A 72089-nucleotide genomic window follows, 5' to 3' on the forward strand; every position below is an offset into this window, starting at 1 on the left:
TTGTATATAAGGAATTTTAACCTTTTGACCTTTACTTGCCAAATATTGTGTCCTGGTTTATTGTTTGTCTTTTAATTTAGTTTATGGTACCATTTGTCATACATAAGAATTTGATATTTAATTTTAATAAAATTGCTCAATTACAAAATGATTGTAACAGGCAAGTAAAATGTGTCAGCATAAATGGCTTTTTATTTCACATATCTCTCTCTCAAACTCACAAAATATTAACACTTTTATAAAATATTCAAAATGAAAAATAATCTTTAATGAAAAAAGAACATACCTGCAACTTGGAAGTACATAATGCTATTTCTTTAAAAGCCTACAAAATCTAGTCTGGGATAAGACAGCATGTGATAAGTAACACACACTGCCTCAGCCCTTGTATAATAAGTTTTCTCACAGGTTAATATCACTTTTTCAGCAAAATTTTGGTCAAACAATTACTATATGCAAGAGACAAAATAAATGTTAAAGGTAATATTGAGAAACACAGTGTGTGAGACCTCTTATGATTTAAAAAAACGCATTCTTGGTATCCAACGAGAGACTATAAAAGGCAAAAAAATGGCAAAATTTATAAACATTTATATATACACATATTAAATGTATGCATTTTATATGCATATATGTATACATACATGGGCATGAGTGTCTGCAAATATTCAGCGCCCAAACTTTGGTGGTTACCTAGACTTTGCATCTTCCTCCTTTATGCTCCATCATCTTCAAATCCTAACATAATATCATAAAGTGAGGATTATGCTTTTCCTCCAGGATAATGTAAAGTAGCACGCTGAGCTAGAATAAAGAATGTCTACTATCTTAGCATATTAACTTTTCATGGGTAAAACTGTTTACCTAGTCTCTTTAGAAAAGGTTAGTCTGGTCTAATCCTTAAGAACTTCTATTCAAATTATGTTCTGACAAATTAAATGTCTTCATTTTTGTATACACTAAAATATCAAATGGAAATGATATTTTAGTCATCTAGTAGTAAATGTTCTCTGTAGTACTTAAGGACTTACTCGATTATTGATAATAAATTCCCTCATAACTTTCTGATTGAAATTTTATACGTATGTGTGTATGTGTGTGTTTTGTTTGTGTGTAAAATATAATTAATATATGTGAAAGTTTTAAGTTTTTAAATTTTAAAAAATTTTAACAAGCATTTTATATGCATATTTACTCTGTAACAAGATGACTTTTAATCACTTGATGTTGAGCCTTTAAAATATAATGTAACATAAACATTTTACTTTGTCTTTTAAAAAATTATGATAAAGAGAATATTTTTGCAAGGCAGTTTGTAAGACATGCAATTCAGTATTATTGTAGATTTTATTCGTGATTCTCTTCCAAAAATTGTATATACTAAAACTTATTTTGGTGTCAAGCCCCAACTTACAGCTATCATTTCTACCAAGTTATGCCATTAAATAGGTATTTTAAAATATTTTCTCTAGATCAGAACACTAGAATTAAGTCCCTGGAAATCTTTGTAAACACTAAGAGAAAGAACTAATTTCCTTCATAATACGATGTTTCTTTCTAATGGGCAATAGAATTTAGTGCAAAATGAAGCTCAGAGCCAAATATGCAGTAAATGTTAGAATTATAATAATTCTAATCATATATGCTTGAATTTAATGATTTTTAACCATTTATTATGGATTTCTCATTAAAATTATAATACTATTTTAATATTTAAATATTAAATGTATTAAAGATATCCCAGGGCTTTTGAAGAACATATAATTATTATGTTTTTATTTTCATTTAAGATTACAATTCCTAATTGTTCTTTCATTAACTATAATATGTCTATGCTTTTCTAAGTTTTTGTTAGAGACATACATTTGGTCCTTAGTATTCCTGTAGAATTGTAAAGGCACATCAGTATCTGTATACCTTATTAGCTTTTCAAAGAAATGATTCTGAATATTAAATTAATTTAGGCTGAAGAAAACTATACATTTTAAACACTATTAGTACAATTTTAAATGCACAAGTAAAATAAGACATTATTTTTGAAAGCATATTGAAGAAAGTTTTTTATTTGGTGGCAGGTAATAGAAAAAAGGTATTTCACTTCCTATGATTTGCTTACAGTTTAACCAGTAAACATGAAAACCATTTGCCTGAAGACATTTCTCATTTTGAAAAGCACTGAATTTTAATTTCCTACAACAATCTTCTCAGAGTACTCATTAAAATAAAACCTTCAATTAATTTAATTTTAACTAATTCCTCTTGAAGCCTTGAGTCTCTTAGCTACTGGCTTACATGCCAAACTTGTAAAATGACATCTTTTTATTTCCTTCCAGATTATAAATTTTCTATACCCCTGGAAATATTTTGATAGTATAATATCATATGTTTGAGTCTGGGAAATTGTAAACTTATATGAACCTCATACTCACAAAGAAATAAAGAATATATATTACTTACATCTGTAACAGCCCTTCCAAAATGATTTCTTTAAATTATTATGTGTTATAGATAATGCTAATTTAAAGACGTATATTGCTCTAGAAAACCACTAAAAGATGTTACTTATATATGCATTAGAACTGTACATGTAGAAGTAATTTATTAATGCTACTAAAAGTGCTCGTAACTGTAGCTAATTAATTGCTTGTGGTGACACTGGCATGATTTCAAAACAAGGATAGTAGACTGAACTTGGTAAGTGTTGAATCAATGGAAACAGATTCATTGGTTGGCTGAGGTCAGACTTACCTATGCAAATCAAAATATGCAATCCAAAAATTAATATTCTTGACATATGCTTCTAAACATCTTTTTTATAAAACATTAAGAGTACTGGTAGAATAATTCTATCTTATTTTACTATTAAATAACTTGATTATCATTTAAAATGAATTATTAAAATTAAAACTGATTTTTAAGTACTGGATCTCCTTAATATTTATTTCTATTGTTATTATTATTATTAAGAGATGGAAACTTGCTATGTTGCTCAGGCTAGACTCAAATTCCTGGACTCAAAGGATCCTCCTACATCAGCCTCTCGAGTAGCCGAAACCATAGGTATGTAATATTTAACTTTTAAATATGGTATATACTAGATTTTAGAATTAGAATCTTTGAATTATCAGAAAATATTGAGCAGATAACTAAAGTCTGGGAACATAATAAAATTATTTAGAAGTAAAATTAGTAAAGAGGCCATTTTTCATGGCCATTCTTTGAATGAAATATAAGTAACAGTAAGATATTCCAAAGCCCTGGGGAGATTAGTATATCTTTGGAAATCTTTGGTTTTTCTAAAGCCTTAATCTTGGCAAGATTTTGAACTTTGCTGTTGTAAATATCCAAGTCAAATTAGCCTACGTTAGAGGCAGAGTTTTTTTGTTGTTTTTTTTTCCCTTAACCAATTTGGCTCTAGTAGGACTTTGAAAGATTTATTGCAAGATATAAACTTTACTGGTTAAGTTAGTGAAATCAAATTAATTCTAATTATCAAAATAGAAGGAAGAATTCAATATAAAAACTGATACTCTTCATCATTCACATTTTAAAATAAAAAAACTAATTTTGTTTTGAGGGTATAGTAGTAAAATGCTTTTCTTGGTAAAATTTAAATTAACTTTTATTATAATTGCACGATAAAATTCGTGTTGACTTGCAACATCACGTTCTGTCCACATCAATAGAGTTAGTATCTATCTATGGCCACGGTTGTCACGCAATAGTGGGGGAAAAGGGGCTCTGATAAAATTGGAAACGTTTGAAATACTACTGTCTAGGCACTGACTTACTCAATGCTAAGAAAATATGACAAGGAAACGAACTATTCATATATTATGCATATCCTGACTGGAAATAAGGATGTTAGAAGAAAGACTGCTATAAATTGGTATTTGTATAACCCAAGCTAACTATAGTTCATGTACCAATCCAAAAAGGTTTAGAGAGGCATTGGAATCATACACCACTTCAGAGAAGAAAGATTAGAAAGACACTGACTCTTAAAACTGGTAGTGTTAGTGATCTAAGCAGTAAGAATAACTGAAATAGCCAATTTAATTAACTATGTAATTTGCTGACTTCTGGAAGTTATAGGAAGAACAAAGTTTATGAGTGAGCCTATGAAAGGACCCTGAAAAGAAATTCAAATTGATTAAACTGTTCATTTGCTTACATCATGGAAATGTAGAATTTTCTTTTGGAGAAAGCAGAAAGTTGCATGAAGAATTTCTTAATAACATAACAATCAACTAAACAGACTGGTGCTGTGCTAAATGTTTTCAAGGCTTTAGTGCCTTAAACTCATCACCTGAGCAGGGTTAAGATGGTACTCATATCTATAAAGGTGCATCAGTATGACTCTAGGGAAACTGGAAGCACCTTGGTCGGGAGCTGATTTTAATCTAGCTAATATTTTATCAAATATTGGGTTTATAATAAAAACAAATTCTTTATACTAAAGATTTAGTGTTCAGATGAACATGTAGGGCATAGGTCCTGTGAGCTCTCTGAACCAAGACATTACCTAAGACACAGACATTGCTCAACCTCCCTTGGGTTACCCTGTCAAAGCAATGGCATGACACGCTGACATAATGTTACCCTGGGGAATGAGAACTGAGCTCTTAGGCCTGTAGAATTGCTTTATCCACATGACACGTTGGCTTGTCATAATTCTAACCTCCAGTTTTCTCTTAAATATTTTTGTTGTTGTTGTTGCCCTTGTGTTTTGGGGCCTGAAATGAACATAAGAAAAGAGCTTCAGTTTTGGTTTTAGTGTGATATTGTTGAGGTGATGTCTCCAATATAAAACTAGGATGACTTCATCGATTTTTAATTTTTAAGAGAAATTTACTTATTTTAATTTCTTATAAGGGATTTGATAATGGGAAAATTTTTATAATGATCAAATATGCGGCATAATAGTTTTGACATTGTATTATTAAGAGTGATTTTATAAGGTCATTTGAATCATTATATAACCTTCAGTGAGTCATAATTAACCCTGTTCCTGGGAAAAAAAATTGAGATGAGAACATAAAAATGCGTAATTTGGATTCAGGGAACAGTATGGCCTTGGGTTACCATAACTAGTATATCCGTTTAAACCATTTCAGGTTTTTCTGGGGTCAAAAAATAAGCAACTAAACATTGCTATGAGAAGGATACATGTTGCATTAGAAAATGAGAGTAAAATAACTATGCTAAACAGATACTCCTTCTCTAAATAATATGGGAATGCCTTAAAGAATAGCTACCATGCTGGGGAGACATTAGCTTATTGTTATTCCCAGTGGTTAAGAAAACAAAATGGAGGGGATTTCATAGAGTGAACAATTCCCTCGTTTTCTCTGTTCCTGACTATAGTGAAATAAGATCTTCTAATATGGCTATGCACCTGGAAAAAGTACCAGATAAGATGTCCCTTTACTTGTTTCATACCAAGGGAGGGGTGAGGACAGACTTATCTAAATATTGTAGACATTTTGTGATCTCCACGAAGAAACAGGTAGCCCCATCCCCCAAGGTTTTGCTTGGATGTCAAGACTGATGATGCCACCCACACATCATAATAAGACTTTATTAGGAGAGGAGGGCAAGTGGCAAGCAGGTCCAAAAATGGCTTGAGAGAGTATGGAAAGTTGCCTGGCTCGGAGTTTTTGTGATTAGGGAAAGGTTGGGGTGAAGGCTCCCATACATAGGGCTAGGGCTTGATTGCTTTGAACTTCTTGCTTCCAAAGAGGCCTGTGTTTTCCTTGCTCAAATATGGGACAGAACATAAAGAGGGAGTGGTGGGAATTGAAAGTTGCCAGCAGTAAAACATGAAAAATGAAATCAGAATGTTTTTTATAAATTAGAAGTAAATTCTCTTGGAGGAACATTTTCTTAGAAAAAGACAAAGGATGAGACTAAGTCACAGCAAGAAAACTATGTGTCTGAGATTGGAAGTGAAATGTATAAAGTATTGAAGCAATACAGTTTTGAGACATACAATAGAAATTCTCTTTTAAAAAATAGAAAGAGATCAAATTTGAGTAACTAAAATATGATATCACAGGGAAGAGGTATTTACATTTTTTAAATTAAATAAGTATATAAAAAGATAAGTAGGAGAAAATATGATAAAATACATTTTTTGTTTTTCTTTTATTTTTCCTTTTCTCTTTCCATCTTTTACCATCTTAATGCAATTTTCTCAATACACTGGATTGTTTAATTTTCCTTTTAATTTCTTTTCTTTTTCATTTTCTTTTAAACAAATGTTGATATGCCAGAAAAGCAAATATTGGAAGCCTATGGTTTACTGTCTGATTTTTAAAATCCTAATTTAATTTCACAAAAATTCCAAAGTCTTTCTTTTAACCATACTAAGTGATTATCTTTACTTTTTGTTTTATCTTCTACCTTACTTGTGTTAAGAAAAAGCTGTACCTTTTCTCTAAAATTTCTCTAAGACATGTTTAGCGAAATGACACTACTATTCAAAATATCCCTGGAGAGATCCCAGTTTAGAGCTGTAGATCGGATTTAATATTCACAAGACTTGGTGCAAGAAAATAATTATTTTTGAAATATTGTTACTTCTACAAATAAAAATGTCTTAAAATGATTTTACTAAAAATTAAAAGCTTGTTTTAATTAAAAACCAAAGAGGAAATAAGATAATGAATACTTCTTAAAATATAATTAGCACAGCTTTTTTATGGACTTGGGGGTTTACATTTCAAATCATAAATTTGTATTAGGAAATGAAGTAAGTGTACTAGTTAGGTAGGTTATTTTTCTTTTTCTCTTCCTTAATGGATGCATCTAAAAACATACTTATGCTATACATAAATTGAAAATATTCTTAGTAAGCCTATAGTCCACCTCACTTAGCATATCTGTAAACTAAAATGCTTTTAGATTCTAAAAAATTATCTGACAAGGAATCATAGAGAAACTGGCTTGCCAATAGTAACAAGTCTGATAGGAACAGCCTTCCTGAGGTGAAGTATGGTTAAATAAAAAGATAAATAGGTAACTTTAAAACTGTAGCACTAACTATGTAGAATGACCACGTAATATTAATGTCATGAGACAAAAATGTGATCAAGTTGTTAGATATGGCTATTTATTTATCAGGCTGTTGTAATACATAGACTGTGAGATGAAAAATGTAAAGTTGACCTCATAGTTCCCCATGGGAGGGAAGAAAAACAACTGACCAAATATTTTTATGGTTCATTTTAACTGTAGAATTTTTTTTTTAGGCTAGAGTTCAAACAAATCAAAGATTAACTTTCTCTGAAAAAAATAAAAATTTAAAAGTTGGGTATGTTCAAATGGGAAGAGAGGAAGTTAAAGGAGGCAGAAGGTACTCAACCGCATAACAAGATGCTTGAATCAGGGTAGAAGATGTGACAAATGAAAATTCTCTGACAAGGAATCGAAGACAGGTGAAATAACTGTAATAAAAACAAGGTACAAATATGTCTAATTTATTTTGCATTCTATGCTGGGATTTGATGAATTACAATTGTCGTTATCTTTTTTAAGAAATGCAAGTGATGCTGAGGGTAACTAAATAAAATTGGACTATATTTCACTCACATTTGTGTTGCAAATAAGGAAATTACTATGAGAAGCAAGAAATGAGAAAGTTCTTAAAGGTAGGAGAAGCCGCAAATGTATTTCAGAAGAGACCAGGTGCGACAAAAGCCCCCTAAAATCTCCGGCAGGCATTTTAAAGGGTCTAGGGTTCCCAACCATACATGCAATAGGGCTTGAGCCAATTATCTTTCAATATCAAAATAAAAATTATCCAGAGCTGGAACCTAGTTATATGTTATAATTCTAATGAACTTTGTACAATAAATGCAGTTTTCTAATCAATATACATAGTTTCAAAAAGAACATTCAGAAGAAATATTGATAAATTGTATGCTTTACATAAAATCATTAGTTTTTAGCAATATTTTAAATTTTATTATTAATATTGTTTTTGATTGACATATCATAATTGATCATTTATGAAGTACAATGTGATGTATTCATATTTCAAAATAACTGAGAGTAAGTTTCAAATGTCTTACCATAAAGATTGATAGGCAAGCTAGATTTTTTTATTAAAGACTTCTATTGCATTAACAATGTTAATACTTGGGGAAGAAAATTATAAAATGCAATTAAAAATAGCAGAAAATAAAATCAACCACATAAAATTTTACCACTTAAAAAGCATGATTATTACTAAATAACCTAGTTATACAGTATTATGAAAATATTATTAAATGAGATAATATCATATACGATTTCTAATATTTTATAAATGTCTTTACATTGTAGTAAGTAATCTTTCTAAAAACATTTTCTTTACATAAGTAATATAATTAACCTATTCTTACTCTTCCATTTAATGCTAGATCATAAAAAGGTTTTCATATCAGTACATGTAGCTCCAACTTATTTTATATACAGAGAGGCATCCCTAATCCAAAAATCTAAAATGTGAAATGCTTCAAATTCCAAAACTTTTTAAGTTCTAAAATGATGCACAAGTGGAAAATTCCACACCTGATTTCGTGTGACAGGTTACAGTCAAAATGTAGCCACACAACTCAATTTTTTAGAGTCCCCAAGAGACAAAGACTCTCCCAGTCCACTTAAGCTATGATATATCTTTTTCCATTGCATGCCCAGATTCTCCGAGGCAAGCACACCCACTAAATGTTAAAAAAAAAAAAACATGTGGTCAGGGCTGAATGCACTGGTGGCAGGATCCCCACAATGCCCTACGTGGGACCAAAGCCTATATGAATTACTCATTGTGATTATTTGCATGTTCTCTGCTGTATGGTTGAAAGATATTATTGAAAATATCAAAAAAGCTTTCAGATGCCCCTGTCAGTAACAGTGATATGAAAGCTAATAAGCATTTATGTTTATCTATGGCATAGAAAGTTAAGCTGTTGGAGAAAGACAGCAGTATAAGTGTGAAATGTCTTACAGAAGAGTATGGTGTTGAAATTAACACTATATATGGCCTGAAGAAACAGGATAAACTGTTGAGTTCTATGCTGAAAGTGATAAACGGATGTTAATGAAAAATAAGAAAATATTACATAAAGCTTAAAATAAAGATGCCAATTATATATCGAAAGGGTGGATCTGCTAGTGTTGCAGTGAACACGTCAGTAATGGTAATCAGAAATAAGCAAAGGTCCATCACGATGAACTGTAAATTGAAGGGAATTCAACACACTGGTTGCAGAAATTTAAGAACAGACATGGCATTCAATTTTTAATTATTTCTGCTGATAAAGCATCTGCTGATCCCAAAACATCTGCTGATCCCAAAGCAGCAGATAAATTCATTGAGGAATTTACAAAGATTATTACAGATGAAAATTTGACACCGGAACGAGTCTTTAATGCTCATGAAACATCACTGTTTTGATGTTATTGCTCCATAAAGACTGTGACCACAGCTGACGTGGCAGCTCCTACAGGAATCAAAGATGCTAAGGATAGAGTAACTATGCTGGGATATGTTAATGCACTCGGCAAGCTTAAGTGTAAAGTTGCTGAACTAGGCAAAATTGTGCATTTTTCCTATTTTAAATTAGAGAATTTCTTATCAGCCCGTTATTATAATGACAAAAAGTCATGGATCACCAGAAACATCTTTCTGATTGATATCAGGAACATTTTCCAACAGTGGTTCCTACTCACTGCAGGGAAGCTGAACTGGATGACAACAGCCCACAAGTGATTAAAAAAAAAAAAGTCTGACTTTCTTACATGTGCAAAAAATAAACCTTCAGAATTCATCAGTAAGCTTGAGGAAGTAGATATCAAGGAAGTTTTACACATTTATACTGAGGATACAGTTGTTCATTCATTGACTGATGGTAAAAGGAGCCAAAAGGGTTGTGAATCAAGGCAATCTTAATAATAGTAAGAACAGAGATCATGTTAACAACACTGAAAAAAAAAAAGTGCCTATAGATGACATGGTGAAAAAGTGTGATGGGCTTATTTAAAAACTAGAGCATTATGTGTTCGTAACAGAAAAAGTAATTATGTCAGTTTATAAAATCAAAGAGAGACTTCTAAGACAAACCATATTGTTAATGAGGCAGAAGACTGGCGAAAACATCTTTAAAAGACGTCTAGCGGAATTCCTCCTTATCCCTAGAGGACCAACTTCCTGGTCTCCCCACTGTTTCTGATGTTTCTTCTCACCTAAAATAAAAATACGGCACACAGCAACTTTTAAATCAACACGCAACATTGTAGCTGGTGACTGAAAGCCTGCTGTTGTTTGTTTTTGCAGTTGTTTAACAGCAGACACAAATATTCTGGTGATGTTACAACATTAGATACCTTGAACATGTTTTCACTGTATTAATTGTATTTTTTATTCAAAAAATTATTTAAGGTATATATAAAATTACCTTCAGACTCTGTGTGTAAGTTGTATATGAACCATAAACGAATTTTATGTTTAGACTTGGTTGGGTTCCATCCCCAAGCTATCTCATAATGTGTATGTAAACATTCCCAAATCAAATCCAGATACAAAACCACAAGGTATTAAGTAATCGTTTCCATTTTTATTTATTCAAAAAAGCAACTCTTTGCCTTAGAAACCTTACAAATAAATTATATATAGTTTTTAAAAGGCTTATTATTTTCTTTCTCTTTCTGCTAAAATATTTCATTTATTTTTATTTCTTAAAAATTAAATAAATGCTTCCAATGTTATGGATTTGGCTTTGATTTCTACTTTGGCTGCATCCCACACTTTTTGATATGGAATATTCTCAACACTCTTATTTTCCAGGCATTAAGTCAATGCAGTTTTACTTGTCCTCTGATACAGGAATTAAATATTATTTTTTTTTAAATTATGTTAATCAAGTAATTAATTAGCTAATAACCAAGTAACTTGTTTGTATTTGTTTAGTTTTATTAAAATACCTGTAACATTTAGATTTATATTGTCAGTGATAATTTTTCCTTGATTTTTGCTCTTTGCTTTCATTTATATTTATTTTGAGATTTACTATACGATCATTTTTCTATATTTCCTTGACACTTAAAGAAAATTAAACACTTTATCTAACATATCAAAGTGGAGGATATTTTACTGCTTAGTTAAAGGATTTACAGTTGACTAAATAAACTTGTGAAGATGCCAAGAACATGAATAAACCGAGCAGGGAAATATAAATTTTTCTCTTTCTGAAAGAGCGGTTTTGTGAAAACATTGTGCCAGACTTGGTTTGGTTGGCTGCCATTTATGACACTGAAATGGCTTTTACTTTTCATCCAATGTCACCAGACTGCCAACCTCAGTGTAAGAACAAATATGTGCTAGATGCCTTGTGGCAATCGGTGGCCTATTCTTGATTGAACAAATTTGGCCTAATTGAGCCTGGCAGAAATCTATTGCCTCAGGAATCTTTTTTTTTTTTTTCCAAGCAGAAGAGACAAACTGATGGTCTAAGAGAAGGGTGATCATAAAATTCATTGTCTAAACTGAACACATTCAACAATGAAAGGGGTTCCATTAATGCTTATTCTGAGAGAGTTGTCTTGAGAAAATCCTAAATTATGGTCTCCCTAACTGTGACGTAAATGACTCTACAATGTGTTTATGGGAAGAGTATTTAAATAAGCTGGTAATAGTTAAAAAGTCAGAAGAGTTTACATAAGAATTCACATTGCCATTTTCTCTTGAAAATTATCATGAGATCTTAACAATGAATGTTCCATACTTGGTTCTTAGGGAACTCAGGGAAGCTGACTCTGAGATTCAGTTAAATGGACAGAATGTTAATTAGGGAGTGCCCTTAGGATCAATACCTGTGGAAGAGTGGGGTCTAGGCAAGTTGGTCAGAGGAAGGCAACCCCAATGACAGCTTGAGCTGACCCCAGGAGATACTCAGTGTCCACATTGATATTCTGCCTCAAACTAGATTACACTGGAGGAGGATGCTGTTTAAAGTAGAAGCATTCCTGGCCACGTGGGCGCGGTGGCTCATGCCTGTAATCCCAACATTATGGGAGGCTGAGGAGGTCAGGAGTTTGAGATCAGCCTGGCCAATATAGTGAAACTCCATCTCTACTAAAAATACAAAAGATTATCTGGGTGTGGTGAAGGCTGAAGTGAGAGAATTGCTTGAATCCTGGAGGTGGAGACTGCAGTGAGTGGAGATCGTGCCACTGCATTCCAGCCTTGGTGACAGAGTAAGATCACATCTCAAAATAAATAAATAAATAAATATATTTTTTAAGTGGAAGCAATTCTTGAACAAGTTAATTGCTGAAGTACATCTACAGAGATAGGCACTAGTTCCTTGAAATGGTATCTTGATGGCATGTGTTTACTAAAATAAATTATTATGCTTCAGATCAGTAATCAACTAGAGACAAGGAACTTCCTCCATGTTATAAAGCAGCATTTCTAATGCTTTCTATTTGCCCAAGTTACACCTCACTATTTTGCTCTTAGCCTCTATATGGATTTGAGCCAGGGACCTTTCTTCTGTAGCTTTATATGCTGCTGGCACGACCAAGTAATCATTCTGTTCTTAGTCTTCTTTGGGCTCCTAGGAGCTTTGCCAACACTGATGACTTTAAATTCCTTAGAACAGTGAGGAGACCAGTGGCTTGCAACCCAGACAGACCCATTGCCCCATTTTTAATCAAATATTTTATTTATTCCCTTAACTAATCTGAAATGAAATTCAGAATTATGGCTACAAATATTTCAAAATTATAATTCCCTAAGCATAATATGAAGGCAAAATAAAATGTAGAACAGTTTATAATAAAAATATTTTTATACATAAAAACTTGGAGATGATTATACAAGTGGAAATACTGAAGGAGCAAAATGCTTGTGCTCGAATGTAGAAAATCATAGTGAATGTCATGAGGTCAAATGTAGACAGAAATCATTTTGTGCGATAACCTACTCAAAAAATACAAAAAACAATTTCCCAAAATGAGGAATGACTCATTCTATGCATTGGGAAAAAAAGTATGGTCTTTTTTAAAATCTACACAGTAATTACATTACTTTAAAATTCATTGAATATTAAACATGTATAAAATATTTTGTATTTATGTGAAAAATAAAGATTCTCAACTCAGTTATTAATAAACTCATTTTTAACCTGCATGAGTAATCAATACATCATTCAAACTATGAGGGATAAAAGATATGGAGCAGATCCTTGTTTTGCAGGACTGTTGAGAGCATTGCCAGATGTCAAGCATTTCTGGCACAAATCCAGTCATTGTCAATAGCACCTTTCAATCAATAATGCCTTCACACTGGAACACCCATGTTAAAAACCGCTGAACCAAAAGAACTTTAATCAAATTAACCAATCCACTTGACAGTCCTTGCCCCATTTTACCTAATCCCCAGTGGTTTATCATCTCCATTGCTTTTCCATTAAGCCATACTGTTACAGGAAGACAATTTATCAATCTGTCTAGAGCCTCATCTACCCTGTATATATCAAACATTCTTCATAGTTTCTGGCATTTAGAAAATGATTTACCCTAGCTTCCAGGGATGATAGAGTTTAAACCCCTTCCCATAGTATCCATTTCTTAGGCTATTTCTTATAAACTGGAAAGGAAATATTCAAATGTGAACTCATGCCAACACATTTCTGGGAAGCTCTAAATATTTAATTCTGCAAATGGGAACATTCATTTTAAAGAGATCTTGTTATCCTAATCTTACATTGAGTATTTCCTTTAGGAGAAAGCATTCACTGAGAACATATGAAAGATAATTTTGACTGTCATTTTTCCAATATGATTACAGAAACTTCATTAAAAATGATTGGGGACTGTGGTTTTATATTTAGAGCACAGGCTTAATGACTATAATATATACACAGGATTTAATAGATTCAGTAGGCTGAGGGTAGCAGCATGATAATAAAACGCCATCGAAAACTTGCATTTTAGTCCCACTTTTGTCAGTAACTAGTTATGTGAACCTGGGTAAAGTATTTAACTTCTTTTGGCTCCATTTTCCATCTGTGAAATTATTGAGTTGGAAAACATGATCTCTAGCGGCTCTTTCAGTTCAAAAATCCACTGACTCTGTTTTCATGATTAACTTTTGTATATTTTTCAGATGTTAAATTGGCAAGAAATTAGGGTTTGAGAATTTTTTTTGGAAAGCTTTCTACTATGTTTTTCAAATGCAGATGTTTGGTTACATATAATGATATATGACCTCAATTGCCTTCAAGCAGATTATCCATCTGCTATCTTATGTTGACTCTGAAAATATAATTTTAAAATGTCTTCAGGAGAGTAGTTCCATGGAATATGACATATCTTGAGACACAACAAGGCATGACCCATTTCAGCACAGGTGAAGCGGAACTGGATCCTAATCTATTTAGCAGCATGGGGCAAACACCGAGGTGGCTGACCCATCTCCAGCTGTTTTCTTGGGGGAAATCTACATTGGCAGACATAACTTAATAACTCGAATATACAACACATGACAGGTAATAATTGCAGACATGTTAGTATAAAATAATAAATCACATAAATCAACGTTGACTAAATTTAATATCAACATATATTCTTTATTCATTAACTACCGATTGAATGTCTGCCATGTATCTTTGAATAAAAAAAGAGTTTGTATGTCAATATTCAATACTATGTAAATCATTCAGTGTGGGAGAGAGTATTAGAAAGAAAACTCAGAAATAAGTAGGGGACAGTTAAGTGAAAACAAAAAAGAAGGAGGGCCATCTTCATGAATGGAATATTATCCAGATCATTAAGTGTACTCAAGTTAGAAACAATAGAGATAGAGTTAAAGAAACTATAATTTAGTGTAGGATTTTATAACAGGAACAATGTAAAAGTCTAGTTTTCATTAAGGCACCAATTAAAGACTATTAGTTGCCAGAGCCCATAACTTGTACTTCCTAAATGTTTTCTTTGAACTTTGTTTTCCAAAAGTCTCCTGAATGTTCTCAGGGAAGCTTAGGCTTATAAGCTTATACCTTGTGTCTATAGACATAGGCTTCTTCAAGATCTCCAAAGGCACAGACATTTAAAGACAGCACTCAATAGCATAAACAAATTAAATACAAGCATATTCCACATTAAATTTTATTTTAAAAATTGAAATTATCTTTTTTGTAAAATAAAATATATTTATTTTAAATATATATACACACAAATATTATATTTAAATATATATATATATATATATATTTTTTTTTTTTTTTGAGTCAGTCTCACTGTGTCACCCAGGCTGGAGTGCAGTGGCATGAGCTTGGCTCATCCAATCTCCACTTCCTAGTTTCAAGAGATTATCCTGCTTCAGTCTCCAGAGTGGCTGGGATTACAGGCATGCACAACTATACCAAGCTAATTTTTGTATTTTTAGTAGGGACGGCATTTCACCAAATTGGCCAGGCTAGTCTCGAACTCCTGACCTCAGGTGATCTGCCCGCCTTGGCCTCCCAAAGTGCTGGGATTATAGGCATGAGCCACCATACCAGCCTTTTATAATTTTTAACAAATTATATTTTTCTGCAAACATCTTGCATACACAATGTGTTCATGTTTTTACAATTTAAATAAAATTTTATTTTTGTGTCCCACTGTGCCTTTAAAGTATATCCATTGGAAAAAATTCTTCCCTTACTCCTGGAAGATATTTTTGATGATTTTCAGGTAATACAATTTTTATGATCACTTAATTTTAATAAAACAATCTCAATTTAGAAATTACAATGCTCAGTCCTATGTTATAACCAAAACTATGAATTTGATGTATATTTTACATGACTCCTTCTGCCCCACAGCTGGGATTTTCTATAGGTAAAAGAGGGGAAGAAAATGACAATTTCACCCATTTAATACCTTATTATTTATGGACACTTCAAGGTTTAAGGAGACTAGTAAGGAAAGAGAGTTGGATGATTAGAGATTAAGATCAGAAAATTTCTCCCTTAAATAGCACTCAGGTAACATAATTACATCATGTAGTAATTCAATTTTTAACTTTTTGTGGAACCACTAGGGTGTTTTCCAAGGTGGCTATAACATTTTATATTCTCACCAGTAATATATAAGGATTCTATTTCTCTGCATCCTCACTAACACTTGTCATTTTCTGACTGTTTTATTGTAGTCATCTTAATGGGTGTGAAAGGATATCTCATTATAGTTTTGATTTTCATTTCCCTGATGGCTAATACTGTTGAGTATATTTTCATGTCCTTATTAGACATTTGTATCTCTTTGTAGACAGGTTTTGAAAAGTTAAATGTAGTAGGTCATAACGTCATCTGATGATGTTAATAAATTTAGTACATTTTAAAGAATATTTACTGTTTTTCATACATGCTTTAAAAATGTTAAATTGTTGAGTATCTACTTCACATTAGTTTTCATTAATAGTTCAAAACTTGTTTATAAAATAGCTATGTGAGCTATAATAATCATCAAAGATGATAAAACTAAGACTGAGGGAAGCTAAACAGCTTGCCTGAGCTTAATACCAAAATCACTGCAGCAGCCAGGTTTTTCTTGAACCTATGCTTTTTACATTGAATGTGGCTATTGAGAAATCAGTTAGCACCTGAGAAAGATTTTAGACTAGTTGAGAAAAGACAAATTCAGGGAGAAGCATAGTAATAATACAAGATAATAAAGTGGGAAAGATAGTTGAATGGTTTGAGAAGTTTAGTTGCAAGGTGAATTTTTTTTAAGATGAAGGAAATAAAGTCATGTTTATATGATTAAAGGACTTAAGTGGAGAAGGAGAAAGAATAAAATAAGTGATGCTGTACTATATCCAGTAGAGTTCAGCAGCTCAGTCATGGGAGAACAAAGGATGAAAGCCAAGAAGTAAAGGCATTAACCTTGACTAGTAGTTGTGGAAAGAGCGTTTAAAGTTAAGTCTTTTTCTGAGTCTTGGGAAAAAGAAATAAGAAAGGATTTAAATGATAACCTTTGTTTTTAAGAGAAAAGGAGCAGATTATTTCCAAATCTGGTGCGGGCGGGGGGTGGGGGGTGGATTTTCTTTGTTTGCTTTGCTTCTAAATCTAAATTTTGCCATTTTTTTCTTCCTAAAGCTACTGTGTTCCCAAAATTACAGTTTACTGAAGTCTCTGATAAGGTGGCTTCTAGCTAATCAGGCTTTTATCTATGTTGTTTTCTTACTGACAGATTAATTGCCTGAATTGCCTTTTTATTTTTAAGTATTCCTGAGAAGGAAATTTAGCAATTAAAATGATTTAGACTTTGCTGCTTATATAGCAGTTTAAATGACATTTGAAAGATAGTGGAGGAAATTAATAAATGATTGTACTAAATAATATGTAGCAGAAATATGTTTGTTGCTGTAATTAAAAGTGTTTAAGTTAGTAATCCAGGTCAATTTTTTCAAAGAATCAACCAGTAGTGCTTTTCAAATGGTTTTAAAAATTGATTGCTTTTAATCAGTCATATTTCAAGTTCGAGCATGGATTTGAATATTTAATTAACTGATTTTTGAAGTAATATGTTATCCACTTCATTTTTATGTGGTTGATAAGTACTTTGTTGTAGTGATGTAGGGAGTATTCATAAAAGTTTAATTAACTAGAAACATCAAATCACTATATTAAGAACAGATTTTTATGTTTTTAATTATTAAAGAAAATGTGCCAATACTGATTTTTATTTTCCCCCTTCATTGTAAGTGTTGATCTATATATCCACTACAGAAAAATAAGCAATACAGGAAATACATATTTTAAAATAAGTAATTATCAGAAATCATGACTCCCGATAAAAATATTGCTAAAAGTTAGAAGCATGTATTTTAGACTTGCCCCAATAAAGCTACAGATCTATAAATTATACACAAATATGTACATATGTTATTTCACAAAATGGAATCATTACAATCCATATGTGTATTTTTTCTTTTGATATATGTTGAATATGTTTCCATGCCAATAAAAATCTATTTTTATAAATATAAATTTGGCCAGATAGTCTCATTGTACAATGATACCAAAATTTATATTATCACTTCTACATTTTAGATATTAGAAATGACATTTGATTTAGATAATATAAATTTTGATATGTGTATAAATACACAAATCATATATGTGACCTATATATTTATACACATATGTATTATGTGTATGATTACTCTTATTCTTACCTTGAGAAAAATAACGATGATGATTTGTTATCTTTGTCAATTTAAATATTGAATTTAAGAATGAAAAAGCTGCAAGTAAAACTTTTGATATTTGACTAATTTGTCTCCAGAAAGAAAGGACATACCCTTTTAAACCTTATCAGTTAATTTTGTGACAGTAACCATAGGAAATTTATAACCCATGGGCCGTATCTGGCCTACCATCATTTTTATAAATACAAATTTTGCAAATACGAACTCCCATTTTGTTTACACATTGTCTCTAACCAGTTTCTCAGTAGTTGTGACAGAGACCATGTATTTTGTGCATCATGTTTAAAATAGGATAAATTATTAACTACTTTCTTTTATAGGAAAAGTTTACCAACCTCTCTGTTATACTGTTTCCCCTAAATATCTGGTTTTATATTTATTGATGGAATTACAAATATAAAGTAAAATAGAATAAATTATATTCAGTTTAATTTACTTAACAACTGAGAGCTTTTAGGGTATCCATCACCCAAATAACATACATTGTATCCATTAACTAATTTCTTATCATCGCCCCCCACCACCTCGCCCTTCAGAGTCTCCATTGTCCGTCATTTCACTCTCTATATCCACATGTACACATTTTTAGCACCCTCTTATGAATAAGAATATGTTATATTTGACTTTCTGTGCCCATCTTGTTTCACTTAAGATAATGGCCTCCAGTTTCACCCATGTTGCTGCAAAAAAACATGATTTCACTCATTTTTTAATAGCTGAATAATATTTCATTAAATGTGCATGTATATATGTATACACACATATATATTTATACAGCATATTTCCTTAATCCATTCATCCATTGATGGACTCTTATGTTGATTGATTCCATATCTTTGTTATTGGGATTAGTGCTATAATAAACATATAAGTGTAGGGATTTTTATTATTATTCTTTCTTTCTTTTCTTTGGGTAGATACTCAATAGTGGGATTGCTAGATGAAATGGTGGTTCTGCTTTTAGTCTTCTGAGAAATCTCCATAGTGTTTTCCATAGAAGTTGTGGTCATTTACATTTCCACCAGCATTTTGTAGAGTTCTCCTGCATCTTCTGCAACATCTGTTAATTTATGTCTTTTGAATAATGGCTGTTCTGACTGGTGTAAAATGATGTCTCATTTTTGGTTTTAATTTGTATTTCTCTGATGATTAGTGATGTTGAACATGTTTTCACATACCTGTTAGCCATTTGTATGCCGTATTTTGAAATTGTCTATTCGTGTTCATTGCTCACTTATAAATGGGATTATTTCTTGTTGTTGAGTTGTTTGAATTCCTTGAATGTTCTGGATATTAGTCCCCTGTTGGAGGAATAGTTTCTGACCATTACTCCCATTCTACAGATTGTTCACTTTGTTGATTATTTCTTCAGCTGTGAAGAAGAATTTTAGTTTAATCAAGTTCCATTTATCTATTTCTGTTGCCTTTGCTTTTGAGATTTTAGTCATAAATTATTTGCCTAGACCAATGTCCAGAAGATTTTCCCCTAGGTATTCTTCTGATTTTATTACAGTTTCAGTTTTTTGAGTTCTGAATCCATCTTGAGTTGATTTTTGTATATGGTGGGAGATACAGGTCAAGTTTCATTCTTCTGCATATGGCAATCCAATTTTCCCAGCACTGTTAATTGAAAAAGCTATGCTTTCCTCAATACATGTTCTTGTTGGCTTTGTCAAAAGTGAAAATCTTTAGTAGATTTATAAACATATGTAATCATTGCCAAACACCTGTTGTAGAGTTTCAACAGGATTCCTAATGCACATTTGCAGCAATTCCCCTATTACAACACCAGTTCCTCATAACCACTACTTTCAATCTATTTTCTGTTATTGAATATTTGCCTTTTAATGACATTTTCTGCAAATGAAATCACGTGTGATTGTGTTTGTCTAGGTACTAGTGAATGCACCTTTGAATTATTTCAACTTTTGGCTATTTTGAAGAAATGCTTCTACAAACATTTAAGTACAAATCTTTGTGCAGAGATATGTTTAAAGTTCTCTTCTTTGATATCTAGAGTTAGAATTGCTGGGGCATATAGTACATTTTGTGTAACGCATTAATAAATTGCCAAATTGTATGTAAAGAAGTGGCACTACTTTACATTTCCATCAGAAACATACGAAGTTTGCAGTTTCTCAGCATAATTCATTATTGTCTATCTTTTTTCTTACAGAGATTTTAGTCATCTTGAAGTAGTATCTCATTGTGATTTTTTTTTTTTTTTTTGAGATGGAGTTTTGCTCTTTAGCCCAGGCTGGAGTGAAGTGGTGCTATCTCAGCTCACTACAATCTCTGCCCCCAGGTTCAAGCGATTCTCCTGCCTCAGCATCCTGGGTAGTTGGGATTATATGCACCTGACACCACTCTTGGCTAATTTTTGTGTTTTTAGTAGAGACAGGGTTTCACCACGTTGGCCAGGCTGGTCTCAAACTGACTTCAGATGATCCATCCACCTCGGCCTCCCAAAGTGCTAGGATTACAGGTATGAGCCATCGCGCCCAGCCTTCATTGTGATTTAATTTGAACTTATCTAATAACTAATAACTTATTTCCATGTGTGTACTAGACATTTCTATATCTTCTTTGAAAAATGTCTATTTAAGGTTTGCTATTTTTCAATTGGTTTGTCCTTAATTATTAATTGTGTAAACATGTTGGACAGATACAAGCCCTTAATATATGAGCTATCTTTTACTTTTCTTGGTAGTTATCTTTGAAACAGAAAAGTTCTCAATTTTTTTCTCATTCCTTACAATTTTGATGTATAATCTAAGAATCTGTTGTCAAACACATGACCATAAATGATACACAGATTTTTTTCTAAGAATTTTGTATTCTCAGAGAAAAAAACTGTTTTTATAAAAATTTTGTAATTGAGCTTTAATCCATTTAGAGTTAATTTTTGCATATAATATGGTGTGTAATCAAACATAGCAAAGAAAATCTGAGGATCAAAAGAGATAAAAATTTGAACTCCACTGAATATAGTCTGCCTCTGCATCTTGAATTTCACAAACCAGGGTTTAGTGACTATTTCAAAGAGGAAACATTTTCTATATGAAAGATGTGCATACATGTATGTGAAAATACCATAATACCATATCTATATGATAAAAATGAGAGGGTCATTTCACATTTTAGCATGGAAGAGAGAGCATTCTGGGTCTCTGTCATAACCCAAAACAGCTAGATTATTTTTGCAGGCAATTTGGAATCTCTGGAAAACATAAAATTCACCCAGTGTTTGATAGCTTATATAGACCAGGAACTGAATTTCAAATATAACACCCATAGATAAAACTATAGTATGAACCTAGTTTTACTACATCCCATAAACCCTATGGAGTCCATATAAACATCTGCATTACTTAATGCTGAAAGAATTTCTATATGACTATACTGTAGAGAATTTGCTTTTTCTGTTTGTTTCTGTTTAGTAAGGCATTATATCTAACAGAAAGTATCTGCTGTGTTTGACTGCTGTGCAAGTAAACATTAGGGGCCTTACATTGTCATAAAATGATCTATGAAGGACTACTTTGAAATAAGTGACATGACACTTGTTTATCCACATCAAGAAAACAAAGGTAGAAATATCCTTTGTAGTTTAGGGACCTACAACAAAGCTAATAAAAAGAAAACAATGATGGAGATAAATACCCTAGTGTAGCCACTTCTGGTAAGAACTTCACCAATAGCTTTGTAAATAAATATCAGTGGTTAATAACAACCCCACACTAGAGTAATTTCTATTATTTATATTTTTTAATCTGTACATATAAGTGTTTAGCTATGCAAGTATCAGTTTTGCAAAATTCAAGATTATATTAAACAGGATGTTTTGAAAAACTTAAGAATGACCCAATCATATAAACGTTTTTATACCAAGAATTTCTGCTTTTTAAAAATTTATTATAAAAATCAATTTTAGAAGTAATTAGGTGTGTATAATGGATTAAAAATGTTCTTTCTTCACTAAGACCTTTGAGAAAATTTAATTATTTAATAGTATGCATGAGAAACTTTAAATAAATGCTGATACAACTAGGAAAATATTCAAATTCCTGTCAAAAATGTTGATTCTAACAATGACATTAGAAATGAGTTACTGAAAGTTTCTTTGGTCTTATCAAAAAAACATTAAAATTTTGAATCAATTTATTAGATATAACATAAGTGAAATTTAAAAAAAATTTTATAAGCATGACACAAATGCTGATTAATCAGTGCAGACACGGGATTTAAAACCCAAGTTAAATTTGAGCTCAGGAACATATATTTTAGAAAGAACTTTTAGTTAAATAATGAATCATACATAACTGTAAGAGAACTAGAAAACTATTGCACAAATTAACAAAATTGGGATTCTGAATAATGAATCCTCCTTAATACTTACAAGCCTGGTCCATGTACCACGTCTGCTATTTGAGGTTCTTTAGTTGTACTCAAAGACACAACTACGAAGTTAAAAGTTATGAAATACTTAAAGACTGTTAATAGAAAACAGCAGTAAAATACTCAAATGACTAAATTATTTGTGATTTTGAAAATGCAATATGCTTGTAGGAAAACAAATCAAATTTAATATAAAATAGGATTAGAAGAAAAATAATGTTCTATTAATTTAAAAATCAGATATAGTTCAATTATTTTCCCGAAAAAGCTCACAGTCAATCACAGTTATATTGAGCACATTGATTGCTGTTTGATTTTACTGTTGCTTAATTAAATAAGGTTATTCACTCATATTATTATTAGATATCTTTAGGAATGTCCAAAACATACCCAAGTCGTCTAGTACAAATAATGTTTTCCTTTTCCAAAGAATGATATGACTTTACTAAACAAGAAAATTGTATTTAAGGAAGAAACACCAAAGCGTAAAGATAAGCCATACAGTATCTGCCTGAAACAGCATAATTTACCTATGTAAATCCTAAGCCTAAAATTACCTCATTTAAAAATTTATGTATCAACAGATAGACTAAGGAAGCACATGCCCCTCTATGTTCCTAATAAGGCAAAAATAAGTAACAAATAAATTTCAGCAAGAGGTGGTTTGGTTCAGAAATGTTCATATAGGTTAAGATTACCAACTTGCCTGAATAAAGAAATAAAGATAAACTAAAACTTTGATTTGTTTCTATCTCTTTGTTTGCTAAAGTTTCTGTTTCCTGTGGTTGAAAAAAAATCAGATTATAATCTACTCCTATTTCTTACTGACATAACATAAATCCAAATATGGAAATCAGCAAAATAGCTAACATTTTTCTCTTAACCTTTCTCCACATTTAAACCAATGTATTTCAAGTCCATGTGTAATACAATATTTAGTGAAACATTGATGGAATCACATACATGAGAGCACCTAACAAAGTGCCTGGCTCATTCACTTATTCAATGAACTAACAAGTCAAATTGGACTTTTAAAATATATTTTCCTCCTAATCAGTAGTGAAATCTAAAACAAGACACACACACACACACACACACACACACAGAGAGAGAGAGAGAGAGAGAGAGAGAGAGAATTAAATTTAGAGTTAAAGCTAAATTTAATGCTCCCTACATAAAATATGATAAATAGTGAAAAGGCTAATACACATTAGGAATGAACACTTAAAGCCTGTGTCCCATTTTTGCCACAACTTATTATAAATAACTTCTTAGAACAACAGATTTAAAAAAGAAAACTTCTCAGGGCATCTGGCATTTTCAGATGCTTTCATCAAAATTTCACAGAGGTTGAAAATGGCCTAGGATATTTTGACTTTTAAGAGTCCCAATATATTATAAATGATGAAATATCAAAGCAGGTTTGTCAAAATGAGGTTAGACTTTAAAGGATTACAAATAGTCAGCTGATAATTTTAACACATTAAAAATACAATGATTTTATGAATAACCTCTGTTGGAGATTAATATCAAAAGTGTCATTGCTATGTCCTTTATGAAAATGAGACCCAACGCCCTCTATGTGGCAGTATTCCTGTTTTGCATAATTCCCACATCATGAAAATTACCCTGTAAATGTTACAACTATTTCTTCCTTTAATTACTATGGATTGTGACAGAAACATTTAAAATATATTTTCTTTTAAGACTATTTAACTTAATGATTTAACTTAATGTCATAAAGCATAAAAAATAAAAACATCAAATATTACTATTCACCATTTTAATGATATTGTATTACCATATGTTCATTAAACATGAATGGCATAACTCTGTACCCTTAGAATCTTATTCTATCTATCTAGAGGTAATTCAGACATTCAATATTTATTCAGTGCCTGTCATATGTGGAGCACTATTATAGGCACTGAAGATACATCAAGAAGGAAAACACACACACACACACACACACACACACACACACACACACCCTATTCTTCATGTAGCAGTCAAGGCAGAGGATGAGGAGAAAAATTGAAAAAGTAATGATTTTATTTATTGAAATTTTGAAAATATCATTTAATATTAATAACAGTGAAATATATGTTTATTGCAAAATTAGAAACAATGCATAAGAATAATTAAAATACCTTCCTTTCTACTTCTCCACAAAATTCCACTTCTGAGGAGGACTATTGTTAAGTTCTTATATGTATATTTATATTTTATAAATGTAAGAATTATATTGTCTTCACAATGAGAGGAAAAAAATGTTTCATTTAGGCATACACACTTATGTATAATTGATCTATATATTTACAGCCCTTTTCTCTCTCTCTCTTTCTCTCTCTTTCTCTGTGTGTGTGTATGTATCTCTCTAAGTTTCATGTATATATATAATTTTGCTACTGAAAGTTAGATATACCAGAGATGCACAAATTATTTATTTTAGCACTCAAAATCTAAATATTTCTGATTCCAAGAGTTGATATAACAAATCACTTCAATATTTCATTGTAATAATTCTTATTTTTGTGTTTCCATGACTCCAAGAGACACATTGTATATATAGAAAATAGAAAGAGCCTGTAATCTTCTGTCCTATATGGTCAGTGTATGGTGTGCTTATTATCCATGTCAGAAAAATCCTTTGAGATACAAGGTATTCAGGTTTCAATGTTAAATAATATATATTAGCCTAGAATCATTAGGTAATGTCTATACATTTATTCGAACACAGATCTACTTGTGGACCTAAGAGTATCAGGCCAATTATTCTAACACACAAAGCTCCAAGACTCTTTGAATAAGTTTCATAGACTCTTAAAGGCATCTTTTCTCTACATTGAACTCCATCAGTTACTTGTTTCTCATGGAATATCTTCATGAGATATTTTCTCCTTATTTGCTGTCTTCTGCAAAATTAAACCAAGACCTTATTTAAAGTGTTTTAGTATTGTTCTTAAAATGTGAAATTTAATACTAGACATAGAACTAGAGCTCAATTTTATTTACCAGAACCCACTTAAGAAGGACTAAATAATTATTTTCCCTACGTGTTCGATTTTTCCATCAGGAAATGAAATTCAACATGGTAACTAAACATTGTACAAACAAATTTTGAAAAATTATGCATATAACAGGCTTATAAATAAGGATATTAATGATTCATGTTGAATTATAATGCATGTTTATCTTAAAGACTAGGATATGGAAAACCACTAGCTAAAAATTATAGATATATTTGTTACTATATACTGTAAACAAACAAAAAAACACAAATTAAAAGGCTGCATTAAACAGATAAGAGTTACGCTGTACTTACTCTGATTTATAACTAAAAAGCCAAAGTAGCAGGACTTCAAAACACATCACTATGACTGTGCTGTGTCAGATTTGAAGCCAGCACAGCATTAGGTCTCACCTATGGCCTGTTGTAACCACTCCCTGGCTACTGTCTATGTTTACCTAGGGCCCTGAAGCCCTACAATCAATAGGTGGCCAAGTCAGCCAGGCTTGTGTCCTTCCCTACAGGTTGGTGAGTTCCACCAGGCCTCAGGCAAGGCAAGAGTTATGATCCAGGAGCCAAGGCCCAGAGTCAAAAACGTTAGAAGTCTACTTGGTGTTCTTTTGTACAACAGCTAAACTGGCACTCAAACCACAAGATGTCATTCCCACTCTTCCCTCCCATTTCCAAAGGCAGAGGAGTCTCACTCTGGGGCCACTACCACCACAGGCCCATGGGGAATACTGTCACACTACCACGGTTGTTCCCTTAAGGCCCAAGAGATCTTAAGCCAGCCTGTGGTGAATATTGCCTGGCCTTGGACTCACCCTTGAGGACACAGTTGTCTAGAGGGACAGATCTAATGATAAATACGTGAGGGGAGATTTTTAGAGAGTATTAACTCACAAGATCCCACAATAGGCCATCTGCAAGCTGATAAGCAAGGAAGCCAGTCTGAGTCCCAAGCTGAAGAACTTAGAGTCTGATGTTTGAGGGCAGGAAGCATCCAGGATGGAAGAAAGATGTCAGCTAGAAGACTAAGCCAGTCTAGCCTTTTCATGTTTTCTGTCTGCTTTATATCCTGGTCATGCTGGCAGCTAATTAAATAGTGCCCACTCAGATTGAGGGTGGGTCTGCTCTTTACAGCCCACAGACTCAAATGTTAATCTCCTTTGACGACACCCTCATGGACACACCCAAGATCCATACTTTGCAGCCTTCAATCAAGTTGACAGTATTAACCATCATAGTGTGCTCCTCTCTGGCTCAGGGAAGTTCCAAAAATACCATCTAAGAACCAAGGCTGGAATCAGGGACCCCCAGGAACCCACTTGGTGCTCTATTACCCTGTGGTTGAATTGTTGCGTACTGTACAAGACAAAGCCCCCTTTACTTTTCTCAGACAGAAGTCTCTCCCTGTAACCGACACAGCTGGGGGTGGACTGCTCTCACCTGATGTCAGCAAGTCTCAGCACCTTGCCCAAGGTCCTTGACGTAGTACCTATGTATTGCTGCTATTTTTTCAGAACTCAAGGTCTCTTCAGTTATCAAGTGATAAAGGCTGATAGAACTGGTCCCTTCCCTTTAATACAGCAGGTGTCCTTCTGTCCAAGGGTGTGTCTAGAAATGTCATTCAGGAGCTAGGCCCTGGAAAATGGGCCTCATGACTCTAACCAGTACCCTATCCTGCTGTGGCTTAGCTGGTATCCAAGATGCAAAATGAAGCCCCTCCCTGCTCTCTCCTCTCCTCTTCTCAAGCAGAAGGAAGGGGTCTCTTTTGGAGACACAATCTCTGCAGCCTGGGTCTGGGGTAAGGGTGATGCCAGTACTTCCTTAGCCACCAAGGCTAGTGTCTCAGCAGGTCTCATGCACCCCTAGTCCTCTGGCTCTAGGCCCCTTTCAGCACTTCGATTCACCTAGGAGTTTCAGTCCTTGTGCTCTAATCTGCCTTTCAAGTTTATTTAAGACCCAGGAACCTTCAGCCTCCTGTGGTGGTGAGACTTGCAGGAAATTAAGTTCTGACTGCTGAAATTGACAATTCTCCTCTGTCTGGGGCTGATTTAAATGCTCCCTCCATGGATGAGCATCAGCTGAGTTTGGTCAGCATTTTCATTCTGCTTTAACAGGGCAGCACTGAGTTCACTGCAGCACAGTTGCTGAGTTCTTCCTCTCCCTACACGGAAATGCTCTCAGCACCATGCCGCTGTTGCTGGAAAATGGAAGTGGGGTGGCATCTGTGATTCAAGACTGGTTTTTGTATCTTTTCCGTGCCTCTTTCAGCTATATGAAGTTAAAACCAGGTACTGTGAGTGCTTACCTGAATTCTTGTTCTTATAAAGGTGCTTTTGTAGTGTAAATAGTTGTTATATTGGTGTCCTTGTGGAGGGGAAAATCGGTAGAGCCTTCTATTTGCTATCTTGCCCCATATCCTCCTCATCTTGCATCTTACATTATATGTTAACTGTAAAAGCTTTACTTAAAAGGAAAATACTGCACATCATTCATATCCATTTATCAAAAATGACTATTGATTTTTAAACTGGAAGATCTGACAGTCTTATTACTGCAGGCGTTTTCATAACAAAAGTTATAATGAGAGTATGTTTTTTATTCTGTCATAACATTTATCATTTTAACAGATAGTTAAAATATTTAACTCTGCTTCATTATCAATAAGCCATTTGATATGCTTTCTGGACATTTAAAAAAGATTTATTTCCACTACCTTAAACAATCTTATAGTATAGTGAGCGGAATAATGGCACCCACAAAAGACGCCCACAGTCCTATCTCCGAAATTTGTGAATATATTGTAATTTAGGGCAAAGGGACTTTGCAGATGCTATAAAGTGAATAGTTGGGATAAGGAGATTATCTTGGATTATCCAAGTGGACCAAATCTAATCATATGAGGTCCTAAAGTGGAGAATTATTCCTGACTGTGGTCAGAAATGTGAGAATAGGTGGAAAATGAAGGGCCAAAGACCTACAATATGAACCTTCTCACATCTCTAGCTTTAAAAGTGGTGGAAGGAGAAAGCCTCAAGAAGCTGCTAATAGCCCTCACCTGACAGCCAGAAAGAAAACAATGCCTTCGTTCCTTCTACTATTCTGTTCTAGAACTGCAAGAAGCATCCTTGAAAGCAATAAGGGAAAATAAGACAAAAGTGATCAACTTTAAGTATTTGGTTTATGCTTAAGCTTTACACATTTTTTATATATACTTATTCATAATTCTGTTGTTCCCTTCAGCTGCTAGCTATAGGCATTTAGTGATAAATAAGATCGTTTAAGACTGAATACATATCTTACAATTATATTATTGGCAACATGCAGCATAGGGCAATTTTGGAGCATTATTCTGTTTCTAAAACCCAGTATTTGCACCATCACTATCTAACAAAATAAATAAAATAGGCCAACATAATTTTAAAGTACCTATAAAAATTATGGGAAAATTATATTTTTTGGGGAGAATTATATCCTTAAAAAATTCAGCTTCATTTTTCAAATGATTATGTTAGTTTCTATATTACATTCCCTTCTTATTCTCTGTATTTGATATTATACATGATATAAACAAGTGTTAAGCTGAAAGTCAGTAGTGTTGGATTCTCATACCAATACTTCCTTTGAACTCTTTGGTAAGTCTCCTAACTTCTCCAGATTTCAGTTTTTTAATTTGGTAATGATAGATTTGTAAAGGATGATTTATTAATCTGATCATTTCATAAACATTAGTTAGAAGAAATTGCTCATATCTTCTACATTTGAAATTTGGAATATAGTCAGTGGTACTCTATAAACCAATCTTGAAAAATTCTTATTTACTAAATACAGTATTGATACTACTATGCAAATTATTTTATTGCTTCCTAATACAGTTTTTTCAGTTCAAAATATAGAAAGAAATTAGCATTACTGTAATAATTTTTTTAAAACAGTGCATTTAATAAGAGACTAATAAGCTATGAGACATAGCCATTGGAGATAATACCTTTCCTGTTTTTTATTTTTTAAATTCTTTTCACTTACCATCTAATCATTTGAACTATCTATTATATATTGATTTGCTCCTATTCTTTCTCTCTTTCCTTACTTCATTTTTCATTTTTAATCTGGGGAAATAGATTTATAGGTTTTATGTAATATCTACCAAACTTAATTTTTGTTCTAAATACATTTGAATAAACTTCCTGTTGGAAATTTTAATAAATGAACTAACTTCATATAGCCAATTTTGGCAACTTTTTAAAGCTTTTAATCTAATTTTCTATAATAATTTTTCAAATAACTGTATCATTTGCATATTTTAGGTATATAGCCTGAGTTGAATGATAAGGACATATACCCCATCTATATTATTCTTGTATTGTTTTAAGGGAATATAACTAGTATGACTTTTTAATTTATTTTAGTCTGTGAAAAATCTGATTTTTAGAAAAAAACTATTGTTCTCTTTTTGGGTGGGGTTAAAATTAAAATTTTAATAATAGCAGACCCTTCTCCCACCTATCTTAAAAACTGTTGGGGCTAATTAATAAGTGGAGCAATTAATTTGCTTTTTTTGTAAGGCAAACTGGTTATATACCTAAAACTCTAAAAATATGAGTTTCCCACCACAGTAATTCACATTATACTAAATAATTATATTAGATTTTAAAATACAGGTAAAAGAACCATAGATTGATACATAGTTTCATATATAAAAATATTTACCCAAATACTCTATATAGTAGTAAAAAAAAAGAAGAAGAAAACTGACGGCCTCACAATTTGAGATTGATTAATAACTATAATATATACATAAAACAATACTACATAGTCATTAATAGTTATTACACAGATATACATGTATTAAGTTGAAGAGGCATTTATGATATATTGCAATATAAATTAACTCAGTTATAAAACTATAATATAATCTCATTGCATAAATATTAGGAAAAGTCTAAGCATAGACCTAAAATGATATTCTTAAATGTCTGTTTGTTTCTTATTGCTTTACAAAGTTACTGCTTACCACAAACTTAGTGGCTTACAACAAAGCAAATGTATTATCTTATATTTCTATGAGTCAGAAGTTTAAAAAGGGTATTATGGGGCAAAAGTCAAGGTGTCTGCAGGAGCATGTCATTTCTGGAGGCGGCGGGAAAGAATCCACTTCTTGCTTTTTTCAGCTTTTATAGGTTTCCTGCATTCCTTGGCACATGGCCCCTCTATCTTCAAAGCCAGATGTGTCTTTCTCATGTTACTGTGACCTCTGCTCTTATATTCACATCTTCACTGACCCTGACTCTCCTGTCTTTCTCTTTCACATTATGAGAACCTTTGTGATTATATTAGATGCACACAGATAATAATCTTTTCATCTCATGATCTTCAATTAAATCACAGCTGCCAAATTCTTTTTGCTGTGTAAAGTAATATATTCACAGAGTCAGAATTTTCATGTGGACATCTTTGGGGAGCTGCTTTTCTGCCTACCACAAAATGGTTTTTATTTTTATTTCTTTTTATTTCAGATATTTTGAGATCCTTCCTTCCCCACTCTTACTAGCAGGTAATCATCATTAGCCAAATAGTGTATATCCTCCCAGATTATTTTTACATGCACATTTACACAAATAGGTAGATACTTATTACATCATGGAATCATATATTCTGTTATTATCTTTAAATTTTCCTTGAAATATACATTCTGAATATTTTACAGAATTTTTGTCTAGTCCTCCTGTAGGTTTATACACACAGTTTTGATAGTTGCTGCTAAATTGTTCACAAAAATGTTGCAAAAGTAGAAACCTACCTCCTGTGTCTGAGGGTAATTTTTCTTCACAATTTTTGTAAAGGTTGGACATTATTATTCATTATAGTATTTGTAAAATAGGAAAAAAGTACCTGCTAAGATTCTTCCATGATTACTACTAAATGCAATCATCTCTTTGTAAATATTGTGATAAAAAGTAATATATAAAAAGAAAATGTGACAATTGCTATATGTTAAAAAGAATTGCCAAAAATTAAAATCTTTTAAAAACAACAAAAATACTTTGCAGTACAGTGATGCTGGGAAAATAAATCAATAAATCATGAAATCTATGACAGTCAAGGAAAAAAAAGAAGAATGTTGACACTACATTATTTAGCAAAAAATACCAGGGAAACTGGCTGAAATAAATAAAAAAATAAGTAAAGCCTTACTTTATACATTACTTCAAATTTTAATATCAGGTAAATGTCAGACTAAAAAAAATCAAGTAACCAATAACTTATAAATAGAAAATATATGTACTGATTAATGGGTCTTAGATTTTTTTAAGAGTAATAGAAATGTGATGTATCACAAAATAAAATGGTCAGTGTATTTGACCATGTAAATATTTTAAATGCTTTTGAAAATCTAAAAATAAAAAAGTAAAACAATAAACCAAAAAAGTTTGCAAAATACTTGTCAAACAAAATTTTAATACTTTTAATAATTGAGGCTGTAAATAAATGACTGAGATTATTTATTTCATGGATTACATCTGTGAAACACATTTAATTCTCATAAGTATAAATGCTATACAAATAAAACAAAGACTTTTGGAAATAATGTACTTAACTTACATTCTAATGAAGTAGGAAAAACACTTTTCTTAACCTATTTTATCCCATGAAATTATAATAATGCCTGGTACATAAGAAGGCACTTAAATATTTATTAAAGAGAAAGATGAATGAATGATTTCTTCATAGCATTATTTATAAAATTCAAAATTTGGAAATAACCCATATGTGCAACCCAAATAAAATAAACAGTTAAATAAATGATACAGAAATGAAAATATCAAGTAGATAATATAAACAATGTTTTGAAAAATATTTTATGTAATATAAAAAATGTTTAAAAGAATATTTTCAACATTTAACCTGAGGCTTCCTCTTATAATTGGTTATAATATCAATGAGTTCTCTCTAATAATATAGAGAATGAATATATTATAGTTAGAGGTGATCTCATTTGTTCTTGGTTCTGCTTACCCAAAGAAGTAGGTTCTGGAAACTATAAAGGCACCCCAACTTCTCTGAAGTAATGCAAAGAATATTATCCTAGGCTATTGTATTGTGGGTGCAATGACTTTGCTGCTTAAGTAGGTATAAAGGGCGGTGAGGCAGTAGTAGTGTGAAAAGAGTTAGCAGCAGGAAAAGAGTGACTTCATGTATCAACAAGGCAAAGGCTGTGAGGTAAGGAGGCTTTGCATGGCTTCAGAGAAGTTGGGTGCCTTTATAGTTTCCAGAACCTACTTCTTTGGGTAAGCAGAACCAAGAAAAAAATGAAATCAGCTGTAACTGCAATGACTTTTGCAACAACTCAAGGTCTATCTATATTATGGTAAACATGAGTTCACACTGATGTTGCCAACTCTAATGCATTACCACATACATTATCCTAGCATCTTCCCCTTGAGTCTCTGTAACCTCCTACTCCAAGAATAAGAAAAGTTTTACTGCCTGCCATCAACATACTTAATTATTTTCAGTATACAGGCATAATTCCAGAATTGTTATTTTGTACACCTGTGAAAGCAACTTTATCAACTAGATTATGGGGCTTATGTACAGTTGCATGCTTTTTAAAATATTTAAAATTAACAAACTTTTAGAGCAGTTTTAGGTTTACAGAAAAATAAAAGAACAGTGTTTACATATACCCTCTCTCCCTCCACACTTAGTTTCTCCCAGTGTTAATGTCTTGCGTTAGTATGTATACAGTTGTTACACTTGATGAACCAGTATTGAATACATTAAATTAATGTATTAATACATATATTAACTAAAATACATAGTTTACATTAGCGTTTACTCTTGGTGTTGAACACTCTATTGGTTTTGACAAATTGATGACATCAATCCACCATGATAATATCATCCAGAATAATTTTACTGCCTTGTGCTCCTATTATTTTTTTCCTCTGTCCTTTAAACATCTTGAATCCACAAGCACAGAGGGTTTCCTGTCTCCATAGTTTGCTTTTTACAGATTATCAAATAATTGGATAGTACAGTATAGACCTTTTTCGGACTGGTATCTTCCAATGAACAATATACATTTCAAGTTCCTCTGTGTCTTCATTGCTTGATACATCTTTTAGTTTTATGGCTGAATAATATTCCACTGTAAGAATTTACCATGGTTTGTTTATCTATTCATCTACTGAAGGACATCTGGCTGTTTCCAAGTTTTGGAAATTATGAATAATGCTGCTATAAACATATGTGTGCAGGTTTTTGTGTGAATATGAGTTTTAAACTCATTTTGATAAATACCGAGGAGTGTGATTGCTGGACTTGTGTGGTAAAACGATGTTTAGCATTATAAAAATGGCCAAACCATCTTCCAGAGTAGCTGAACCATTTTGAAGTTCCAGCAGAAATAAATGAGAGTTCTTGTTGCTCCATATTTTCACCAACATTTGTTGTCATCACTGTATCACATTTTGTCTGTTCTAACAGGTGTACAGGGGTATCTCACAGTTGTTTGAATTCTCAATCCGCTAATAACGTATGATGTTGAGCATGTATTTATATGCTTATTTGCTGTCTGCTATTTGTTTGTCCCTCGTCAATTTTATGTAGAAATTTAATCTCCAGTGTGGAGGTGTTAGGAGGTAGGGTGTAACTGTAGGTGTCTGGTTCTTCGGGATGGATCTCCTATGAATAGATTAATTCCCTCCCTCAAGGATGAGTGAGTTCTTACTTTAATAGTTCCCAACAGAGCTTGCTATTAAAAAGAAGCTAGTGCTTCTCCCCTCTCTTGTTTACTTTCTTGCCAAGTGATCCCTGCACACGATGGCTTCCCTTCATCTTCAACCATAATTGGAAGCAGCCTAAGGCTTTCACCAGATGCAGATGTCCAATTTAAAATCAGAATCATGAGCCAAATAAACCTTAGAAAAAGTGAATCACCTAGATTCAGATATTTCTTTACAGTTAGACTAAACAAATTAAGACTTCATCTGTATATCTTCTTTTGTGAGCTGTCTATCTAGATCTTTTACCCATTTTTTCATCAGAATTCTTGTTGAGTTTTAAGATTTCTTCCTGCATTTTGATGTGAAGCATTTTTCAAATATGCATTTTGCAATACTTTATCAAGTCTGTAGCTATTTAAAAATTCTCTTTACAGTGTCTTTTGTACCACACAAGCTTTTAATATTAATTAAGTACAACCTAGCAATTTTTCTTTTCATGGATCATGCTTTTGATCCTGTATCTAAAAAGCAATTGTCAAACCCAAGATCACTTAGACTTTCTCTTACATTGTCTTCTAGGAGTTTTATTGTTTTGAATTTTATATGTGGGTCTGTGTTACATATCAAGTTAATATTGTGAAAGGTGACAGGTATGTTATGTGGGCCCTTCATTCTGTTCCATAGATCTATCTTTTTAACAATAACACATTCTTCCTCACTAAGATTAATAATTTCTAGCTTTTAGTATGAAGTGAAAGATGTGTGATGTGTGACTCTTCCTGTCACTTGAATGTATAAAGGTCATTGTACATTCTGATGTACCTAATTTTGGTATTGCTGTAACTTAGAAAATAGGGAAGCCCAAAGAGAGGGAGAGAGATGGAAGACTAGTCATTGATAAACCAGTCAGAATATATACAACAGTTTTTATTAAGCTTTCCATCTTATATGAGGATGATTCATGGTGACTCAAAACAATTATAATAGTAGCATCAAAAATCACTAATGGCATATCACTGTAAAAGATACAACAATAATGTAAAAGTTTGAAATACTGTGAGAATTTCTAAAATGTGACACAGAAACATGAAGTGAGCACATGCTGTGGGAAAAATGACAATGATAGACTTGTTCAATGCAGGGTTGCTACTAATCTTTAATTTATAATAAATACAATATCCATGAAGCACAATAAAGCAAAGTGAAATAAAATGAGATACACCTGTATTAGTCTTATATCCTGCAAGCCTGTTAGTTATAGGAGTTTGTCATTGTCAAATCGTTGTGATTTCTACAAAGACATTTATGTAATCTGCAAACAAATACATTTTCATTTCTTCCTTCCCATTCTGTATGCAATTTTAACTACTTTCATTGGCTTATTACAATTAACTAAGAATTTCAGCAAGATGTTGATAGAAATGGTCAGAGGCAACATCTTTGATTTGTTCCTGATCTTGGGAAAGCATCTAGCCTCTTACTATTAAATATAATGTTAGCTGTAGTTATTTTTTGTAGACAGTCTGCTTTACATCAATAAAGTTTCCCCTATTCCTAGATTGCTGAGATTTTTTAAATAATGAATGAATATTGGATTGTATCAGATATGTTTTCTGTACTTATGATAAAACTTTCTTTTTCTTTTTTAGCTTGTTGATGTAATGGATTACGTTGACTTATTTTTTAACATTAATCCAGTTTTCCCTACTGGAATAAATTCTACTAAGTCATGGTATATAATTATCTTTATGTATTGTTAGATTTTTTTTAGTAATATTTTGTTGAGGTTTTTCACATTTAACTTCATGTTAGTTATTAGTCTATGCTTTTCTTTATTGTAATATTTATCTCATTTGGTATTAGGGTCATGCTAACCTAATACAATGAGTCAGGAAGTATTCCTTCTGCTTCTATTATCTGGAATATATTATAGAGCAATGTCATAATTTTCTCCTTAAATGTTTTGTGGAATACACTGGTGAGTCCATCAGGGCCTAGTACTTTCTGCTTTGAAAAGTTATTAATTATCGACTCAATTTACTTAAGAAGTAAAGATATATTCATTTTATATATTTCTTCATTTATGAAATCTGAAAATTTTGAGATTGTTTCTTTTAAAAAATTGGTCAATTTAATCTAAGTAATCAAATTTGTAGGCATAAAGCTGCACATAATATCCCTTTTAATATTCACAGATTTGGTAGTGATGGGTCCTCTTTTATTTCTGATGTGATTAATCTTTGACTTCTTTCTTTTTTTCTTATATATCCTGGCTAGAAGTTTATCTAAAAGAACCAGAGTTTGCTTTCATTGATTTTCTCTATGGATTTCTTGTGTAAATTGTACTGATTTCTGCTCTAATGTATGTGTTTTCTTCTGCCTATTTTGGAATAAATTCTCACTTCTATTTCTGGTTTACTAGGAAGAAAACTTAGATTTTTAAATTTTAGAGCTTCTTTTCTATCATGTATATCAAATGCTAAAAATTTTCCTTTAAGCATTTGCTTTAGCTTCATTTCACAAATTTTGATAAGTGTATTTCTCTTTAAACTTAATTCAGATTTCAAAAAAAAATTCTTGAGATTTATTCTTTGACCTATGTGTTGCATAGAGTTATATTGTTTAATTTCAAAATATTTGGAAATTTTCCTGCTCTTTGGTTTTTAGTTTACCTTTGATTTGTAGTCTGAGCATATATTTTGTATAATTTATATTCTGTTATTTATGTTATGGTGTATTTTATTGCCCAAAACATTGTCCATGTTGTCATTATGAATTGAATGGAGTCCTCCCAAAATTTATACATTAAATATCCTAACCCCACTTTATTTTTATTAGGGTTAACATTAACATATTTCTTCACCATTTTATTTTAAATCTGTGGTTCTCTATTTAAAGTGAGTTTTATCTAGATTATATAGTTATTCTTGTTGTTTTGTTATTCCCTTTGTCATTCTCACCCTTTTATTCATGTATTTAGACCATTGATGTTTGAAGTAATCATTGATATGTGTGAATAAATATCTATTATATTTCTAACTGTTTTCTATCCACTGGACTTGTTCTATGTTTACTATTTTGTCTTCCACTTGTATTCTGTCTTCCTCAGTTTTAATGAAGAAATCCATTGTCTTTTTTCTGTTAGCATATCAATTATACCTTTTAAAACTTTTTTAGTGGCTGCCGTTGCACTTAAAACATCCATTTACAACTAATCCCTGTATACTCAGTTAATGCTGCACTGCTTCATAGATAGTGCTAATACCTTAAAGAGAGCACTCCCAATTCCTCCTTTCCATCCCTATAACACTGCTGTCATTCATTTCACTTATACATAAGCTATGATCACCAAATATATTGTACCAGTTATTTATTTTGAACACCATGTTTCAGTTAGATAAATTAAACACAAAATACATACAATCTTTATTCTATTTTCATTTATTCATTCTTTAACAATCTTTGTTTGTTATGTAGATCTAGTTTTCTGACCTATATTATTTTTGTTTGCTCTGAAGACTTCTTTTAACATTTTATTGTAAGCCAGAACTACTGGAAACAGATTCTCTCAAATTTTTTGTTAGAGAAAGTCTACTTTCTCACTTTTGAAGGATTATTTCATTGGATACAGAATTCTGGTTTGGTTGGGTTTTTTGCTGTTGTTGCTTTGGTTTTGCTTTCAACACTTTACTAACTTCGCTCTTTTCTTGCTTGCATTAATTTTTAGAAAAAAATTCTATGTAATTATTATCCTTGCTCATCTATAGGTAAGTTGTCTCTCTTGCCATTCCTGATCCTTTTTATTATTTTTTATTTGGCTTTGGCTTCTGGAATTTTGAATTTGGCATGCCTAGGTATAGAATTTTTTATTTTTATCTGGCTTCATGTTTTCTAAGCTTCTTGTATTTGTGGTTTGTGTCTCACAGATTTTGGAAAATCATTAGTCATTATCACTTTAAATCATTTTTTCTTCTTGTTTCTTTTTGCCTTTTCCTTTCCATATTGCCATTAAACCTATATTATATATTTTATAAATGTTCTACATTTGGGGAATATTCTATTTTTATTTTTATTTTTTTCTCCACTTAGCTCTTTAGTTTGGGAAGTTTTCATTATCATTTATTCAAAGTCACTTATTCTTCCCTTGGCCATGCCCAGTTTACTGATAAGTCCATCAGCTCCATTATTGTTGTGTCTCAGAGTACTTTTAAAAATTTAGCACTGGAGATGATCCAAGATGGCTGAATAGGGACAACTCTGAGTGCAGTTCCCAGTGAGATCAATGCAGAGGGTGAGTTATCACTGCATTTCCAAATGAATTATTCTGCCTGCAGACCAGAAGATTGCCGAGCTGAAAAGAGCCAGGAGTTTCCAGTATGGCTGTTTAAGCTGGCACAGCAGGTCTCTGCACAAAAACTCACACAAATCTGGGTGGCCATTTGAACTGAGTGCCTGGAATGCCTGAGAGACAGAGCCTCCCATTCAACTGAAAAAAAGGGGGCTGAAACAGTGAGCCAGGTGATATGGCTCAGCGGGTCCCACCCCAATAAAGACCAGTAGTCTGAAATGCTCTCGAGTGAGAGTTTCGCAGCAAGTGCAGCTGGATCCAGGACATTCCAGTTCTATGGTGGGAAGGGCATCCACCATTACTGAGGCAGTCCACCACTACTGAGGTAGTCCACCATTACTGATACAGTCTGCCATTACAGAGGCAGTCCAACATTACTGAGGCAGACAGCCACCTGAGGCAGTTCTAACTATACCTCTGTAAACAAAACTGCAAGGAAGTTCACATAGCAGCTGAGCAGAGCCCACAGCAGCTCAGCAATGCCTCTGCTGGCAGACTGTGACAAGGCTACCTCCTTGCTGGGCAGGTCATCTCTGAAAAGAGGCAGCAGCATGTCAGGAATTATAAATAAAGCCCCATCTTCCCAGGACAGAGCACCTGGGGAAAAAAGGCAGTTATGAGTTCCACTACAGCAGACTTAAATATAGCAGCCCAGCAGCTCTGAATGGAAAAAACAGAGCTCACAGCTCAGCACTTGCGCTCCTATAAGAGACAGGCTGTCTCCTCAAGTAACTCCCCAACTCCCATATATCCAAAGAGACACCTCATAAAGGAGAGCTCAGGCTGACACTGGGTGGATATCCTTCTGGGACAAAGATAACAGAAGAAGAAATGGGCAGCAACACTTACCGTTCTGCAGCCACCACAGGTGATCCCAGGCAAGCAGGATCTGGAGTGGATCTCCAGCAGTCCTACAGCAGAGGGGCCTGAGTGTTAAAAGGAAAACTAAAAATGTAAAGAAGTAACTTCAACATCCACAAAAAGGACGTCCACTCAGAGACCCCATCTGAAAGTCACCAACTACAAAGACCACAGGTATATAAATTCACAAGGATGGGAAGAAACTAGTACAAAAAGGATGAAAACACCCAAAACCAGAACACCTCTCCTCCAAGGGATCACAACTCCTCACCAGAAAGGGAACAAAGCTGGATGGAGAATGAGTCTGATACAGAAACAGGCTTCAGAAGGTGAGTAATAACAAACTTCTCTGAGCTAAAAAAGCATGTTCTAACCCAATGCAAAGAAACTAAGAACCTCGAACAAAGGTTTGATGAAATGCTAACAAGAATAAACAGCTTAGAGAAGAATATAAATGACTTAATGGAGCTGAAAAACACATGAGAACTTTGTGAAGCATACACAAGTTTCAATAGCTAAATCGACCAAGCAGAAGAAAGGATATCAGAGATTGAAGATAAACTCAATGAAATAAAATGAGAAGGCAAGATTAGAGAAAGAGTGAAAAGAAATAGACAAAGCCTCCAAGAAATATGGGATTATCTGAAAAGACCTAATCTATGTTTGATAGGTGTACCTGAATGTGACAGAGAGAATAAATCCAAGCTAGAAAACACTCTTCAGGATATTATCCAGGAGAACTTCCCCAACCTAGCAAGGCAGGCCAATATTCAGTTCCAAGAAATAAAGAGAACACCACAAAGATATTCCTTGAGAAGATCAACCCCAAGGCACATAATTGTCAGATTCACCAGGATTGAAATGAAGGGAAAAATGCTAAGGGCAGCCAGAGAGAAAGGTCAGGTTACCCACAAAGGGAAGCCCATCAGACTCCCAGCAGATCTCTCTGCAGAAACCCTACAGGCCAGGAGAGAGTGGGAGCCAATATTCAGCATCCTTAAAGTAAAGAACTTTCAACCTAGGATTCCATTTCCAACCAAACTAAGCTTCATAAGTGAAGGAGAAATAAAATTGTTTACGGACAAGAAATTGCTGAGAGATTTCGTCACCACCATGCCTGCCTTACAAGAGCTCCTGAAAGAAGCACTAAACATAGAAAGGAACAACGAATACTAGCCACTCCAAAAATGTACCAAATGGTAAAGATCATCCACACAATGAAGAAACTGCATCAACTAAGGGGTAAAACAACCAGCTAGCATCAAAATGGCAGGATCAAATACACACATAACAACATTAACTTTAAATGTAAATGGTCTAAATGCCCCAATCAAAAGACACAGACTGGCGAATTGGATAAAAAGTCAAAACCCATCTGTATGTTGTTTCCAGGAAACCCATCTCACATGCAAGGACACACATAGACTCAAAATAAAGGGATGGAGGAAGATTTACCAAGGAAATGCAGAGAGAGAGAAAAAAAGGAGGAGTTGTAATCCTAGTCTCTGATAAAATAGACTTGAAACCAACAAAGATCAAAAGAGACAAAGAAGGGCATTACATAATGGTAAAGGGATCAATGCAACAAGAAGAGCGAATGATCCTAAATATATATGCACCCAATACAGGAGCACCCAGATACATAAAGCAATTTCTTAACAACCTACAAGGAGTCTTAGACTCCCACACAATAATAATTGGTGACTTTAACACTCCACTGTCAATATTAGATCAACGAGACAGAAAATTAACAAGGATATCCAGGACTTGAACTCAGATCTGGACCAAGCAAACCTAATAGATGTATACAGAACTCTCCACATCAAATCCACAGAATATACATTCTTCTCAGCACCACATCACACCTACTCTAAAATTGATCAAATAATTGGAAGTAAATCACTCCTTAGCAAATGCAAAAGCACAGAAATCATAGCAAACAGTCTCTCAAAACACAGTGTAATAAAATTAGAACACAGGATTAAGAAACTAACTCAGAACCACACAACTTCATGGAAATTGAACAACTGGCTCTTGAATGTTGACTGGATAAACAATGAAATGAAGGAGGAAATAAAAATGTTCTTCAAAACCAATGAGAATGAAGACAAAATGTACCAGAATCTCTGGGACACATTTAAGGCAGTGTCTAGAGGGAAATTTATAGCAATAAATGACCACATGAGAAGCAAGGAAAGATCTAAAATCTATACCCTATCATCAAAATTGAAAGAGCTAGAGGAGCAAGATCAAACAAACTTAAAAGTTAGCAGAAGACAAGAAATAAGTAAGATCAGAGCAGATCTGAAGGAGATAGAGACACAAAACACCTTCCAAAAAATCAATAAATTCAGGAGCTGTTTTTTTTTAAAAAATCAACAAAATAGTCCGCTAGCCAGATTAATAAAAAAGAAAAGAGAGAAGTATCAAATAGATGCAATAAAAAATGATAAAGGGGATATCACCACAGATTCCACAAAAATACAAACTACCATCAGAGATTGCTACAAACAACTCTATGCACATAAACCAGTAAACCTGGAAGAAATGGATAAATTCCTGGACACTTGCACCCTCCCAACCTAAACCAGGAAGAAGTTGAAACCATGAATAGACCAATAACAAGGGCTGAAGTTGAGGCAGCATTTAATAGCCTACCAACCAAAAAAAAAAAAAAAAAAAAAAAGCCCAGGTCCAGATGCATTCACAGCCAAATTCTATCAGATATACAAAGAGGAGCTGGTACCACTCCTTCTGAAACTATTCCAAATAATCCAAAAAGAGAGAATCCTTAACAAATCATTTTATGAGACCAACATTATCCTGAAACCAAAACCCAGCAGAGACTCAACAAAAAAAGAAAACTTCAGGTCAATATCCATGATGAACTTAGATGCAAAAATCTTCAATAAAATACTAGCAAAGCAATTGCAACAGCACATCAAAAAGCTTATCCATCACAATCAGGTAGGCTTCATCCCAGGGATGCAAGGCTGGTTCAATATATGCAAATCTATAAACTTGATCCACCACATAAACAGAATCAAAGACAAAACCCACATGATATTAACCAATGGAACAGAACAGAGGGTTTGGAGGCAAGACCACACATCTACAACCATCTGATCTTTGACAAACCTGACATAAACAAGCAATGGGAAAAAGATTCCCTGTTTAATAAATGGTGTTGGGAAAACTAGCTAGCCATGTGCAGAAAGCAGAAACTGGACCCCTTAACTCCAGATAGATTAAAGATTTAAACATAAGACCTAATACCATAAAAACTCTAGAAGAAAACCTAAGAAATACCATTCAGGTCATAGGCATAGGCTAGGACTTCATGACCAAAAACACCAAAAGCCATGGCAACAAAAGCCAAAATAGACAAATAGGATCTAATTAAACTTAAGAGTTTCTGCACATCAAAAAAATCATTATTAGAGTGAACCAGCAACCAGCAGAATGCAAAAAATTTTTTGCAATCTACCCATCTGACAAAGGGCTAATATACAGAATCTACAAAGAACTAAAGCAGATTACAAGAAAAAAAATAAAAACCCACTCAAAAGTGGGCAAAGGATATGAACAGACACTTTCAAAAGAATTTATGATGCCAGCAAACATGAAAAAATGTTCATCATAACTAGTCATTAGAGAAATGCAAATCAAAACCACATTGAGATACCATCTCACGCCAGTTAGGCGATCATTAAAAAATCTGGAGACAATAGATGCTGGAGAGGGTGTGGAGAAATAAGAACACTTTCTTACATTGGTGGGAGTGTAAATTAGTTCAACCATTGTGGAAGACAGTGTGGCAATTCCTCAAGGACCTAGAAATAGAAATTCTATTTGACCCAGCAATATATATCCAAAGGATTATAAATCATTCTGTTATAAAGACACATGCACATGTATGTTCATTGTTTCACGGCACTGTTTACAAAAGCAAAGGCTTGGAACCAACCCAAATGCCCATCCATGATAGACTGGACAAAGAAATTGTGGCACATATACACCATGGAATACTATGCAGCCATAAAAAACGATGAATTTGTGTCCTTTGTAGGGACATGGATGAATCTGGAAACCATCATTCTCAGCAAACTGACACAAGAACAGATAATCAAACACTGTGTGTTCTCACTCATAGGTGGGTTTTGAACAATGAAAACACATAAACATAGGAAGGGGAGGATTACACACTGGGGTCTGTTGAGGGGAATAGAGGATGGACAGCCATGGGTAGGGAGGTTGGGGAGGGATAACTTAGGGAGAAATGCCAGATATAGATGACGGGGGGATGGAGGCAGCAAACTACATTGCCATGTATGTACCTATGCAACAATACTGCATATTCTGCACATATACCCCAGAACCTAAAGTACAATGCTAGCACTTACGTTTATTTTTCTTCCTTAAAGTTTCTATCTCTCTCTTTACATCACTCATTTGTTTATCTTTTTTTCCCACTATTGCACATAACATATTAATCATAGTTATTTTAAATTCGTGGCATAATATATTAACGTCTGGCATGATGAAGTCTGGTTCTAATTTTTGCTCTGCCTCTTCAAATTGTATATTTTTTGACTTTTAGTATTATTTATAATGTTTTTGTGTAAAGATAGGCATATTGGTACAGTTAGAAGGAACTGAGATAAATAGATCTTTAGTGTGAGGTTTACTGCTTTCTATAGCTGTAAGTTTCAGAGGCCAAAATTTCTTCTGTGGTCATTGTTTCTATTTCTTTCCATTTCTTTGTGTTTCTTTAGTCCTCCTTAAATTATGATTTAAATTTACAGTTCTTTCCATTGTAGTTGCCCATCATTATGCAGGAGTCCTACTGATGTGGTGGTAAGGTAGTAGGGAGAGAAACTTTTCTATTGTCCTTTGATTAGATTGCAATCCTTTAGTGAGTCTGTGACCCAGGCTGTGATCTTTACAAATGCTTGATAGTGCTTTTCCCTCAGGAGGGAACTGGAATTAGGTATTCCCATCCCCTTATGTCAAGCTTCTGTAAAATCTACAGTGGTTAGATTCTAGTAAAATAGTTTCCATTGAAGGAAGGCTTTTGTTAAAGAGAACAGAATCCTCTGGTTATATTTTAAAATGATTGTTTTTCTTCTTCCCCTGCCAGGAGATTTTCTCAGATCTTTGCCCTGAGAATTTGCTGGGACTTCTGGGGGTCAAACTCATAAAAATATGGTCCCCCACAAGACTGCTCTCCCTCTAGTTCTTAAGTCTCACACTTAAGAAATCACAAGGTTGTGCACACTAAGCTGCCAGTAATTCAATGATTACTGTTTAGGTTTCCCTATTCCAGAGCTAGTTGTAGCAATAGATTCCTGCTCCTGGGCTTCTTTTCCAAAAAGCTGTGATTCTCTGTATTTGTCTATGTCTCTAATTTGAAGGACAGTAGATTGCCTTTGATGGATTTAAGAAAAGTTGAAGACATTAAAGTTTTTTTTTTTTAATTGCATTTTAGGTTTTGGGGTACATGTGAAGAACATGCAAGATTGTTGCATAGGTGCATACGTGGCAGTGTGATTCGCTGCCTTCCTCCCCTTCACCTATATCTGGCATTTCTCCCCATGCTATCTCTCCCCAACTCCCCATCCCCCACCCAACTCCCCACCCTCTGCTGTCCCTCCCCTATTTCCCCCCAACAGACCCCAGTGTGTGGTGCTCCCCTCCCTGTGTCCATGTGTTCTCATTGTTCAACAACCGCCTATGAGTGAGAACATGAGGTGTTTGATTTTGTGTTCTTGTGTCAGTTTGCTGAGAATGATGGTTTCCAGGTTCATCCACGTCCCTACAAAGGAAACGAACTCATCATTTTTGATGGCTGCATAATATTCCATGGTGTATATGTACCACATTTTCCCTGTCCAGTCTATCATTGATGGGCATTTGGGTTGGTTCTAGGTCTTTGCTATTGTAAACAGTGCTGCAATGAACATTCGTGTGCATGTGTCCTTATAATAGAACGATTTATAATCCTTTGGATATATGCCCAGTAATGGGATTGCTGGGTCAAATGGAATTTCTATTTCTAGGTCCTTGAGGAATCGCCACATTGTCTTCCACAATGGTTGAACTAATTTACACTCCCACCAACAGTGTAAAAGTGTTCCTATTTCTCCACATCCTCTCCAGCATCTGTTTTCTCCAGATTTTTTAATGATCGCCATTCTAACTGGCGTGAGATGGTATCTCAATGTAGTTTTGATTTGCATTTCTCTAATGACCAGTGATGATGAGCATTTTTTCATATGTTTGTTGGCCTCATGTATGTCTTCTTTTGTAAAGTATCTGTTCATATCCTTCGCCCACTTTTGAATGGGCTTGTTTTTTTCTTGGAAATCTGTTTTAGTTCTTTGTAAATTCTGGCTATCAGCCCTTTGTCAGATGGGTAAACTGCAAAAATTTTTTCCCATTCTGTTGGCTGCCGATTCACTCTAATGACTCTTTCTTTTCTGTGCAGAAGCTGTGGAGTTTGATTAGGTCCCATTTGTCTACTTTGCCTTTTGTTGCCAATGCTTTTGGTGTTTTGGTCATGAAGTCCTTGCCTACGCCTATGTTCTGAATGGTTTTGCCTAGATTTTCTTCTATGGTTTTTATGGTGTTAGGTCTTATGTTTAAGTCTTTAATCCATCTGGAGTTAATGGTGTTGGGAAAACTGGCTAGCCATATGCAGAAAGCAGAAACTGGATCCCTTACTGACATTAAAGTTTTTAGCTTTTTTTATTCTTGTGAAGATGAGAGTGATGACTTCTAAGTTTCTTAAATGTCTGACCTGAGACACAGTATTTTGGATCTTTGTTTAATCTCATTTAAATTGATTCTTTTATTTGCCTTTAGTATTATAGACTCTATTCATTTCCAAAATTATGTAGATCAGTGTCTTTTTCCCCATCATTCTCAGTGAGATTGTTTCAAGCATTTGTAATACAATGAATGTCTTTCATCATATTCTACATTCCATCCTGTGATCCCTGACTTCCTAAATAATCTGGCATTCGTTTGTATACATTAAGGTTCACTCATTATCCTATAAAGTTCTATGAGTTTGGACTAATGCACAGTGATATGTATTCACCATTGCAACACCACAGACACTAGATTCACTGCCCTTAGTAATACCGTCTGCTTCACTCATCCAGCTCCTCCCCATCTGAACCCGTGACATATGTTTACAGTATCTACAGTTTTGCCTTTTTCATAATGTTGTATAATTGAAATCATGTAGTTTGTAGCCTTTTTCAGATAGGCATCTTGCATTTAAAATTCATCCATTTCTTTTGGTGGCTTGATTCAGTGCATTTTTAAAGCACTGAATAATATTCCATGTATTGCAGTTTTCTTACTCCTTAGTTCAGCTAGGTCTGAGTTCCTGTCCCATGACTGAGAAGAACAGGGCATGTGGATACTGGAAAGTGAGTAAGGTAGAATAGGATTTGTTAACTGAATGGAAAGGTCTCTGCAAAGACAGGGACCTGAAGTGGGCCACCAGAAATGAGCCTGAGTTCTGGGTCTTTTATGTGGCAAGAAAAATGAAGTTTTCCATGGGTTCTCCCCAAGTGGGAAAGGTCAAGTTTCCTCCTAGGGGTGTTGCATCTGTGCACCCCTGGAGTCAGCCATAGTGTCTACAACTTGGTTATTACCCATGAGTGCTTAAGTGAAACCTACAGGGCAGCTAAAACCGCAATGCTAATATCATGTTAATAATATTATAATAAGCTGGGTCCAGTTAAAGATATTTAGGTTGATTTATTTCACCTGCACCTAAATTGGGACAGTCCCTTCTAAGCAAACATACTGGCATAAGAGGAAGTTCTTAATCAAATTTATTCTCATTATCTACATGGGCAATGCAGGTGAGGTCCCAAAGTGTTTTTTCCATTCCCAAGACTCTTCCTCTTTATCTACCTAACTGGCCTCTAATTGCCTCCTTTCTCACATGGATATGCCATAGTTTATCAATTAGCCTATAAAAAACACCTCGGTTACTTCTAGTTTGTGGAAATTAAACTACATGTTATAAAAATTCGCAAACAAAAGTTTTGTTTGGACATAATTTTTAAATCAGTTGGGTAATTACCTAGGAATATGAATGTTACATTTTATAGTGAGACTACGTTTAGCTATGTAAGAATCTGCCAAACTGCCTTCCAAAGTGGCTATATAATTATGCATTCTCAAGGGCAATAAATGAGCAATATTCCTATTGCTTTACATCCTCACAAGCATTGTCAGTTTTTGGGATTTTAACCATTATAGGTGTGTAGTAATATCTAATTTTATTTAAATTTGCGTTGTCCTAATGATATACGATGGTGATTATTTCTACCTATGTTTCCTCTCTAGTGATGTGTCTGTTCAGAGCTTTTGCCCGTTTTTTCTTGGGTGGTTTATTTTGTTATTGTTAAGTTTTAGGACTTCGTTTATTTTGTACACAAGCCCTTTGTGGTTTCCCAAATATTTTCTCTGATATTGGGCCTTGTTTATTCATACTCTTCACAATGTATTTCTTGGATAAGTTTTAAAACTGATAAACCCCTAAGTTTTTTTTTATTTCATGAATTAGTTTTTGATATTAAATCTAGCAACTCATTGCCAAACTCATAACTGCACGAATTTTTTACTTATGTTTATTTTTTTCTTAGCAGTGTTTTTTTTTTTTTTTTTTTAAATTTAGGCCTAGAATTCATTTTTAAGTTAATTTTTGTGTAATTTATAAGATCAGGCTAGATTCTTTTTTTTTTTTGTTTTTTCTGCACACGAGAGTCTAATTGCTTTAGCATAATTTATTGAAATAACAATTCTTCCTGCATTGAATTGCTTCTGTGCCTTTCTTAAAAATTACTTGAATATATTTGTGTGGCTTCATGTCTGGGGTCTCTATTATTACATCTCTATTTCATTGATTTGTTGTCTACTATTCTACTAATATTGTACTGTTTCTATTTCTGTAGCTTTATAGTAAGTCTTGAAATTGGATAGTATGAGTCCTTAAATTTTGTTCTTCCCAAGTATTTTTTTTTTTTTTTGGCTATTCTAGTTCTCTTGTTTTTGAGGGAGAATTTTCCTAAAATCAATTACTTTTTTAAAAATTGTACTTTAAGTTCTAGGGTACATGTGCAGATCTTGCAGTATTGTTGCATAGACACACACATGCCATGATGGTTTGCTGTCTCCATCCCCCATCACCTACATCAGGCATTTCTCCCAATGTTATCCCTCCTCAACCTCCCCAACCAATGCTGTCCCTCCTCTAGCCCCCCACCCCCCAACAGACCCCAGTGTGTGATGTTCCCCTCCCTATGCTCATGTATTCTCATTGTTCAACACCCACCTATAAGTGAGAATATGCAGTATTTGGTTTTCTGGTTTTGTATCAGTTTGCTGAGAATGATGGTTCCAGATTCATCCATTTCCCTACAAAGGACATGAACTCATCTTTTTTTATGTCTGCATAGTATTTCATGGTGTATATGTGCCACATTTTCTTTGTCCAGTCTATCATTGACGGGCATTTGGGTTGGTTCCAGGTCTTTGCTATTGTAAACAGTGCCTCACTGAACACATATGTACATGTGTCTTTATGATAGAACAATTTGCACTCCTTTGAGTATAAACCCAGTAATGAGATTGTTGGGTCAAATGGAATTTCCATTTCTAGATCCTTGAGGAATCACCACACTGTCTTCCACAATGGTTGAACTAATTTACACTCCCACCAACAGTATAAAGGTGTTCTTATTTCTCCACATCCTTTCCAGCATCTGTTGTCTCCAGATTTTTTAATGATCATCATTTTAACTGTCATGAGATGGTATCTCAATGTGATTTTGATTTGCATTTCTCTAATGACCAGTGATGATGAGCACTTTTTCATATGTTTCTTGGCCTCATAAATGTCTTCTTTTGAAATGTGTCTGTTCATATCATTTGCCCACTTTTGAATGTTTGTTTTTTTCCTTGTAAATCTGCTTTAGTTCTTTGTAGATTCTGGATATTAGCCCTTTGTCAGATGGGTAGATTGCAAAAATTTTTTCACATTCTACTGGTTGCTGGTTCACTCTAATAATTGTTTCTTTTGATGTGCAGGAACTCTTAAGTTTAATTAGATCCCATTTGTCTATTTTGATCCCTTGCCTATTCCTATATCCTGAATGGTATTTCCTAGGTTTTCTTTTAAAGATTTTATGGTGTTACATCTTATGTTTAAATCTTTAATCCATTTGTGGTTGATTTTAGTGTAAGGTGTAAGGAAGGGGTCCAGTTTCAGCTTTCTGGACATGGGTAGCCAGTTTTCCCAACACCATTTATTAAATGGGGAATCCTTTCCCCATTGCTTGTTTTTCTCAGGTTTGTCAAAGATCAGATGATTGTAGAGCTGTGGCATTACTTCTGAGGCTTCTGTTCTGTTCCATTGGTCTATATCTCTGTTTTGGTACCAGTACCATGCTGTTTTGATAACTGTAGCCTTGTAGTATAGTTTGAAGTCAAGCAGCATCATGCCTCCAGCTTTGTTCTTTTTGCTTAGGATTGTCTTGGCTATGCAGGCTCTCTTTTGGTTCCATACAAACTTTAAAGTAGTGTTTTCCAGTTCCATGAAGAAGACCAATGGTAGATTAATGAGGTAGTGTTGAATCTATAATTTACTTTGGGCAGTATGGCTATTTTAATGATAGTGATTCTTCCTAACTGTGAGCATGGAATGTTTTTCCATCTGTCTGTGTCCTCTCTTAGTTCCTTGAGTTGGTTTATAGTTCTCCTTGAAGAAGTTCTTCACATCCTTTGTTAGTTGTTTTCCTAGGTATTTTATTCTCCTGGTCACAATTGTGAATGGCAGTTCACTCATGATTTGGTTTTCTGTTTGTCTGTTATTGGTGTATAGTTGCTCGTGATTTCTCTACATCGATTTTGTATCTTGAGACTTTGCTGAAGTTGTTTATCAGCTTAAGGAGATTATGATGAGACAATGGAGTCTTCTAAATATACAGTCATGTCATCTGAAAATAGAAACAATTTGACTTCCTGTTTTCCTTATTGAATATCCTTTATTTCTTTTTCTTTCCTGATTGCTCTGGCTAGAACTTCAAATACTGTATTGAATAGGAATAGTAAGAGAGGGCATCCTTGTCTAGTGCCAGTTTTCAAAGGGAATGCTTCTAGTTTTTGGTCGTTCAGTATGACATTGGCTGTGGGTTTGTCATAAATAGCTTTTATTATTTTGAAATATGTTCCATTGATATCTAGTTTATTGAGAGTTTTTAGCCTAAAGGGCTGTTGAATTTTGTGGAAGGACTTCTCTGCGTCAGTTGAGATGATTAGGTAGTTTTTGTCTTTGGTTCTGTTTATGTGATGGATTATGTTTATAGATTTGCGTATGTTGAACCAGTCTTGCATCCCTGGGATGAAGCCTATTTGATTGTGATGGATAAGCTTTTTTATGTGCTGTTGCAATTGGTTTGCCAGTATTTTATTGAAGATTTTTTTCATTGATATTCATTATGGATATTGGCCTAAAGTTTTCCTTTTTAGTTGTGTCTCTGCCAGGTTTTGGTATCAGGATGATGTTGGTCTCATAAAATGAGTTAGGGAGAATTTGGAGGGAGAATTTTCAGTGTTTTAATTTTTAATTTTTATAGATATGTAGTAGGTGTATATATTTTTGATGTGTTAGGAGTATAAGATATAATAAAGTAGTAAACATGTTTTGAGCAGAGGTCAAGACATGGTAAAAAAGATAAAAGTGTAAACATGTGTTGACCAAATAGGACACATAAAACAAGATAAAATTGTAAGATGTTGACACAGATGTTGCCAAACTTTTCTGGGACTTTGGACTTTGATAAACAAGTTTGGTAAGCAGTAGTGGAGATTGCAAAATATTATGATTTTGGACTTTGGCAAACAAATGGATCAAAACAACAAGGGAGATTACCATGAGCATAACCACTCAGGAAGAAGGACTCAGGACTACACCTAGAGATGAAATACAAAAAAGAAGGACTTCACAACTGGTTGAGCATGGCAAATCCCTGATTAATCTCTACACCCCTTGCTATCTGGTTAGTGGCAAGAGGGAGCTGTGTGGAGGCCCTCTGCCTGTTCACTTTGACATTAGACAAGGCCAGGATGGACAGAGTGGAGGTTGTCTGATTCTACAAAGCTACACTTGAATGTTGAATGGAACTCAGATTGAATGATTTTAACTGCCATGGTGAGGCCATCCCTTAGTAACCCCCTTTGAGTGTGTTTTTGTGTATGATGAGAAATGACAGTTGGTTATAGCAATTAATAAACCATGTGATTCAAGCATCTAACACGTCGCATGTTGTTCTTGTTTCCTGTGCCATAAAACCCTGGAGAAAGTATAACTTTTGTCCTCGTGGCATGGTAAATATGAGATGTTTTGGCACAGATATACAAGATGAAATAATCTTGTCAGGGTAAATGGGGTATTCATCCCCTCAAGCAGTCTTCATTTCTTTACATTACAAACATTCTAATTATACTTTTTCTTATTTTAAAATGTACAGTAAATTATTTGTGACTATAATCACCCTGCTGTGCTATCAAATACTAGATCTTACTCACTCTATCTAACTATATTTTTGTATACATTAACCATCCCCACTCTATCCCCCACTACTCTTCCCAGCCTCTGATAACCGTCATTCTAATCTTTATCTCAATAGGTTCAATTGTTTTAACTTTTAGCTCCCACTAATGAGTGAGAATGTGCAGTTTGTCTTTCTGTGCCTGTCTTAATTCATTTAACATAATGTCTTCTAGTTCCACCCTTTTTGTTGCAAATGACACCTCACACTTTTTATGGCTAAATAGTACTCCATTGTGTATATGTACTACATTTTATTTATTTTCTTTTTTTCATATAAACTTTAGAATCATTGTCAACATCTACAGAGTAGCTTGCTGGAATCTGTATTAGGATTGTGGTGAATCTATTCTGTAAATTGAAAAGAATTGGTATTTTAATAATATTGATTCTTTCAATTTACAAACACTGAGTGTCTTCCCCACTTATTTTATTCTCCTGTGATACTTCTCATCAGTGTTTGGCAGTTTTCTATATATAGATGCAATACATATTTTGATAGATTTATATATGTGTGTGTGTGTGTGTGTGTAGTGTATTTCTTCTACTGGTTTTTGACAAAGGTCAAAAGTAATTAAATGAAGGAAGAACAACCATATCAACAGAGGGTGTTAGAGCATTTGGTTATTCATAGACCAACAACAGAACCTCAGTATAAACCTTACACCACCTAATACAAAAGCTAACTCAAATGTATTACAGACGTAAATGTACAATGTAAAACTACAAATACCACAAGGGATATTATCTTCAGGATCTCTAGCACAGCAAGGAATTCTTATACTTGATGCCAATAAACATGACTCTAAGAATTAAAAAATTGGATACATCAAAATTAAAAATATTTTCTCTACAAAAGACATTCTTTAAAAATGGAAAGACAGACTGGGCGTGCTGGCTCATGCCTGTAATCCCAGAACTTTGGGAGGCCAAGGAGGGTGGATCATGAGGTCAGGAGTTCAAGACCAGCCTGACCAACACGATGAAACCTGTCTCTACTAAAAATACAAAAATTAGCTGGGCATTTCGTAATTCCAGCTAGTCAGGAGGCTGAGGCAGGAGAATTGCTTGAACCGGGACCCAGGAGGCAGAGGTTGCAGTGAGCGGAGATCATGCCACTAGACTCCAGCCTGGGCTGCAGACGAGACTCCATCTCAAAAAAATAAATAAATAAAAAGGTGGAAAGACCAGCTGTGGACCAGAAGAAAATATTTACAAATCATATATAAGATAAAGGACTGCTATACAATAGACTGAAACTCAACAGTAAAAAATTAATCCAATTAGGAAATGGGCAAAAGACATGAACAGAAATTTTACTGAAGAGGATATATCAATGGAAAATAAGTACATAAGCAAATATTCAACAATGTTAGCCATTAGGGAAACACAAATCAACAATGAGATATCACTAAATACACATATGAGTGATAAAAATTAAATTAAAAAACATTGACAGCAGCAAGTAATGATCAGGATGTAGAGAAAGTAGATTACTCTTATATTGTTGATGGAAATGTAAAATGGTACAGCCAGTCTGGAAAATAGCATGGTAGTTTACATGACTAAACACGCCACTACCATATGACCCATAATTGCATTTCTGAGTATCCCAGAGAGATGAACACATACATTTACACAAATACTTGTATACTAATGTTTATAGTAGCAACAAACAGAAGTTGGAAATTATCCATGTCCTTCCATGGATGACTTGTTATATAAACTATTATAAACACCATGACATACTACTTAGTAGTAAATAAATGGAAGTATTGATGTATGATAGCCTGGACAAACTGTCAGAAAATTATTCCAAGTGAAAAAAGACAATCCCAAATTTTATATACTATATAATCTTATTTATTTAACATTCTTGTTTTAATTATTATTTTTTGGGGGGGCAGGACGTTGCTTTGTTGCCAAAGATATAGTGTAGCAGTGCATTCTTAGCTCACTGCAACCTCTGCCTCTTGGGCTCAAGTGATCTTCCTACCTCAGCCTCCCGAGTAGCTTGGACTACAAGCCATAGCCAACATGCCCGGATAATTTTTGTGTTTTCTGTAGAGACGAAATATAGCTGGTTGCCCAGGGTGGTCTAGAACTCTGGGCTCAAGTGACCCTCCTGCCTTAGCCTCCCAAAGTGCTGGGATTATAGGTGTGAGCCACCATGCCTGGCCTATTTAACATTCTTGAAATGACAAAATTATGGAAATTTTCAGTTAGGTAATCTTAACCACACAAGAAATGGCATTTGGAGATGGGGCCTCTGAGAGATTATTAGGTTTAGATGAGGTCATGAAAGCAAAGCCTTCATGATGGGATTGGGGCACTTGTGCAAAAAATAACACCAGAGAGTTTGCTGTCTCTCTCTGTCTCTCACTGCTGTGTAAGGAGGATACAGTGAGAAGGCAGCCATCCACAAGCTAGAGCCTGACCATACTGGCACCTTGTTCTTGGACTTTTAGCCTCCAGAATTGTGAAGAAATAAATTTATGTTGTTTAAGCTACTCAGTATATTATACTTTTCATGGAAACCCAGGTGGACTAAGACATATAGTTTTTACTCTTTTTCTCCTTAAACCAAGAAAGCTGCATTGTTTAAAGTTTTGTAATGTATTTAAGAACTTACTGATATCACTTGCAAACTATGTTATAGCTTTTAGAGTACATAAATGCTAATTTCAGAAGCTATAAGAAGATATATTTTAAAAGAAGAAAATATTTCTAAAGTGTTCCATTTACTGTTAGTTCATTCCACCATTAACTTTTTGAGTTGACTTGGGTTTTATTTTTCTTTTTATTTCCCCTCCTTTTGAAAATTAGAACACTTTTTGCTTATTAAGAATCACCTCACAGATGAAAGAAAAATGCTTCAATTATCTTTTGGGAATGAGTTTTTATACTACATGCACATCAATTCTTCTCAAGAGGAGACGTACCTATTTCAAGACTTCTTTTAAAATTACAATTTAAGCAGCTCTTATTTGTGTCAAATTATTTAGTCCGTTTGAATTGCCCCAAGAAAAAATATGCTAAGAGGCTTTATAAAAGGAAAACTTGTTGTTATTCAACTCATATGTTCCTCCTGAGAATTTTTTAAAACACATCTATTTTAAGAACCTGCGGGAAAATTTACATTTTACCCAGAGTTGTTGTAAACAACAAATATAAAAAGATTCAAATAGAGTTGCTGAAGCAGGAGTGTGTTGAATTACTCTAGTAATTTTTTAGTATCTATTTATATATGTTTCTAATAGTTCCCTCAGAAATATTCACACACAAAAAAAGACATAGGATGTTAGAAGCAAGAACATAATGGTCTACTCATACAACATGTCCAACAAATAAATTACTGTAACAAAAAACAAGTTGAAATATATCAAGGCATTATAGATTGCATCTGTTTTTATAAGACATGGTTAAATAATCTACCAATGCTTAAATCACTTTTGTAATAAAACAGCTATGCCCTGGCCCATAGTGGGTAGTAATACATATTGGTAATTAAAGGAACGAAGGTGCATAGTTGTTATAAAATAATGGAATATAAGCACTACCTAAGTACATTCTATATGTAACTGTGTATATGTAAATAGATGTTACATAGATATACTATATATCTATATCTATATCTATATACATACTCTCAAGCACATATATATGTAAACTTGTGATTTAGACTCTGATTTTTTTAGAAACACTGAATTCTCCTTACTGCATTCATATTAAAAAAAGGCATTCATTTTTCTATTTTATAAATATGCATAATGAAACTGATTCCTCTATCTTGGCAAAGTTGAACATCATGTATTGAGATGATGTGGTGGCATCTCAAGATCAAGGAAACTTGGGTCTCTAAGTATTTGGATGTAGAAGAATTCTAACCAACCTACATCATGAGGTTTGAAGGCTGGGAGGTGTTTGGTAACACCATATAGTCCTTGACTAATAGACTCAGTGTTCTTCTTCCTTAAATAATCCTTGTCTTACTCTGTTTAATTTGTTAATAAATCAAATTCTATATAAACATATGCCTTTGTTTAAACAGAAAACACCATTTTTTAAATTGCATTTTAGGTTTTGGGGTACATGTGAAGAACATGCAAGATTGTTGCATAGGTGCATGAGTGGCAGTGTGATTTGCTGCCTTCCTCCCCTTCACCTATATGTGGCATTTCTCCCATGCTACCTCTCCCCAACTCCCCACCCCCCGCTGTCCCTCCCCTATTTCCCCCCAACAGACCTCAGTGTGTAGTGCTCCCCTCCCTGTGTCCATGTGTTTTCATTGTTCAACACCCGCCTATGAGTGAGAACATGAGGTGTTCGATTTTGAGAAAACACCATATTTTTAATAATAGTTCTTTATGAAGACACAACTTAACACTGGTTTTTATTTTAAATAATATTATCAAATGATGCTGATCTTGAGTATCTGTGTGCCCTGAGCCAGAGTAAAATTAGTTTCTCATTTGATTTTAGCTGTATGTACCTTGAGAAGATATCACTAGATAATCATATTCTATATTATGTATTATGGTTTGCCTATACCAGCTAGCTGCCACCCTACTGAGGAAAAAGGCATAATTCTAATGTACTGCAATAAATTCTGACCATGAAATCAGCCTATTAGGGAGCACCTCTTGGAGATCATGGATAACATGCTAGGAAAATATATTTTTTTAGTGGCGAGTACTTGAAGTCCTGTAAGTAACATTCATGTATGCTATTTTTTTTTTTTTATTTTATTTATTTATTTTTTTTTTAATTGCATTTTAGGTTTTGGGGTACATGTGAAAAACATGCAAAGTTGTTGCATAGGTGCATTCATGGCAGTGTGATTTGCTACCTCCCTCCCCCTCACCCATATCTGGCATTTCACCCCATGCTATCCCTCCCCAACTCCCCTCCCCGCTGTCCCCCCCACTCCCCCGCAACAGACCCCCGTGTACAGTGCTCCCCTCCCTGTGTCCATGTGTTCTCCTTGTTCAACACCCTCCTATGAGTGAGAACATGTGGTGTTTGGTTTTGTGTTCTTGTGTCAGTTTGCTGAGAATGATGGTTTCCAGGTTCATCCATGTCCCTATAAAGGACGCGAACTCCTCATTTTTAATGGCTGCATAATATTCCATGGTGTATATGTGCCACATTTTTCCTGTCCAGTCTATCATCGATGGGCATTTGGGTTGGTTCCAGGTCTTTGCTATTGTAAACTGTGCTGCAATGAACATTCGTGTGCATGTGTCCTTATAGTAGAACGATTTATAATCCTTTGGATATATGCCCAGTAATGGGATTGCTGGGTCAAATGGAATTTCTATTTCTAGGTCCTTGAGGAATCGCCACACTGTTTTCCACAGTGGTTGAACTAATTTACACTCCCACCAACAGTGTAAAAGTGTTCCTATTTCTCCACATCCTCTCCAGCATCTATTTTCTCCAGATTTTTTAATGATCGCCATTCTAACTGGTGTGAGATGGTATCTCAATGTAGTTTTGATTTGCATTTCTCTAATGACCAGTGATGATGAGCATTTTTTCATATGTTTGTTGGCCTCTTGTATGTCTTCTTTTGTAAAGTATCTGTTCATATCCTTCGCCCATTTTTGAATGGGCTTGTTTGTTTTTTTCTTGTAAATCTTTTTTAGCTCGTTGTAAATTCTGGATATCAGCCCTTTGTCAGATGGGTAGGCTGCAAAAATTTTTTCCCATTCTGTTGGTTGCCGATTCACTCTATTGACATGTATGCTATTAACAATTTGATCCAAATTATACTGTTTTTACTTTCCTTCATAGGGAAAGAAAAATAGGCACTGAGTCAATAATATCAGTAAAATTGTTGTATCTTAGAGTTAAAAAGAAATATAAAGATTCTTTACATCAAAGCATCAGTTGAAAAGAAATAGAAGGTTTAAAAACTAATATTCTAATGAAAACTTACCTGGAGATATCCGTTCATTTATAATAATGTATCTATCAGTTCTCTCAAAGTTATTTTCACTGCCTCCCTGCTTTTATTAAGTTTAAGGCATCTATTTAATCAGAGAAGATTTAAAACCTTACTGAAAGATTACACAAAGGAAAAAAAAACTATATTCTGCTTTTGAGATTCTAAATAATATTTCAAATTCATAATAGAGACAATGGTTTGAAAACCACAGCTTTTGTTTAGAACAGGTGCACATTTTGAGTAAAAAAAAAAAGATTTTAAGATTAAAAGAGCTAAAATTGAGAGGAAGCAAGACAGAATTTATTTAGGCAATAATAAAGGGGTAAGAGATTGGGGAGAGATTCAGATAATCCAGACCAGGCAGTCTCCACTGGGGTTTCTACAGTTGTCAGTGAGAAAGGGGCTTACTTCAGGAGGGCTGAGTGGTGCTCATCTCACATCTTCTGCACGTAAAGGTATGCAGTGTTGACCTCCAGCAGTTGGTCAGTCTCTGCCAGAGCAAAACCATGTTTAATGTCCCAGTGAGACTGCAGTGCCAGAGCAAAACCATGTTTAATGTCCCAGTGAGACTGCAGGAGGGGCCCTCATGTCCACAGTCCACATAGTACAAAGAATGGAGAGACAGTTGCACTCCCTCTCCTTGTCACCTTACCCAGGTGTTGAGGGCTTCACCTTACCCAGGATCTTTGCCTGCATGCTCGTTTAATAGAGTTGATACAATTGTTGAACTCTGCCTAATTACATCAAATCAACAAATCCTCCTTTGCAGTGTTCCAGATGCTCATATCTCAATGAGTGGTCCTCAAACATTATTGTACATGCATTATCTGAAGATATTGTAGAAATGCAAATTCTTATTTCATAGGCCTGGAGTGCAGTCTGAGATTCAGTCTTTCTAACAACCTGCCACATGATAGCATGCATCTGTCCAAAGGCCATAATTGCCCTGGACAGTCACATATGTCTCAACCCTGGATGCACATCAAACACACATGGTAATAAGGTAAAAACACCAATTTCAGATCTCAACCCCTCTTTGCTAGAAGGATTTTGTTGTAACAGGTCTGGAGTGGAAACAAGACATCAATATATCTTAAAAGCCTCTTTATGATTTCCAATATGCAGATTGGGGAAGAACACTGGAGTAGGGAGTTAAGAAGTGAAAGCCTCCAGCACCTGCTTTTGGGTGAAATTGAAAATAAACCAATGTAGATAAGACTCTTCTGCTAATCCAAAAATAGTGAATGTAGTGAATATAAAACCCAGCCCTGTTATATAAAGATACACACACACACACACACACACACACACACACACACACACACAGTGATTCACAGGAAAGAATCAGATTTGCTATTTTTATTTTTATAACATGCTTATTAATTTTACTTGCTGATAAAATATCCATAATCAACATTTAGACTTAAAATTCCTTAGTGATATCAATGTCTTTTTGAAACTAAATTGCCTTGGGATTGACATATAGAGTTTCCTAAATCTTTCAGAATCTTAAAAGAAAATAAAAAATTATCAAATGACAAGCAATGCTTTACGAAGTAATAAATATATTTGTATGTGTGTTTCATTTTGTTTTGCTTAATGCTGACATATAAGTGATAATTTTACTCTAAAGCAAAGTTTTTTAATGGAAATTTCAATTATGACTTACACTTTAATTTTATAAACCAGTAAGAAAACATTTGACAAAATGTAACATTTTTAATAACATGGATTATAAATGACAATCTGGAAGATTCTTACCTTTACTTACATCAAAGGGCTTAGATAAAGCATCAAATTCTTTTAGTAGGAATTATTTCAGAATTGATTCTTTTAAAATACATACTATAAAAATAATCACATATATTTTGGGAGAATCTATGAATATAGAACTTTAAGACTTTTAAGAGATTCTTTACTCTATATCCCTATGCTACATAAAACTGCTCCTGCCAGATGAGAATTTAGTCTACTTTAAATTAGCACCAGAGGAATGAATGCACAATCCTTCCACACCATAATCAATTGCATTTATTAATTCTCTAGAACTATGTCTTTCTGTGTATTCTAAATATGTTTCATTTAACCCAATTTGGCCTTAACATCAGAAAAGATACATATATATATGTCTTCTCTGAGAATTAAAACTAATCACAGGCATTAATAAGGCTGTGAAGTCATCTTTTAAGAATTTGTTCCTCTGTATAATAATTTTAAATCTCAAATGAAATGTGAACCTTTTTTTCCATTTGTTTGCTTGGTGTCTGTCTCCAATACAGAATAGCATCACTTTTCTTTGAGAATGTACCATTTCTCCTCGACTGAGTATAGTCTAGGTGAAACTCACTAGGCTGTACTGTCCTCCTCTAGCTTGGAATTTTTGTTTTTAATTGCACAATTTATTTGGTTATTTTCAAGCTTAATTGTCATGCTAAACATCTTCTATTATTGTAAACTCCATTCTTTAGAGTGCCAGAACAATAGGACCTCCCTCAAGAGGTCACTCTTTATACAAAAGTCTGTTTACAAATCAGCTCATGCTCCTGAGCTTTTATTTCTCACTGAAAGTGAATCCATCATTAAGCCCCTTTCTTGATAGATAAATAGATGATAGATAGATAGATAGATAGATAGTCATAAAGAGATACTCATTTAATTAGACATTTTTATTCATGTAAGCATATATTAATTGAAATTTACTGTAATTATACTAACTACAAGGGAATTCACTTTCAGGACTTTTATAATCAAAGACCAGTGAATATGCTAAAATCTCAAGTGTATGGATGCATCATTGTTTGTGTGCTCTTTCTTTCCAGTTAAAATAGGCTAAAATTTGCCAGCCCTGTAACAGTTACTATATACCTGAATAATAGTCCGATTAAGGCTGCCATAGGAATTGACTAAAATGATCAGGTTTTTGTATGTTATTTTAAAATACATAATTTTAACTTTTAGTTTAGATTCAGGGAGTATAAGCTCAGATTTTTTAACTGGATATTGCATAATGCCAAGATTTGAGATCTGATTGATCTCGTTACCCAGAAACTGAGCAATAGTTTTTCAATCTTTATTTGCCTCCCTCCATCTCCCTCTAGTAGTCCCTAATGTCTATTTTTGCCACCTCTTTGTCCATTAGTAGACATTCTTTAGCTCCCACTTATTGTATGCGTTTTTAAGTAAAGCATTTCTTTTTTACCTTTGTAAAAGCAAGTACTGTCCTAACTTAATAATATGCTGTGCCCTTACACATATCAAACCCTATTCATCATTTGAATTGGAGATGCTCCTTGATATCTTTGAACCTCAAGTTTCCTTCTATAAAATGAAAATAATTTCTTTCTTTAGTGGTGATGCTGTTTTTATTTTAGATGCTTTAATATTTAAGAGGAAAATAAATTACCATAATGATTGTCCAAATCTGTATTGTTCTCTTCTTAAATTTATGCAAGACTGATTTAAGCAAGTATATTGATCCTTTCCAATCAAAATGCTCATCCTCAGAATCTTGGGCATGCTTTAAATTATTCCCAGAAACACACAGAAAATGGCCAGGAGAGTAACCAAGGAAACACAAGCCCAGGTCTCTACTTTCTTGCCCAATCCATTGACAGCTTAAATGTCACTTCTTCATCAATGGTTTTCCCATCACAAAATGCTAATTTTCTTCAGTTATTTTCCACTATGTTTTCTTCTCTTAATAGCATTTACCACAATTTAGAAGTATTTATTTACTTTTTATGTGCTTCCTTCCTTCAATAGAACAAAAACCTTATCTATCATACACTTAATTCTACCTATATATCTTGCTGTCACCAACTTCTCTCTTATAATCTTCTTCATCAACCCTAATTGAACTTTATTCTGTTTTCTCTCCTAAAACAGGGCTTATCAAAAATGGTCATGACGTGCGTCTCGTCAAACCTATTGCAATCTCCCCTTAGGTAAGTTTACTCAGTCTCGTTTCTTAATATATTTTTGTTTGGTGACTCCATATCTACATTTTTACTGCCTTACTCTTGCATTTCACACTTACATCTAGTCAGTTTAACATTTACACATAAACGTCTGAAAAAAAAAAAAAAACCTTGATTTTCTTTTTTGTCTCATACTCTTCATCCAATCTTTTAGTAAATCATTTCTATTCTTTTTTAAAAATACAACATAAATCTAATTTTTTAAACAATAATAATATCCTAATACCCAAGTGAAAGATACTATCACTTACTCCTGTAACACTACAACAGTCTCCTCATTAGTTGCCTTGCTCCCAGTCTTGTTCACTTTTCCCTACTAGATCATTTTCCACAGAGCAGCCAATATCAGGTCAAAGTGTAGATCACATTTTGACTTCACTATTTATATAACATTAAATTTAAATTTAATTCAGGCATGTTAGATACATCAAGCAAGTAGTTATTAGTAATTTATTAAGAATTGTTTTCAGATGAGTCAAATAAATAGGTTGGTTTATGGAGGTAATGAGAAATGAGACAATATACACTCATGTCACATGCTTTATTAGTGAAGGAATGGAAACAGTAATGTTTTGAAGAAAAAATGAGGGTTAGAAGTACTTTATATTACACATTTTCATAAGTGGCTGATAAAGAAGCAAGTAAAAGTGAGAGATGGAAGATGAAAGAGAAAGAGAGTGACTGATTGTGCAAGGTCCCAGATGAGACATGAGATTGTGGTTTCCATTATGTCTGTCTCTGTCTATCATTTTATAGAGGCAGTTGAGAAGCTATTCACAGGGAGACGTTTTTAGTAACTTTTGTCATTGAAACATGCAGATATAGAGATAGAATAAGAATTTCCTAGTGCCTGCCTCTTCAATTTAACTCAATTTTAAAATCCAATTATGTGTTTAAAAATGCATATGAAATATAATGCCTAAGAATGGATTACAAATGTTACTCTGACCTATGAAATGAGCTTAATCTAAGATATTGGTATCAATTAAAAGGTTATTCTATGGGGGAAATAATCTTGTGGATTAACAAAAGGCCCAGAACAAAGGGACAACAGCAACACCACCAACCAAAAATAGCAAAAGCATTGACCAGGAAAACATTGAGCACAGGCTCTCTTAGATATAGCATTAAAATAAACATTTCTTCCCCCAAAATTCAAGATAAACACAATAAGCATAAAATACTGTTATTGAAATGTTTTATGTTTGCAAGGACAATATGCAAATTGGTTGGTTAGAATACTCTTCCATTTTTCTCTCCTCTAAAATCATCATGCTTTGTATGGCTAAAGGGAAAGAAGTTATTATTGTGGCATGGATATTAACCAGTCTCTGCTATCATCTGAGTATAGCTTCAAAGTCAGCCTTGAAGTGATTGATACTGTGGGCGAGATGGGCAAAGTAGAATACTATTGTTCAATATGCCAAACATATTGAAACCATACTTGTATGAAAAGAGGAGAATGTAATTGTACATTACAGTTCTGTACTATTTTTATGTTAACAAACATTTTTGGCAAGTTTAATAGCCTTTCTTTACTAACTTCAAAAAAGATTTGTCATTTTAATAATTCCAGTGTACTCTGAAATTCACACCTGCAGTATAATGTATGCATTAAAATCTAACTACATTTTTCATAATTACTCCATCAGTCATTTGATGTTTTTAAATCTTATTTTAGATGTGTGTATTACAGTTCCCAAAATAAGAATTCTTTCTAATAATGAGTCTTCCATTAAATTTTCCTCTAATTATTACTTTTAGAATTGAAATGTTATTAATTTAGTGGCTCCACCATAATTATATTTGCCTCATTATCCAGTTGACCTTTATTAAAAGTTTAATGGAAAAGATATTTTAACAGGAGGGGTATTTTTCAACACAAATTGATTGCAATTTTGCATATTTTTGTGGGGATATGTCCTATTGTATTAATCTAAGAGGAGAGATACTGTATTATAACTATGATAGCTAATATAAAAATGTTCTGTGTATGATACAAATAAAATGTAATAGACCATCTATTTTATTTTACATAAAAATACTGTAAATGTTCTCATCCAAGTAGGTGTCTTGTTAGCAATAACATTATCATTTATACCTTCTGTATCTCTTAAAAATAACTGATTCTAGATTCCATTATTCATGTTCCAAAATAAATAGCCTTTATTTGGATTTTGAAAGGATGACTCCAGAAAAAATTGTTTGTGCATAATCATGCCATTACAAATATTTTTTACATTGTGCTAAAAACACCACAGTGTTGGATAATAGATTCTCTAAAATCAGTACACATGCTTAAAGTCTGATTTTTTTCAAAATGGAAAACTTAAAATGGTTTAAAAGCTTAAAAGAATGAATTTAAGATTAAGCAACATATGACTACTATCAGATAGCTGTTCTCATGCTATTTTCTCATCTTAACCTTCAGCGTTTGACACAGTTCACTTGCTCATCCTTCACATACTTTTGCCACCAGTCTCCCCCAAACTGCAGAATCATGCTGACTATTCTGTCACCTCACACTTCCAATCTATAAGAAAATCCTGTTGCTTTGCCTTCAAAATATATCAAGTTTCTGACCACATCTTATTCCTTTCATTGATCTTAGCCACCAACATCTCTACCTGGATTAGTACAAGCATATTCCAATGAGTCTCTCTTGTCCACTCCACCCCAACTCCATAGCCCACTCTATACCCAGTCTAGCCTCAACAGAGCAGCTAGATTAATCCTGTTAAACCAAAATGTATCTTGCCACCCTTCTGTTCACAACCCTGAAGTGATTCCCCATTTATTTTATAGTTAAATGTAAATGTCCTTAAAATGCCTTCTAACACCCTACATAATCTGCTTTACCTTTAATTCGCTATCACCTCTGTATTAAGCTTTGTTCTCCCTGCTCTGGCACACCAGCCTCCTTGCTCTATCTCAAATAAATACAGCACACTTCCACATTTAGACATTTGCCGTATCTGTAACCTCTTCCTTCAGCATTCTTCCCATAGATATTTGTTTGGCTAACTTGCTCATTTCCTTCTGTATTTTCTCAAATGTACCCTTTTGATGAGATTGACTCTGATCACACATTAAATATTTAAATGAATTTCCTCTGTACTCATAGTTCCTCTTACCTTGCTCTACTTTGGCTTTTCTCCATATAAGTAGGCACCTGCTAATATACTTCTCTATTTTATTATTTGTTCTGTCTGCCTTGCTCCAGAAGAATGTACACTACTTGGGGACACATAATTTTGGTCTTATTTGTTTGTTGATATATCCTAAGTACTTAGACAACTGAATAGCACTAATGAAAAATTGAAAATTTGAGAGTCCAAATGATTGAATAAAATATATGTTCCAGCTTTAATTAATGCATTTGACTTGTTTAGGCATAGAGATGGTGACTTTTTTCTGTCATGTAAAATTTGAAACTCAAATCTAATGTGTACATTTATCACTATGGTTAATAGAGTGCTTTGTTTTAATTAATTAATTTACTTATTTGATAAGAACTCTGCATGGTGTTTTTCAAAAAATTCTGGTTATAGAGTAATTTTGTAAGGATAGAAGAGAGGTACAATGCTCATTTGGTGAAAAATAATAATTCAGGATCGACATACTTACTTAAAATCAGTCACCAACAATATTTAGGAAAAGTATATAAGATTGGGTTTCTCTACATATACATGTAGCTGATTGATAGAAAATATTTTGCCATTTTTAAACCCTTGAAATTAGTGTTCAGTTTCCTATTTTTTACATAAATAAAAATTTTTATTTTGTAAGAGAGCAGTACTCTGATATGCAATATTTGATCAGAATTATTTATTTATTGTAGCTAAACATAATTATTTATTGTAGCTGAACATAAACAAAAAAAGGATGTTTTCTCTCCCATGTCAATAATATCTTCATTTGTAAGAAAGAACTTCAATAATAACTGCTTTAGGGGAATAAGGTAAGAACAAAATGAGTTCATGCAAGTTAAACATTTGGTAGTGTTCTCGACATTTAAAAAATGTTTAAAATCTTGGCTATTATTTTTTATTATTGTTACCAATCCAGTTTCAAAAGAATTAAAGTTCATAGAAATGCTTCATTCCATATGTTTAAAGTATTTTCCATAAATATCACATAATAACTTTTTGGCTACTATTATACATAGAAGATAGTAAAGTTTAAATTATATAAATTGATTATTTTATTATAAAATATGCATTTTTGTAATTGAATGTACACTATAATTATCATGCTTCACTTAAAATTATTATCTAATAAAGCATGTTTAGCATTTAAGAAGTCCCATGTTTTCTTTAAAGAGATTCATAGGATATCACTGTGTGTCATCATTAATCATATTTTGGAAACTAGGAGTTAAATGAAGGAATGTGTTTGTTTAGATATAGTGTTATATACACAGATCTCTCGCATTGTGAATTAATCCGAAGTTATTAGAGGAATAAATTCAGTATGTGTATGTGTGTGGGTACATGTACATATATGAATGTGTGTTATATAATTATATATTGGAGATTATCTGAAGTTTACACAAAATATAAGTTTTGGAAAGTTTCTAAAATAATTAATAATGGCAAAATACAAAGATGCAATATGTTAGCACTTAATAAATATATTCAATAGTATCTTTGTTTTAGAACCATAATGAGCAAAGACAAAGAAGACTTATAAAAGTGCCTTATGAATTTTATATTATGGGCTCCATACTGGATTGTATAATCATCCATTAGTAAGACTATTGTGAGAGAGACATTTCAATGCTTTTAAGACAATTAAGGTTTTAGTTTTGTTCTGGTAAGAAAGATAATTACCTATATCATTTGAGTAAATAATATACTTTAAAATTCCCCAAGATTTAGTTTTTTTTCTTTTTTTAAAAAAAAGCCTTAAATAAAGTAGAAATTGTGATAGTTTTATAGACAAATTAGATAGCAAAGGTCATAAAGAAAGATACACAGGAATTGATGTCCTTGAATAATCTCAGTATACTTAATGAAAAGACTAATATAACTTTTTTCTTCTGACCTTGATTTTGAAGTAATTATAAAACATGGAAAATTTCAAAAATAGTACAGATTTGTCCTATGTACCTTTCATTCAATTTTCTCTCACTGGTTACATCTTAACTATAGTATGATATTAAACCAGAAAGTCTGCATTGTTATACTGTGTGCGTATTTATCTGTCTTTTAGATATTAATATTATTGCTGGAAGTTGGACTTTTCACAGAACATGTGAAAAGTAAGGGTCTCATTATATTTAAAAAAAAAAAAAAAAAAAAAACAGATTTCTGGTAATTGTTACAAATTACTTTGAGCATGATCCTGTGTTATCATCTGCAAAACTTCTTTCCAGAATGCTGAAGGATTCAAATCCATTTCATGCAGCATCTTCTACTATCCTTGGCTTTAAACCTTACACCATTTGTTAGGCTATAGTGGTGTCTCAGAGGTCTATTAAGGTTCAAATTACTCAAAAGAGAGCAAAAGACAAGATGATATCACCTATCTTGTTAAACTTAGTCTTTCCTTTTTTTTTTTTTTTTTGAGACGGAGTTTCGCTCTTGTTAACCAGGCTGGAGTGCAATGGCGCGATCTCGGCTCACCGCAACCTCTGCCTCCTGGGTTCAGGCAATTCTCCTGCCTCAGCCTCCTGAGTAGCTGGGATTACAGGCACGCGCCACCATGCCCAGCTAATTTTTTTGTATTAGTAGAGACAGGGTTTCACCATGTTGACCAGGATGGTCTCGATCTCTTGATCTAGTGATCCACCCGCCTCAGCCTCCCAAAGTGCTGGGATTACAGGCTTGAGCCACCGCACCCGGCCTTAGAAATTTTTTTAAGTAAACATATTATCTTCAGATATTTATCAATAAAATCTTAAAATAGTATTCAGATTAATTTTCTTTTACGTTTTATTACCACCACTGTCAAGGAAAGATATTATGTATCCTCTTGAAGGAGGTCCAAATAGTCATTAAGGAAGTTGAGTAGCTTGGCTTGAGAGTTATTATTTATCATTTATATAGAGCTATAGATGTATATAGAACCAAGGAGAATAAAGAACTGCATTAAACTAAGGGATTTGTTTCCAACATAATCCAGTAAGGAAAAATAAAAATCCACAGCATTGATAGTTTTGAAATACAGGAAGATTTTATAACAATGAAATATCAAGAAATGTTAATATAAGAGAGAGTAAGATCTTAAAAACAATTGATATTGTGACATTTAAGAAACCTAAAAGTAGCAGAGGAAGAATATAAAGACATCACTCCATAGAAAGGTCAAAACAGAGCTATCTAGGAAAGTGAATTTTGAAAAATATATCCCAGTAAAGAGTATTACATTTCAGGAAAGTCTAGGAATATGTCTCTCTGTCTCTGTATATATGGAGAGAGAGAAACGTGTATAAAGGTGTGTATTTGCAACTACTTGAATGTATGTATATTTGTAGATAAAAAAAAGAAATAAATACAAATCTCCATTGTACATTCTGATTAGATGAGAAAAACAACTCAAGATCCATTACTTAGAATGAATTATTATGTCCTATAAAATAAGAAAGGATAGTTTCTTTTAATATTACCATTTATAAGAAACATACAACTCATCCCCAAAGCAATCGATGTATTTAAAGATTCAGTAGGATAAAATCCACTACATTCAATAATTTGAAATAATGTCCATTATCACTATTAATATATACCATTAATCTTATAATTTCATCTGGTTCTTTCCTACTTCCCATATTTCCCCCAATATATATATTTTCTTTTCAAATTATGTTCTTGGAACACTGGAGTTTTAAATGCTCAGATAACAAGATCTTTTCTATATCACATTTCTACTTCTTCCTTTCAACTTTCAGGTTTCAGGTTTCTGACAGTCTACCTAAAGTATTCCTGTCTGTTTGTTATTAACGATCACATCACTCTGTTAATTTTTCCCATAACACAAGCATTCCTTATGCTTGTGTTTGAGTATATTAATACTCAAATTTACTTGGGACATTTAAATTATTCTCAGATTAAAACATATGCATTTTGAAGCAATTATTTATATTTCTTTCTCTACACATTTTATTCCTCCATCAAATATTCTTTTGTTTTTATTTTACATCTGCTTCTGTAAGGGTCAGGTGCACCTGGCATGTGCAAATTAGAATTCTAGCATAATTCTCTATAAGTTTTGTATGTAAGGTGTCACATTTTTATATCAATCATTCATCATTAAAAAACTGCTTACATGTATGCATTGAGGTCCAAGGTAGAATAATTATTTTCAAAGCTTTATAAATATAAAATTAATAACAATCAAGGCCGCGCGCGGTGGCTCACACCTGTAATGCCAGCACTTTGGGAGGCCGAGGTGGGTGGATCACGAGGTCAGGAGATCGAGACCATCCTGGTCAACATGGTGAAACCCCGTCTCTACTAAAAATAAAAAAATAAAAAAAATTAGCTGGGCATGGTGGCGCGTGCCTGTAATCCCAGCTACTCAGGAGGCTGAGGCAGGAAGAATTGTCCTGAACCCAGGAGGCGGAGGTTGCGGTGAGCCAAGATCACGCCATTGCACTCCAGCCTGGGTAACAAGAGCAAAACTCCGTCTCAAAAAAAATAAAAATAAAAAAAAATAACAATCAACATGCCTTGTGATTATCTCTTGCTCTGCATTCCCTGGGCTTAGAAATCTACTTGGAGAATACCATCATTTATTAACTATTTTAAATGAATAAATTAAATACATTTTTAGAATAAGATTATAAACATTCTTGAAGAATTGGTCTAAAGTTTCATGGCAATTCCTATAAAAATCCCAGCACTTTATTTTAAATACAGACAATCTTATCCAAAACTTATATGAAGAAGCAAAGGAAATAGAATAGTTCAAACACCATTAAAAAGAACACAGTGGGAGGAATTACACTCCCCAATTTTATTTTATTATATAGCTGTTGTATTCAAGACTAAGGGTTAATGGCAAAAGAAGTGACATATTGATTGATGAAACAGAACAGATGGCTCAGTAAAAGACCAACACAACTACACCTTCAGCAAACTGATTTTTAGCAAAGATACCAGTGCAATTCAAGGAAGGATGGTAGCCTTTTCAACAGATAGTCCTGAAGCAATTGGATACACACAGGCAAGAAAATGCATCTCAACATAGACCCAATACTTCATGCAAAAATTAATATCAAATTAATAAGAGATTTAAATGTAAAACAACCACTATAGATATTTTAGGAAAAAATATAGAGATACAGGGCTTGATAAAGAGTTCTTAGACATTAAACCAAAAGCATAATCCTTGAAAAAAATTGATAAATTGGACTTCATAAAAACTAAAAATTTTAGTTCTATGAAATACTTTGTTAAGATGATACAAAGATGAGTTACAGACCTAGGGGAAATATTTTCAAGCCGCATCTGACAAAAGACTTGCATCTAGCCAATATAAAACACTCTCAAAACTGAACAGTATGCTGATTTTGTTGAGAGTTTTAATCACAAAGGGATGATGGGCTTTGTCAAATGCTTTTTATGCATCTATTGAGATGATCATGTTAATTATATGTGGTGTATCACAATTATCAACTTGCATATGTTAAGCCATTCCTGCATCCCTGGTATGAAACTCACTGGATCATGATAGATTATCTTTTTGATGGGTTGTTGATTTGGTTAGCTAGTATTTTGTTGAGGATTTCAGCATCTATGTTCATCAAAAATATTTGCCTGTAGTTTTCTTTTTTGGTTATGTCCTTTCTTTGTTTTGGCATTAGGATGATATTAGCTTTACAGGATTTGGGAAGGGTTCCTTCTTTCTCTATCTTGTGGAACAGTGTCAGTAGGATTGGTACCAATCATTGGAATGTCTAATAGAATTCTGCTGTGAATGCATCTGGTACTGAATTTTTTTTGTTGATAAGTTTTTAATTACCATTTCAAACTCGCTGCTTGCTATTAGTCTGTTCAGAGTATCTACTTCTTTCTGATCTAAGCTAGAAAACATGTATCTTTCCAGGAATTTATCCATCCATCTCCTCTATGTTTTCTAGTTTATGTGCATAAAGGTGTTCATAGTAGTCTTATTTCTTTAGTATTTCTGTGGTATCAGTTGTAATATCTTCTGTCTTGTTTTTAATTGAGCTTATTTGGATTTTCTCTCTTATTTTCTTGGTTAATCCTGCTAGTGGTCTATCAATTTTATTTATCTTTTCAAAAACCAGCATTTTGTTTCATTCATCCTTTTTATTTTATTATTATTATTATTATTATTATTTTTGCTGTTGTTTCCTTTTCATTTAGTTCTCCGCTGCTCTTGGTTATTTCCTTTCTTTTGCTGGGTTTGGGTTTGGTTTGTTCCTGTTTCTCTAGTTCCTTGAGGTGTGACCTTAGATTGTCTATTTGTGCTCTTTCAGACTTTTCAATGTAGGTGTTTAGGGCTATGAACTTTCCTCTTAGCACTGCCTTTGCGGTATCTCCAAGGTTTTAATAGGTTGTGTCACCATAGTCATTCAGTTTGAATAGTTTTTTTAATTTCCATTTGATTTCATTTATTTAATTTCTATGTATTTGCATGGTTTCAAAGGATCCTTTTGGAGTTGATTTCCAGTTTTGTTCCACTGTGGTCTGAGAGAGTGCTTGATATAATTTTAATTTTCTTAAATTTATTGAGGCTCATTTTGTGGCCTATCATATGGTCTATCTTGGAGAAAGTTCTATCCACTATTGAGTAGAATGTATAGTTTGCAATTGTTGGGTAGAATGGGTAGAATGTTCTGTAAATATCTGTTAAGTCTATTTGTTCCAGGGTATAGTTTAAGTATGTTGTTTCTTTTTTGACTTTCTGTCTTGGTGACCTGTCTAGTGTGGTCAGTGGAGTATTGAACTCCCCTGCTATTA

This window comes from Aotus nancymaae, unplaced genomic scaffold, assembly GCF_030222135.1.
Source record: "Aotus nancymaae isolate 86718 unplaced genomic scaffold, 86718_ANA_hifiasm-v0.15.2.pri h1tg000008l, whole genome shotgun sequence".
Taxonomy (NCBI): domain Eukaryota; kingdom Metazoa; phylum Chordata; class Mammalia; order Primates; family Aotidae; genus Aotus; species Aotus nancymaae.